Source organism: Muscardinus avellanarius (assembly GCF_963383645.1).
Source record: "Muscardinus avellanarius genome assembly, chromosome: 9".
In the NCBI taxonomy this organism is placed as follows: Eukaryota; Metazoa; Chordata; class Mammalia; order Rodentia; family Gliridae; genus Muscardinus; species Muscardinus avellanarius.
Window position 1 is genome coordinate 94,316,377 of NC_137795.1, and position 72,089 is coordinate 94,388,465.

Below are 72,089 nucleotides of genomic sequence, written 5' to 3' on the forward strand. Positions count from 1 at the left end.
AAAGACAAGAAAAGGTACAGGACCTGTCGCAGACTGCAGGGGACCTAGGACAACTCACAACCGAATGCACAGTGAGATCCTGGATAAGGTCATGGACCAGAAAAGGGTACGGGATGTGAGGGGAATCAGTGGCACAACTTGATTAAGGTCTTCATTTAGTCAGCAGTAATATGCCAGTGTTATTTTCTGGCTCTGAGGATTACAGTCTATAAGTTAATTGTAAGATGTTAATATTAAGGGAAGCTGAGTGAAGTGTATGGAACAGTATTCTGGCCAATTTTCTATTAGTTTAAATTTATTTCAAAATAAATTCTTTTTTTGCTGCATAAATTTATTTATTTATTTATTATTTATACATGTTTAATTAAAATAGGATAGGCATAAAACAAAAAGAAGAAACAAAATCAGGATAGAGTATAATGCCATTTTGTTTTCAGGGAGGAGTTACAGAATAGAATAACTTACTGGCAAAGCATTCTAAGATTATCCTGAAGCAGCTAGGTTACATAATTTTAAGATTTAAATGCCAAAATTAAGTATTATGTCACTTAATCTACAAATGAAAAAAAGGAGGCCAGAGTTATTCCTCTTAGAGTAAGAATTTTTACATAAAATATATAGCAATTTGTTTTTCAGAAAGTGATACTGGTAAATTTTAGAATAAAGAAGTTTCCATTATGCAAAGACTAAAAAAATCTCAAATATAACTAGGCAGCTACACTACAGCTCAGTAAGTACCATTAGCTGTTATGGTCTAGTGTACATTTCAGTTTAATAGAATATGTTCTGGGCTTTAGTTTTGTTTTGTTTTTGTTTTTTTAATACATGTATGTATGTAGGTATGTATGTATGTATTTTCAGAAAAAAATCTATCCTAACATGAAATATGAACTCTAAACACCCAAAACAATCTCGAAAAAGAACACAGCCAGCCGGGCGCAGTGGTGCATGCTTGAAATACCCGCACTTGGGAGGTGGAAGCAGGAGGATCACGCAGGTTTGAAGCCAACTGTGCTGGCTTAAGAGACCCTGTTTCCAAATAAAAAGTATTAAATAGGTCTGGGAGTGTAGCCCGGAGGTAGAAGGGTTTCCAGGAACCCCAGTACCACTGGAAAAAAAAAAAAGAAAGAAAGAAAAAGAACACAGCTAGAAGATGTACATTTTCTGATTTTATACCTTATAAAGCTATAAAAATCAAAACAGTGTAGTACTGCTATAAAGGCCGATATATAAACCAGTGGAGTAAAATAAAAAGCCTAGAAATAAATTCTTCCATATATGGTCAAGTTATTTTTGACAAGGTTTCCAAGAACATTTGGTAAAGGAAATAATAATCTTTTCACTAAATATTGTTGAAAAATAATAATTACATGAAAAAGAATAAAATTGAACCCTTAACTAACACCATATACAAATATTAACTCAAAGTAGATAAAAGAACTAAATGTAAACCTTAAGACTATAAACTTACAGAAGAAAACCTGGGTCATAAAACTTCACAAGATTGAAATTGGCAGTGATTTCTTGGATATGATTCCAAAGGCACAGGCAACAAAAGAATAAACAAACTTACTAAAAAAATATTGTACATCCAAAGACAATGTAAACAGAATTAAAAGTTACTGATACAATGGGATAAAATATTTCCAAATGCTATAGCTGAAGGTATATTAATATTGCAAATAGAAATCCTAAAAATTAGCAACAATAAAAGCAAACAATACAATTTAGAAATAGGTAAGAGACTAAAAAAAGATAATGAATCTCCAATGATTTTATATGACCAATAAACAAATGAATATACACTCATCATTATCATAATATAACTAATCATTAAAGAAATACAAATAAAAACTATAGTGAAATACTACTCCACATTTGTTAGGATGGCTACTTAACATGAATTACCTTGCTCCAGCCCTTTACCTAGAGTTGTTACTGTCTTTACTTGTAAAGTGTGTTGCTTGTAAGCAGCAGATTGATAGATTCTGGTTTTTAATTCATTTTGCCACTTTATATCTTTTTATTGGGGAATTGAGGCCATTTACATTCAGTGTGATTATTGAGAGATAACTTTCAATTCCTAACATTTTAAGATTTTATTTCTGTTTGAAATACTGTTTGTTCTTCTTTGCTTAGTTGTCTGCTGGATGGAAAATCTTGTTTCTCTGGTTCTGGTGTGTATTACCTATTTCTTCTTTGTAGTTATTCTTTTTGAGTATTTTCTCTAGCGCTAGTTTTGAAGACATAAATTACTTCAGTTTCTGTTTGTCATGGAAGCTTCTTATTTCCCCATCTAATTTGATAGATAGTTTTGCTGGGTAGAAAATTTTTGGCTGGAAGTTGTTTTCTTTCAGAGTTTGGAATATGTTACTCCAAGCCCTTCTGGCTTTCATGACTTGGTTTGGGAAGTCTGGAGTGATTCTAATTGGTTTGCCTCTGAATGTCACTTGGCCTTTTGTTTTTGTTGCCTTTAAGATTCTCTGCTTGGCTTCTACATTGGTCATTTTGACAATTATGTGGTATGGGGAACCTTTTCTCTGCTCCTGTCTAAAGGGAGTTCTATAAGTTTCCTGGACCTGTATATCGACCTCTTGCTCTATGTTTGGAAATTTTTCTGCTATTATTTCTTTGAAGAGATTATCGATCCCTTTGTTTTCACCTTATTTTCCCTCCTCTATTCTGATTATTCTTAGGTTAGCTCTCTTAAAATGGGCCCCTATTTCTTCAATGTCAGATTCCTGCTGTCTAATTTTTTTCTAAGTTATAAATTATGCATTTGTTTTTGGAATGATCATCTTCTAGGAGCAAGATTCCATTCTCCATGTGGTCTAATCGACTGTTTATAGTTTGAATTGATGCCTTTACTTCAATGATTGCATACTTCATTTCTTTTAGACTCTCTGTAAATTCTTTTCGAAAGTCCTGTATTATTTCTACAATTATATTCCTGATTTGATCTTCTGGAGATCTCTGGATTTCTGTGTTATCAGGTTCTGATATTATGGGGTTGTAGGCTTTCATTGCTCTATTGTTGTTCCTCTTTCCCATGATTTCAGAAGTTTGTGCCTTCTTTGGGTTCTTCCCTGGGTCACTACAACTTCACTTAGGGTGCTCTGGATCTCGAGTTTGTTGTAATCTCAGCCACCACTACTCCTTTACTGGCATGTATCATAAAGTTTCAGACCCAGGGAGTTAATCGAGGCTGCGCGAAACCATGGGGGTGCTGGGCTGGGCATTTTCCCACAGGGAGCGGCAACTAGGGTTTGGTATCTCTGCCACCGCTACTCCTTCACTGGGTGGGACTGTAAAATCTCAGACCCAGGTAGATTATCAATGCTGCGCAATTCCCTGGAGGTGCAGTGCTGGGATTTCTCCTTTAGGAGCCACAATTTCACTTACGGGTATTGTGCACACTGATCTGAAACTGTTGCGAAGATTGCGAACCCGTTGCCGCTGCTGGCATTATGGCACCATTGCCACGCCCTTGGCCGTGAGGCTGGCGTATTTCTTTTCTGGTTTTGAGCTTTGTTCTTAGTCCCTGGAAGGTGTGATGAGCTTGGCGACTAGGAGTTTTGGATGTTCTTTGTACTGAAAGAACTGCTGAATTATACCCGAATGATCTGAAGCTGCTCACTTTAGCTCCTTGTTTACCTTTTCTCTCTGGAGCCTGGTGCTGTGAGGCAAGATGGCGCCAGTGTGGCTCTGCTGCCTCAATGAGGGCTGGTTTCTTTTCTGGTCTTTGGTTGTTCTTCTAGTCTTCTTTTTCTCTGTTCCTTGTGTTTACATTTTTTATTTCTCTTCTGATAGTGTTTTTCAGCTATGAAAAGCGCTGATTTTGTGGCAATAGAGATCGAGTGTTAACAGGACTCGTAAACGCTGCTTTTCTCAGTCGCCATTTTCCTGGAAGTCCCCTCGATAAATTGTTTTTAAAAAATTCTTCATGAGCCGGGCGTGGTGGCGCACGCTTGTAATCCCCGCGCTTGGGAGGCAGAGACAGGAGGATCGCGCAGGTTCGAAGCCAGCCACGCACGCTGGCTTAGGAGACCCTGTTTCCAAATATAAAATGTAAAAAGAGGTCTGGGAGTGTAGCCCGGAGGTAGAAGGGCTTCCAGGAACCCCAGTACCACCAAAAAAAAAAAAAAAAAAAAAAAAAAAAATTCTTCATGAATCCAAAATTGTAAAGCTAATAACTAAGTCATAAGGGCTGAGGTCAGAGTATCAGCTTTATTCCTGATAAGGCTGTTGGACAATATGGCTCAGGGATGAGGCAGAAATGAGCTACAAAAACAAAGTGAAATAATGCCATCCTCAGACCTAGCTAGACTCTCTTCTCTTCACACGCAGCACAGGTCAGGAGGTCTCAACTGCACGGCCAGGAGCTTCACTGCAGACATCACTCACCACTTGCACATTTTCTCCAAAGCAAGCAGGAGCAGATGCCAAAGGAGTGACGGGGCAAGATATATTTCAAAGCTTTTTCCCAAACTCTTAATTAGATATATTGCTCCTACTCTCCTAAACATAAGGAAGGGAACATAAAGAGCCCAGTTATGGTACACTAATAAGTTTTTTTTTCCCATAAGGGAAAAAAGTAAAGCATTAGGACTAAGTTTTCCTGTAATCTTGTAACTATGTGGACCAGTAGTTTTGCTTTTCTTTCTTAGATTATTTTATTTTTAGAAGATTTTATGCTATGGATCCCATAAAATTTTTTTTTTTTTTTACAGAACTATATCTCCTAATTCCTCTTGAGTCAATTTTGGTAAATTATATAGTTTCTACCTGTTTTTATTTCATCAATCGTATAGGCATAGAAAACAGCCTCCACACTCCCCCTCTGAAAGCAAGGTGGCATTCTGGGTCTTGGGACATCTTCTCTTCTGCCTTTCATTTCACCTACTAGAATGGCTACTTCAGTACCTACACCAGTGGCAAGCTATGGCTTAGCCTCGCAGAAAAGAAGAAAGCCTACAATGATAGCAAAGACCAAAGAAGTGGGAGCTCCCAACCCATGGGACCTCTCTTCCAAGACTTGGAACTTTTTTTGTTTTCTCTTTTTTTTTGTAGTACTGAGACTTGAGCCCAAGAGCATTCTATCTCTGAGCTATGCCTCCATCCCTATTTTATTCCTTATTTTGAAACAGGGTCTCACTAAGTTACAGAGGGCCTCAGAAGTTGCTGAGGCTGGCTTTGAATCTGCGATCCTCCTATCTCAGCCTCCCAAGTACTGGGATTATAATTGTGCACTGCCATGCTCAGCCTTTGGAGCAGATTCTGAGAACAAAGGCAGGGCTAGATTCTGAGAGCTTCAGCTTCTACTTCACAAGAGGAAAAGGAACTAGGAGGAAGACAGCAAAGACCAGCAGCAGTTCTTGTCTATCAGTCAAAAACAAAAACAAAAACAAAAAATATAGAAAAACAGAGGATGGGAAAAATAAACACAAGAAAGTCCAAGTAATACTGTCTCTTAGTTTTGAACTATAAGCTGGTAATGAAGATGCGGAGAGAACTAAGAAAAAAGAAAAGAATCTCCCATGGGTCAAGGAATCCAAGAAAAAGAAATCTGAGAGTAAAAAAGATAACTATTCAAACTATAAGGATTCCCAAAACGTCTGTGGAGAATCCCTGGAAGAACAAAGCCTGAATCCCCTCGGGTACCTTAGAACAACAGCCATGTCTGTTACCTGGTAAAGGAATGGCTGTCACTAAATATGTGAATGCTGGGAAACTCATCCCACAAAGAAGTAAAACAAACATATACATCCCATCATGTAGTCAGTCAAGCTGTGCTGAGTGCTGGGGCTGCCTGGAGGCTGTGACTGTGCAGCAAGGGCAGGATACACAGGGCTGAGCAAAGAGCGCCTAGGTCCTCTAAACAAAAGACTAGAGACAGAGCAAAGCCCGGCCAAAGAGGAGGACAGAAGAGGACTCTGCCGGCCAGGAGACATTTCAACAACAGTGGCAACAGAAAAGTTGGACACACACACACACACAGTCTGAAAAGGACTTTTCTGCTACTGTGTCTCCCATTTGATGTAAAAAACAAAACAAAACACTACTTGATATAACTTCAGCAAGTTCTTTGTATCATGTTCGATGGACACAGTAACTTTCCATTTCAAAATTCAAAATAATGAATAAAAGTCTACCTGGGAATGTGTCTATTCAATGAGAAACTTCAATCTCAGGCATGGGATGGTACTATTAGCTCTACACATTGCCCCAACCTCCTCCCCACCAATGAACTCCTGGGCAATTATCACTCCTTTAGTAAATGTGGTATGAATGGAATTGGCAAAAACACACAGAAGACCACTGTTACTGAAAATGAAAATTTTGCTGAACAGTGATTCTACAATTTAAGCACTGACTTATATACTCCACTATGTAGTCCACCCCCAAATTATATTTTGAATCTAACTTCTATTACTCCATCACATCTCACCCAAAAACAAAGAAGTATCCACAGATCTGTCTTTGAATCTAATCACTATTACTCCACCACATCTCACCCAAAAAATGAAGTAATCCGCAGACCTATCTTGAATCTAACCCCTATTACTCCACCACATCTCCCCCCAAAAAACAGTGAAGCAATCTACTGATCTGTCTAAATATGAGAGAATGTTAAAATATGGTAAAACTGGGTTTTAGAGATTATTCTCTAGTAACCTAGTTTGTTTGAAATATCATGTGATTAAAAAAAAATCTAAAAACCCACAAAGAATGATTGAGGGTTACTTCAACGAGGAGGGATAAGGAACACACAGGCAGAGCAGGGTGTAGTGATGCACACCTGTAATCCCAGTAGTTGGGATGCTGAGACACAAGCATCACAGGTTCGAGGACAGCCTCAGCAACTAGTGAAACTCTCATCAACCTAAAAAGAAAAAAGAAAGAAACACACAGGCAGAAAGAATAGCAAGTACCAGTGCATGGAGAGATGCCACTGCACGTAGAGGTGGGATGCATAGTAAAGGTGACTGGCAGGGAAAGGAAGAAGGCAGATGTAATTAAAAGTAATTAGTGGGAGTTACAGAGTCAAGTGCTAGTGAAAGGAAGGCGAGGGAAGAAGCTTCCATGGCTCCCACCCCATTTAATGACATTAAACAGAGACATCTGGTGGACAGCACATATAATTAAGCACTCATTAAACATCCCTGGGTGGGAAGAGAACAACCATGGGCTAAGCACCCAATATGTAGCAAGCACTTGACATACATGACCTCATTTTAATCCTCCCAACAACTCAAGCTGGGTATCATCATCCCTATTTTACATGGGGACCCTGAAGATTACAGAGGTTAACTAATTTGCTCACACAGCTAGTATATTGCAGAGCCAATTACGGAATCTGTACGTGTCTGATTCTATAATGCCAATGATCTTTAAAAGGTTTTTCTTAGATGTAATTTATATACCATAAAATTATGCATTTTAAAATATACAAGTTTATGAGTTTTAACAAATTTAACACAACTGGGTTAAAGTTAGCACCATCCAATTGTAAACTACTTCCATCAACCTATATAGTTGCTTTTTGCACATTTGCAGTTAATCTCTGCTCCCACCTCTGGCTCCAGGTAAATGGGTGTTTTCTGTCTCTATAATTTTCCCTTTTCTGTTAGTGTCATTTATGGAATTATACAATATATGGTCTCCAAAGCTTTCATGTCATTGTCCTCTTGAGAGATGCAAGTAGTGAGAATTATGCTGTATTTCTTTTCATATAATGGAATTATACAATATATGGTCTCCAAAGTTTTGTGTGTGTGTGTGTGAGAGAGAGAGAGAGAGAGAGAGAGAGAGAGAGACAGACAGACAGACAGACAGACAGACTGACTGGGGATTGAACTGGGGATATTTTATCGCTGGGCTACAACCCCAGCCCTTTTTAATTTTAAAGTAGGGTCTTGCTATGTTGCTGAGACTGCCCTCAAACCTGTAATCTTCCTGTTTAAGTCCCCCGACTACTGGAATTGTAGGCATGCACCACTGGGCCCAGCTTCCAAACCTCTTTTATGTCAGTGTTATCAAAAGAAGAAACTAGTAATAAGTATAATGCTATATATCCTTTCAAGGGTACTCAGAAATTCAGCCCACTGTTTTAAAAATCAAAGGCGATGCTTCTTTCACATTCACAATTTTTATGGTGCATCTCTTCAGTAAAGGAAATATATTGTTTTCAAGAGTTCTATAATGGAGTTTTTATAAAGTCATGGTTTTAGCTCCATTAAACCTTTAGCAAATACAAATGTTTGACAGATAATAAACTGAAATTAAATATTTCCTTTTGGTTCAATGATAGAAAATTCTGAGTAATTGATTAGAGACTATTGGGGGTTCTTCCTAAGAACTAAGCCATAGTGACTTATTGATGGTAGGCACTCAAAATGCTAGTTCATTTTTCCTCAAAATTCTTAACATAAGTTCTTAAACATTAGGAGGCATTCATTGAATAGCTGATTGCTTACTGATGTGCTGGTGGAGATCAGATCCTGCGCATTTCTGAAGGTCTTTCTTTTTTTTAATCTTTCTTCCTTTTTCCTCCTTCTTCCTCTCCCACTTTTAGAGAAGGTAGAGATGCAACAGAGTATAAAGAAATAGATGAATTTAAAAAGAGATATATGTATTTTCCATGTATATGGAAAACATTTCCATAATATTTTGTTTGAGGTTGGTCTCTTGTTTTGACTAATACAGTTGGGTTTGGAGCTGAGAACATTGGTCCCTGCCTATTAGCACTAAAAACATTTCTCTACATTAGAAAAATTCTAGCAAGGTATAGATGCCTGGCCCTTATACACAGGTTTAGTGTTTCAACAGGAAAGACATGGGCATTGTGGCTCCTGGTTCCCACTATCAGAGTGCCCATGGACCACAACTGTCTAAATCTCAGCACATCCTCTTCCTTGGAACCATCATGCTTTAGAGCTTTTGCCATTATTCCCTTTATAAACCATGACTAGTATACAAGAAATCACGTATGAGAGTAACTTTTTGTCCTGCTAATTTACATGTTCTGGTGGCCAACAGATTTATCGATTTCTTTTATCTGATACCTCACAGAGCGACAATGTCAGAGACTAGTTAGGACACTCACCTGGCATGAAGAGACTCAAACTCAGCTGTCAGTACTGATGATACAAGATTGGTAGTAAATTACTTTCTATCATTATTCTTTACTTAAGGTAACTTAAGTAAAGCTAGCTCCTAAAGTATGTAAGGATTCTGTGAATTCTGTAAGGATTCAGATGCAAACAAAGATCTTTGTCTCCCTTATGTCTGATCCACAGACCTATGGGTAACAGTTTTTCTGAACACAAAAGGGTACCTAGAAGTAGTAGCTTCTCAAAGTCAGCAGAGAACATTCTGTTTAAGAGTGTGCTACTTGGGGCTGCAGGTAACCTCCAAACTGCTTATACACAGAGAAAAAGTATTTTACATTAAAAGTGCTCAGTTTAAGTTAGGCATGGTGGTACATGCTTGTAATCCCAGTACGTGGGAGGCTGAGATAGGAAGAACACAGGTTCGCAGCCAACCTCAGCTACTTAGTGAGGTACTCCGCAACTTAGTGAGACCCTGTTTCAAAAATAAAGCCAGGTGTGGTGAGGCTTGTAATCTCAGCATTTGGGAGGCTGAGACAGGAGGACTGTGGTTCGAGGACAGCCTCAGCTACTTAGTGAGGCCCTTTGCAACTCAGTGAGACTCCGTTTCAAAATAAAGAATAAAAAAAGGGCTGGGGGTGGGGATGTAGCTTGGAGGTAGAATGCCCCTGGGTTCCATTCCTAGTACAACAACAACAATAATAATAATAATAATAATAATAATAATAATGGAAAATATGGATGCCCCTGGGTTCAATCCCCAGTACTTAAAAAATGCTCAGTTTACGATCTTGATTAATGAGGGTCTACACCTGAACATGTGTAAAATTATGAATAAGACATGGTTAACCTGGACAACCATTGGTGGGAGGGGGGGAAGAGAAAACGGGGGCGGGGGGGGAGAGGGCACCAAATATAGTGTAAATGTATACTATTTATGTTCAATAAAAAATTGTTAAAAAAAATGCTCAGTTTAGCTGGGCATGGTGGCACACACTTGTAATCCCAGTCCTTGAGAGGCTGAGATAGGAAGATTGCAGGTTCATGGCAACTCAGGGAGATCATCAACTTAGCGAGACCGCAATTCAAAATAAAATAAAAAGGGGTGGGGGCATATCTTGGAGCTAGAATGTCCCTGGGTTTAGTATTAAAAAAAAAAAAAGAAAAAGAAGGATTGCAGGTTTGAGATCAGTCTCAGCCTTATCAACTAACCAAGACCCTGTTTCAAAAAGGGCTGGGGCTGTAGCCCAGAGGTAGAATGCTTCTGGCCTCGATTCCTAGTACCAAAAAAAAAAAAAAAAAAAAAAAAAAAAAGAAAAAGAAAAAGAAAAAAAGAAAAGAAAAAAAAACTTAGGATGATTTAATCATTCCATAGTCTCTTCTGTTCTTTGTCGTGATTTTTTAATGTTAAGCATTTTAGATTTCTTTGAAATGTTTTCCCCTCTGTATTTTTCAAACTTAGGCTTCCTGCTATCTCAACTGACTAGCACCTTGTGGCCCAGCACTTGTTTAGACTAAGTAATCACATGCCTTTACCTCACTGGGGACTAGGAAACCTTATCTGCTCAGCCCAGCCTTTCCTTGCTCTAGAACCACCTCCCATTTGCATGCTGTATCTGTCTTTCCCTTGAGGAAGACAAGAGAAAATCAACATGGCTAATTTTTATTCTATATATGAGAAATTATATTAGGTCCTTAATCTATCATTGGGATTTTTATAGCTAACATTTACTGAGTTCTTTCTATGTACTCACTTGTTTAAATAATATAACAACTTTGTAAGGCGGCTACCATTATTATGCCCATTATACAATTAAAAAAAGAAGGCAAGGGTGTTAAACAAGTCACCTAAGATCACAGAGTTAATAGATTAGTATATAGTACTACTCTGAGTAGTAGGACTGAAACCCAGGCTGACTGGCTCCAAAGCTCACATCCCTACCCACAGCACTGCTATACGTCTTTGAACCCTCAGGTCCTACTGACTCCCTGGTAGTAAAAAATCTGCATTTGAGATTCACTGAGAGAAAGTTTACTTCTGATTCTGAGTTTCAGCTTCTTTTGTAGTCAAGTGATTGGGCCAGTTTGGGCAATAACTGTTCTCAACTATAAAATAAGAGGGTTGAATGGGTGGAACTGGAGGACATCAGGTTAAGTGAAATAAGCCAGGCCCAGAAAGACAAATAGCACAAATTCTCATGTAGATGTGCAAGCTAAAAAAGTTGATTTCATAGAAGAAAAGAGTAGAATAGTGGTCACTAGAGGCTAGGAAGGAAGTGGGGTGGGTGGAGAGGGATTGGTTATCAGGTACCAAAATATAATTAGATAGATGGAATAAATTCTAATGTTCTATAGCGCAGTGGGGTGTCTACAGTTTACAACTTATTATAAATTTTATAAAGAACTAAAATAGAGGAGTCTAAAAGTTCCCAGTACAAAAATGATAAATGTTTATGGAGGTTAAAATGCCAATAACCTTAATTTTTTCATTACAACTGGATTAAATCATCACATTGTACTCCATATATATATATATATATATATATATATATATATATATAATCATTGTTAATTTTAAAAAATTGAAAAACCAATTGAATTATATGAATTCTGCTTCTTTCAGAGCTAACATTCTGAGTTTACAAATAACATTTAACATAATTTCTTATAAGTTTATATATACATCTTATTCCACCTGAACAAACTTTTAGGGTCTGAGTAAATAAAAAGTTTTTTAAAAAAACATGCGCATGCCAGGCATTGTGGCCCATGCCTGTGCATCAATCTAATGAGACATTGCTTTAAATAAGAAACAAAATCAGCTGGGCTTGTAGCAGAAAAGTAGAATGCCTCTGGGTTCAATCCCCACATCAAAAAAAAAAAAATACGTGCTTATTTGTGTAAGTGTGTGTGTGTGTGTGTGTGTGTGTGTGTGTGCGCACATCTTTCCTTGATGCATTCATTAACATGTATTAATTCAGTACTTGATATCTGACAGTATGGGATAAATCAAAGCAACAGGGCCCATGTATTTAGAGAACTTACAGATCAGCAAAGAGACAGATTGTGTACAATGTTAGTACCTATGTGTAAAATTCATGAAAGAAGAGGAGCTTGGTATTTGAGGACATGTAATTAACCTAAGAGATAAGAGCTAGGCAGGATCAAGTCTTCCTGGAAAAATAATCACTCATTTCCACTCGACTAACACCAAAGTTGAGTGGCTTTCTTGACCAAGGGGAACAATGAGAAAGGGGAAATACATGCCAAAGGGCCTAATGACCTAATGACCTTGGGGAGGAGAAAGGTCAATTTGAGGAGCAATGGAAAGCCACTGTTCTAATATAGGGGAGGGTGGGGGAGGGGCTACTTGTGACACCATCACAAAGGTGAATTCCACCAACATCACCCTGGCAGCCTAAGAGAGAAAAAGTGGATTCAGGGAGATCTGTTAGGAGACTGCTGAGAAGTCGCAGGCAAGAGGTGAAGACGGCTTAAGCTAGAGTGTTGGGAATGTGTAGGAGTGTGTGTGTGCCCACATGCTCTGTGAGTGCATTTCTTGGTTTTAGTTTCAGCAAAGGGGAACTTGACTTAGTAGGTCAATGATAGGGATCATACAGAAATGGGTGTATTACAGCAGATTTTGGGTAGTATAATTGGTTCTGAAAAAGATAGGGTATAGATACCAGTAGCAAACTATCAGCTTATGATGGGTCCTGAAGCATCCTTAAGACAAGAAGGCAGTCCAGCATCTGGGATAGAGGACTAACTATGGCTGCAGTCTGCTGGAGCCAGAGAGACAATGGTTCTGCCAGTCTCTGGCAGAAAAATGCCGGGAAAAGGAAGGATAGCCTAGGTCACTGGACAATGTTTTCAGGCTTTATGGACCAGTTCAGCTCTACTTGGAAAACACCAGGGGCTCTGTGTACATAGCTGTGAAACAATTTTAACCAGGTGTATATTCCATCATAAAATGGTATTTTATTCAGGTCACCAGTAAAATAATCATTAAAGTACCAGATAGGTTAATATTAAATTTTTAATATATACACATAACAGAAAGAGGCAACACTACTTAATAATTTAGCACTTTTTAATTTCTTGTGTGGATGAAAGTGGAACATCAAAAGTTGTCTAAAGTAGTGAACAGAGACAGTTATTTTTGTAATATCTCTACTATATCAGAATTGAATTTGTCATAATAGTCCTAATGGAGGCTAATTTAAAATAAAAAATCTTGATTTAAAAAAAATACAGTGCTTTGGGGGGCAGCAGGGAGCGGATGCATTTTCACAGAATCATACATTAGCACCCTTAGATTCTTGTCCCAATTCGGTCCCCAGACCAAGTAATTCTGAGGAAATCACTTAAGTTTCAGTGTCTTTACCTGTACAAGGGGCTAGTGTTTACTTTCTAAAGCTTTGTCAAAACTTTTTATTAGTCTAAGGTCCTTTGGAGTTCGTCTTTGCATTAAATGGGTTTATGATAATCTTTCTGAGCCACAATTGCACTATTTAAAAATTCCCATGGGAGACACTTCATGGAATAGACATGGGGTCCAGGATATGGTATTGTCACCTATCATAGTCTGATAATTATGGAAACATTTTGCTATAGGACAATAGTGACCCCTGAAATTTTTAGCCTCTGTGCGTATCAGTGCTACAGAGACTACACTTGCTACTGACTAAAAGTTGCTTGCTTACTACTTGACAGAATCACCGATAAAACTACTCCCACCTTTATCAATATCACTTATTTATAGCCGGGTGTGGTGGCACACGTTTGTAATCCAGCATTTGGGAGGCTGAGATAGGAGGATCGCTGTTCGTGGACAGCCTCAACTACTACTTAGTGAGGCCATTTGCAACTCAGTGAAACCCTGTTTCAAAATAAAGACTAAGAAGTAAGGCTGGGTGGTGTAGCTGGGAGGTAGAATGCCCTTGGGTTCTACCCCCAGTACTGCAAAAAAAAAATCACTTATTTATAAACCAAATATTCTTGTGTATGATTCTAAAAGGTAGATGATACTTAATATTGGTACTTTATGTGACAAACTAGTATTCCATGAGGACTGATGACAACAATAAAAGTAAATCCAAAGAATAGATGCCTTTAAGCCAGGCATGGTAGTACATGCCTGTAATCCCAGTACTTGGGAGGCTGAGACAGGAATGTAGGTTAAAAGTCAGCCTCAGAAACCTCAAACTAAAAATAACAGGGCTAGGGTTGTAGTTCAGAGGTAGAACACCCTGGGTTAAATCCCTAGTAACACACACACACACACACACACACACACACACACACACACACACACACGCAGAGTCCAGAGTGAGTATCCCTAAATGTCAAATGCCATAAGACCCTGCCACTTATGAATGATTGTCTTTATCCTCCACAGTATGGATGGTGAGCACTCCAAGTAGGGAGTTTTTATATTACACTGCAGTAGAAAAGTATTTTCCTTAATTTGTCCTCATCTGATATGGAGAAATGGAAGAAATCAAATGGGCAAGTGTCTAAGATTTGGAAGCTACAATCCTGAGAGTCCAAATTGGAAGCTGCCTCCTCTAGATTTTTGACCTGAACTCTAATTCATCTTGCACAAGTTAAAACTCAACTATCACTACAGAGGGCTATATCACATGCTGGGAGCTGTCAGGCCTTGGATTCATATTTTTGCAGAAGTAATTGTGTGTTCTTTGTGAACAGAAAAGCAAATGAGATATAGAACTAGCTACAATTAGGTTATTATTATTATTATTATTATTATTATTATTATTATTATTAACCACAAGGGCATTCTACTTCTGAGCTACACCCCTAGATTTATTTTATTTTGAAACAGGGTCTAAATTGCTGAGTCTAAGTTGTTGAGGCTCACCTGAACCTGCAATCTCCTCTCAGCCTCCTAAGTACTGGGATTACAGGTGTGTGCCACCACATCTGGCTACAATTAGGTCTTAATAAGATCAATTCCCAGTGTGCCACAATGTAAAAAAAAAAAAAAGTGGCAAGATCATCTTTTCAAATATATGCATAATTATCATGAGGACCTGCTGACTGATCACAAACCTACTGGACTTTTAATGGTGGATACAAAACAATAGTTAGGGAGGCTTCTAGAAATCAAGGGAACTTCCCTTGTGATCAGACAAACATACCATTCCTTATCTCATCCAGCCAGAAGTTCTGACACATATACTTTGAAACTTTGTGTGGTAGTTCAAGCCTGCTTAGAAGCTTCCAGGGCCTGGTGCCAGGCATCGGGTGGCAAGCTAGTATTTTCATAGGTTTCTTTTGTTCAGTAATTGTGGCCTCCAAATTTACAATTCTCTCCCATTTTACCCCATCCTCCCTTTCTCTGTGCTAGAAGCTTCTGGGGCATTCGGTGCATCGTATTTCTTCCCCACCTACATAACTGTCAGAGAATTGCGTAAGGGAAATCCCTATAAAAGCAACAAGAGAAAGTAAGAATGGGCTACTGCCTTTAAATCGGGCACTTTACAGGCTTTCGTTTTAATCAAGACTTAAAAGTTTAAAAGCATGAGTACTTGTGCCAAAGTCCTCTGCGATGACTGCTGACTTCATCCCCAGGATTTAATCCTGAATTCCCCATGAGTTAAAATAAACTTCACCTCATCTACTCCAGGATTCCTCTGACGCCCCTCTTCCTCGACAGGTGTTTCCTTCTGACGCGAAACACTTTCTAGAATCTCGGTCAGCAGAGCTCCTCCCAGGAATGGGGCTTTTCTATTGCCCCGGCGACGTTCTCAGGTTTGTTTCTCTTTCCCTAGCGCTAACCCGCCCACCGGCTCTAAAGTCACCCTCTTACTGGTCTACGTGTGTGCTCGTCTTTCCAGCAAGCCAATCAGAACCTCCATTCTTACCTCAGGGGTTGGAGAACGGAAAAGCCCTCGGTCAGTCCCGGGATTTGGGCGGGACCATAGATGAGCGACAGCTCTTTTATCCAATAGGCGGAGTCATGAGACCTGCCCTTTCTGGCTCCTGGGCTAGAAAAGAGCGTCGATGCCGGCGGCAGCAATGAATCCTAGGAGGTGCTGGTTTCTCTGCTGCTCAGAGGAGCGGCGGTCGCTGCCGGTGGTCTCGTGGCAGGTGAGTGGTTTTGTTTTAGAATGCGACGGTTGCGAACCTGTTCATTTTTAAATGGTACGGTGTCTTATTTTGATGTGCGGAGGCTAGTCCCTATACTCCCCCCAATGTAGTCTTTGATGGGAATCTGGTGACCACTCCGCCCTGAAGCCTCGACCCTCCGGCGTCCCCGAGGTCCGCCTCGGCTCTCTCTTTCCCAGAATGCTCCTCTCGGGCGGGCACAGTCCTGTCACCCCCTCCCTGGTAGTGGTGGCTTGGTGGCAGGGATACATCGAGTTGAAGGGAACTCCTCCTCTGGGTGTCTGTGGCCCGGAGTGGCAGAGCCTTGCTTCAAATTCCTTAGGAGGAAGCAGGGCTCTCCCTGCCACTGGATTTAGGGCAATGACAGACCTGGCAGTGTAAGTGTTAATAGACAGAAAAAGAAAAAGAAAAATCTTGAATGCCATGAAAAGAAAGGAGGTGAATATAAGTAATGGTTTCAGGAGCCAAATCACAGGTTCACAGAAGCACTTTAAAAAAAAAAGGATAATTTTCCTTCTCTTATGAGGGATGGGGATCGGTATTGCAATAAAGTAAAAAGAAAAGCAAACTGCAGTTAACAGTTACATTTTGAAGGATAATTGTTTGTTAGTTTGTTTTTAGCAATACTGGGGATGGAACATTCTACCTCCGGGCTACACCCTCAGCCCTATCTTTTATTGTTTATTTTGAAATAGGGTCTCACTGAGTTGCAAAGGGACTCACTAAGTAGCTAAGTCTGTCTGCAAACCGCCATCCTCCTGTCTCAGCCTCCCAGATGCTGGAATTACAAGCGTGCACTACCACGCCTGGCAAGCAAGGATCATTGGGTTTTTAGCTAACTTCTATTCCCCTACTGCTTCTCTTCTAATGATGTAGGATTCATAGCTTGTGAATGGCGCTGGAATGTTAACTAACTGAATGTGGACTCCTTCAGAAAAAAAAAAAAAAAAAAGATTAAACGTGTGCTTCACCAGTAAGTGTAAGGTTTTCTAGAATGAAAGCAGAACTCGTGTCAATTTGTCTTTTATTTAAAAACTGTCTTCCATGAGTCCAGAGACTAAGTTTTCTTTGTCTTTATATTCTTATAGCACCTCACACATCATAGATGCTCCCCAGATGGTAGTGAATTTTATTCAAATAAACAGCATAGAAAAAGGAGCTCTGGGTTAGAAGTCAAGACACCTTAGTTTTAGTCAGGAAGCTGTTAACTATTTTTGTGATCTTAAAAGTAATTGCAAATCTGACTCCTAATTTTCATATCTTTAAAAAGGAGAAGTTGCATTAGGTTATTTCTGGAGCCCGTGGCTGTTTTAAAGTCTATTTTAAAATAAAGATGATTAGCTGGGCGCTGCAGTGCACACCTGTAATCCCAGTACTTCAGAGACCGAAATAGGAGGATTACAGGTTCGAGGCCAGCCTCAGCAATTTAGCAATCAGTGCTAGTGTTTGGGTCTTTTAGTCTCTCTCCCTCCTTTGCATTCTACAGTTCGTTGTGATTAAGAAGCATATTCTATTTTAAATACTAATGGGTACATCCAAATTCATCCATGCATTCATCTTTGTGTGTCTGGTGCCTGGAGAACAGAGGCTACAAAAATATTTGAGCTGAAAGGTTTCCTGAATATCTTTGGAATGAAATCGAAACAAAGGGATGTTTATATGGGAAAACAGGGCAAAAAGTATTAATAACAAAACTCTGCTTGAAACTTGGCTACAGAGATGGGGAAAATGTTCTTTATAGAATATATATTTAAATATTGACCATTCTACTAAAGCTTGTGATTGCAGAGTATTATTTAGTGTTTGTTGTGCTGCTTGGACTGTTTCCATCAACCTCTTCCGCCCACATCATTTGATTGCATTCTTCTTTCCACCATCTAATTTAAAATTCCCCTCTCTAACCCCTCTCCTCATTTTACTTTATTCCAGAGTTTTGCCTTGATTCATACTATCAGCCAGGTAGGATTGCTCTGATGGGTTGAAGCCGTGTGCCAGGCTTAACGAGTTAGTCAACATCTGTTTTCTTCTACCTCTCGCTTTGGTAGAGAGCTTCACCATAATTCATTTAATATTTCTAACGGTTCCATGAGAACAGTAGCTTCATTATCCTCATCTTTATGGATATAGAACCCGAGGGCCAAAGAATTTAACATATTCAAGAGCATACTGCCAGTAAGCAACAGAGCTGGGCTCATGTGTAGGTTTTGAGCTTTTGGGATCTGTATTTACTCAGCTGATACTGTAGGGAAGTGATCAAAGACTGGAGGAGTCATGGGTGGGTGTTTTGCACAGTGGTGATGCCAGGCAGGCTGGAGCAAGCACCATGGACCAGTTAAATTCGCATCCCTTTGCACATGTGTTTCTCTTCCCTATGAGTAGGGGTCTACCTGTTATTCTTAGTGATTCATAGGGAATGTTAGAAGGTGTAAAGTTGGAGAAGCAGTCACCTGTGAGTGATGGTGTTTGCTCCTGGTAAAGGGATGTTCTTATAATTGCAAATAGAATGGAAAAGTTAATGTAAAACTTTATAGCTGGGCATGTGGCACATTCTTATAATCCCAGTACTTGCGGGACTGAGACAGGAGGACCACAGGTTCAAGGACAGCCTCGGCAAGTAATGAGACTCTCACCAACCTAGTGAAAAAGGGTTGGGGGTGTAGCTTGAAGGTAGAATGTCCCTGGGTTAAATCTCCAGTACCAGAAAAACAACAAAACTTTAGGGAAAATAATATACCATAGGATAATAAGTACCTTTAGTTATAGTCATGTTTGAGCTTTTATATTGAACTTGATTTGGGGGAAGGCATATTTTGTTAAAGATACCTGCAGTTCTAAAGGACTAAGCACCAGATTTAATTTCCCTTGAGAACTGTTCTTTTTTGAATTAATCAGAAACATGGTTAACTTCTCTTTCTCAGTCCTCAAATATAGCCCGCCCATGTTTTATAAAGTTAAGATTCCTAGTGGAATATAAAAGTTGCATAGAGTTGTGCAGTGATGATTGGACAAAGGGAAACAGCTGAGTGTTATGGGGAAGCAATCAGGTTTTATTTGGGGGGTGGGGGTACTGGGGATTGGGTACCTCTGAGCTACGTCCCCAGCCCAATTTTATTTTTTATTTTAAAACAGTTCCTTGCTAAGAGCCTCCCTAAGTTGCTGAGGCTGGCTGCAAACTCACAATCCTGTCTCAGCCTCAATATTTAAGTGTAAGCTTTAGATCAAAGTGATTCTGGCCCTACGTCCCTTGCTTTTTATTGCTTAACATTATATTATTGATCAATTTTTTTTCACCCAGGTTTTGGAAATGGAAGAAAAATCAAGTTTTTAGGCTGGAGTTTACCCTGTAATTTTTTTTTCTCACCTTTGTGATACATTTCATGAGTTGTGATGAGCCCTACACATTTATTTTTCATACATGGAAGGAAGGGAAGAAGCAGAGTTCTAGGAATATTTCAAAGTCGAGAGACAAGATGGGCCTCAGTTATGGGGGTGCAGGGTATGTGAAGTTGTGTGGTTTATTAAGAGCAGGAGTAGGGAGCAGCAGCAGAATGGTCATGCCATGGTTGTTGAAACTCCTTTGAGCATCTGAAAATATTATACAAGTCACCTCGGTAAATGCAGCGGCTTACATGCACCTGCTTACGCTATTGACCCTCCCCATCCCTGCCTTGCCAAGGAATGCTAATCTCAAAGCATAACTTCACCATTATGGTGGCATTTATGGAAAGAATATATTTTTTTTTGCTATAGCTCATGGAGACGGAATTTCTATACATATGTAGCAAAAGGTTTTTGAAAGTCTTAAGTCAACTGCAAAATGTGTCTTCTGCATCACCTGGGTGTTTCTTTATTACCATGGCAATCGCATAGCACCCGCTTCTGAGCAAGCAGACGTTCGCCTGAAATGGACGCTCCGTGGTGTAATTTATGAAGATGTCTCATAGGGGTGAAGCATGTCTAAAGAACAGATTATATTTTGACGGTAGTTTACAAAATGAATCACTTTTCCCCTATGGTTTGACCTTGAACTTATTTCTGAATAATCCAATTAAGTGAGTCAAGTACTCTGATTTAGTTCAGTATTGTTTTCTGTGTGGGATAAAACCAATTATGAATGGAATTCCATTATTCAAGGTACTTGCAGTTCTGGCCCCAAATAATATCTGATGATTTAATAGTGCTGGGTATATCTCTTGACAGGATGCTTCGCTAAGGTTAAACCGCCGAAGTGATTAGTAGATCTGAGTGTGGGACCCAGCTAAGAGGGATCTGCATACCTTCGGAACCTCCACTACCTGTTTTTGTACAACCCATAAGCTATGATTTTTTTTTTTTACATTTTAGTAGATTGAAATGAATCCAATAATAACAGTAACACATGTTGATGAAAATTATATGAAACTCTTAATTTGGGCATCTATACATTAAAATTTTATTGGAATACATCAACATATATCCATTCTTGTACTGTCTACAGCTGCTTTCAGCTGTAATTGTAGAGTTATACAATTGTGCATAATTATGACAGAAATCATATACCCCACAAAGCCTAAAACATTTACTCTCTCATCTTTTATAGAAGAAGCTATTAATCTCTGAGCTGTGTCTTTCACATTTATCTCCTTCATTCTATTTTAACAGCCATTATTTCAGTCTAGATCTTCATTATATGTTACCAGAAATATTACAAAAACTTTATAACTAGTATTCACACCTCTGGTTTGTTCTCTCTCTCCTCTGTGCTGCCTGGTCCTCCTTAAACGAATGCTATCTAACCTTTAATATCTCAATATTTATGGAAGGGTCTGTATTTTTTGGCACAAAGTTCTCCCTAGGCCTCTATTCAGTCTTATCTTTCTAGACTGGTCTCCTCCTACTTCCTGATTATACCCTATACTTAGGGTGACCATATAATTTTCCAAATGGGACACTTAAGTGTGAAAGGGGCCCTAGCACTAATTATGTTGGGAAAGGAAATAGGCCTGTTTTAGCAAATCGGGATGTGTTCTTTATAACTCGAGCCAGTCTGAATGGCTTACTGTTCTGTATGTGCACCTGTTCCTTTGCCTCTACTTGTCTTTCTCTTAAGCTAGAATTCCTTTCCTTTTATTTTTCTACAAACCTAAATCTTAAATATTTTTCCAAATCCAGCTTAAATGTTACCGTGTCCATGAAGGCTTACTCAGAAATAATCGCTCCCTTTCCTTTATGAGTGGAAGTACTTCTCATACTTGAATTACTTTCAGCTGTAGATACACACACACACACACACACACACACACACACACACACACACACACCTTCCTCTCACTGGTTTCTTGACATAGAATGTGTTGGATTCCATATTCCTCATAGGCTCTACCTTTTTACTGTGCCTAGATGGGGTTTGTAGCAGATGTTTAAAGAATGAATGAATTAATTAATTAGGTTGGAGAGACTGATGAATATTTGAGGCTTTCAATATATGAAGTATTCATTTTAATGTGATTAAAGTTGGGTTTTCAAGAATCAAGGGCTCACCCTTGGGTTCCAGTTTACCCATGCTTCGGGGACCAGTCTGCCTGATACTGAATTCCAGCTCTGCAAGTTACAGCCTGTGTTATCTTGGGCAAGTTGGGCTCTTCTCCTGTTTCTCCGTCTGTAAACTGGGGGTTCCCATAGAAGATACTCCGTGGTATGTTGGTTCGGGGTTCAAACAGTCCCTAGCACTTGGCAAGCATTCTATGAATGTTAGCTACTGTGGTCAGTATCATCATCATAGAACTGTCACAGTGGGTAACAAAGTTCAGAGACCCAAGACCTGTAGCAGCAGAAGAGCCGGAGGAAAGCAGCACTGAGAGAGCTTGGCAGACCCCACCCCGTGAAGTAGTCAGCTCCAGAGGAGTCAAAGCACCGTGCATCCTGAGAGAAGACCATCTCCATTAAGATGATACAAATCTGCAGTCTTGTTTTGTTTTATTGCGGGTCTGGGGATGGAACCCAGGGGCATTTGACCTCCGAGCTACACCCACTGCCCTGTTTTTTATTCTTTATTTTGAAACAGGGTCTCATTACGTTGCAGAGGCTAAGTAGCTGAGGCTGTCCGCTAACTGCGATCCTCCGGTCTCAGCCTCCCAAATGCTGGGATTACAAGCGTGTGCCACCATGCCTAGCTAAATCTGCAGTTTTCTGGGAGATCATTTTTTGAGAGGTCTAGGCACACATTAGGTGTTGGGGACTAAAAAAGTAATGGCTGGGAGGAAGGGAGAACAATGGGGAGAGAAGAAAGGAAGGATGAGGTAGAGTCATGTAAAAGATGTTTGTTTAGTAAACTTTTCCCAACTTTAAAAAGGAAGAAACTCTGTGGAATGATAATCTACTAACCTGCATGACCCTTTTTCAGCATGAAGAAAATTACTGATTAATACCTGGCGTGGTGGCACACATGCTTGTAATCCCAGCATTCGGGAGGTGGAGACCGAAGGATCTTGGTTTGGGGACAGCCTCAGCTACTTAGTGAGGCCCTTCGCAACTCAGTGAGACCCAGTTTCAAAAATAAAAAGACCAAAAAATAGGGCTGGGGGTGTAACTTGGAGGTACAATGGCCCTGGGTTCCATCCCCACTAGGAAAAAAAATTACTGATTAAAATTAGTGCTTAAGTGTCAGCCTCTTTTGCTGAGGGATAGAGAAGGAACCTTAAGAACCATCTGCAGGGCGGTGAACTTGACTACAAATGAATCAAAACAAAACATGAAGCTTGAGGTTTTAAAAAGGGCACTTTCAGTTTGGGGATAGTGCTTTATGTTCTTAGTCGGGGGTGTGACTGCTGCTTAGCTGGACATTGTGCCTGGAGGTCTGTAGTGAGCAGTAATGGGCTGAGACCTCCTTTCTGCTCACTTTGTTTAGAAGCATTTTATGAAATGGAGGTCCAGGCTTGGAAAGATAAATTGTGACTGAAGATGCTTCTTTTAATTGAAGCCAAGCTAGCCTCCGTTCTCAAACCAACGCCCTGAAATCCTCGTTGTCGAGAAAGAAAGAGCACAGGGATTGGAGGCAGAAGACCAGATCACAGTCCCAGTTAGCCGTTCAGCACTCAGAAGTTTTTAAGCAGTCTATCAGAATCTCCATTTTCTCTGTAGAGTTTATGGCCATCTACAAACATACTAAACTTACAGTGCAGAAGTACAGGGCACAAGGCTATCCTGGATAATTCTTGGCTTCTGCTTTGCCATTATATACAACGGGGTTCTTGAATACAAGCCTGTAACATCTTACCCCTGCCAAATGGAGGATTTTACTTTGGTGGTTACTTCCAAGACTGTCAAGCTTTAGTCTCAGTAGTACAAGATAATACTTTCTGTCTGTGTTTGATTCAATCAGTACACCTACTAAATGACTTGTGTGTGATATGCTAGGCTCTAGAGATATCGCAGTGACTAAGACCTGCCTCGGTCTAGCATCTTGGTCTAGCAGCGTGTATATAGACACTCAGCAGCCCCTTGCACATAATCATCAGTTACTTAAATAAGAAGTCGGCTTGTAGTACCAAGAGGAGAGAAGAAAGTTTCATTTACCTAAGATGGAAACACTAGTTTGGCACTATGCCTTATATTTACCACCTGTACATCCGAATGAGAGAAGGGGTATATTTGCATAGTTTTTGTGGCTGCTTGAGTATATATATATATATATATATATATATATATATATATATAATAAAATAGAATTGTCTTTATCTGTTAAGCAAAGCAAGCAAATATAGCAGGTTTAAGATCCTGCAAAGCTTGGTGGTAGGTGCCTGAGTGTTCATGTTACTACTTTTTTTGTTCTTTTGATAAAGTTCATAATCAAAAGACAATAAAGTGCTTCTCTGTATGGAATGTGTCCACCATACTCTTTTATTTGAAGGGAGAATAGCTTCATTAGGTGTTTAGCCTGGAGGCTTCTTACTTAACATGACCAACTAAGGGTCGGGGTGGAGGGCGATAGGGTCTTTATTTCCTCCAAGCACCTCCTCCACTACCACCAGAAAATGAAAGAGTAATTGGCTACAAAGATGAATCCTTTGTAACCTTTGAAGCCTGAAGCTTCTCCTACTTGGTGGGTTGGGATTTTTAAAGAAAGAATATAAAAATATCTTTTTTGCAAATTAAACACACACATGCTCTCTCTCCTCTCTCTCTCTCTCTCTCTCTCTCTCTCTCTCTCTCTCTCTCTCTCTCTCTCTCTCTTGCTTGTTCTCTCCCAGAGGCCTTGAAGCTGGAGCTTCATTTACCATGTGATTATTCTGCCCTCTAACCCTCCTCTAGGTTGAGGGTAGAAACACTGTGCTCTCGCCCTGGGAATTTCAAGCCCTGCGAGGCACCTCTGGCTCCTGGGGCTTCCCTGCTCCTCTTGCACCAAAGCTTCAGACACCGAAGGGAAATCATAACCCTAAGTGTTGTAGCCTCACAGCGACTTGCAGACCCTCTCCATATGATTTCCTACCTTACTCCTACAGCCTTCTTTTAAAAACATCTTCCTCTTCTCAATCTCTAGGAAAGGTAGAAACTAGGTCTGGATTCCAGTGAACTCTGTCACTGATTGTTATATAACTGTGTGTGTGAATCACAGCTTAAGTGGGACAGAAAATCTCCAGTTAATGGAAGTTGCCAAGAATCGCAGAAAACCAGGCCCTGATGCTCGTATAATCTGTACTCTCCAGTGTGGAAAAACACTGGGTGGAGGTGGAGGGCGCTGGGCAGGTCAGCCAAGCAGCTGAGCATAGGTATGCCCAGTGAGGAGAGGGAAGGCAGGCTGACACAGCCCAGTCTGCAGATTTTCCAGGTACCTCGGAGGCCCGCTGGTCTTTGGGCCAGCAGCTTTCGTGTAGGGAGGTGAGAGTTGCTGTGGCATTGCCTGTCTCGTTTTACTAGATTCTGCTCCTGCCAAGATGTGGCTGGTGTGTGTGAGTACTTGCAGGGTTGGGGAGGAGGAGGCAGGGCGTCCTTATCAGTGCGGTTCCTCTCACTCCCGCAGACCTGTTTCTGCTGATCTGTCCCTACAGGCAGCACCTCTTGGCTGCTTGCCCTTGATAGAGTATTTTGCATCGGGATTTATTCCTGCCAACAGGTGGAGGATTATTTAGGTAAGTACCATAGTTGGGGTTAACGCCACTTAAAATTACTTGTAATGAAGTCTGAATATCGAACCAGTGAATCTTGTATGCCTTAGATTTACTTGTATATGGTGTAGTGTGTAGTATTGAAGAGCTAGTTGCCACTAGTCAGTGCTATATACTAGATATATGTGGTGATTTATTGAGTTAACATATTTAATCACTTTTATAATAATATGACACTGAAGCCAGGCGTGGTGGCGCACGCTTGTAATCCCAGCATTCGGGAGGCTGAGACAGGAGAATCGCAGTTCGTGGACAGCCTCAGCTACTTAGTGAGGCCCTCTGCAACTCAGTGAGACCCAGTTTCAAAATAAAGAATAAAAAATAGGGCAGGGGGTATAGCTCGGAGTTCAGAAGCCCCTGGGTTCCATCCCCAGACCTAAAAAAAAATTTAAAAAAAAATGACACTGGTAAACACTTTTTTTTTCTACCAGAGGAAAAATAAAGAATCATGACTTCAGTGCGGCATCAGCTACAGGAGCCGGGAATTCCCAGCTACTAGTTGTGTTTTTAGACATCTATAACCCATCCAACTAAATCTTCTCTACGTTAGCATAAACTCCCTTTTTATCTGGCAGAAACAGTGTGTCATTAGAATGAAGTGTTCTGTTATTTCACATAATACAATTAACATACTATCCAGTCACCAGAAAATTGAAGTCAGTGCGGTTGTCTGTAATTAATTATCTGGAGAATAGGTCTGTATGCCTGTATGCACCACCGTGTATGAATACCGGACATCTGACGTCAAACAGTTCAGAGGAATTTCAGTTTATTTTAGAAGCTGGCTGTTGTAAAATTGGGCTTCCATTCCTAGGTAGTCATTTGAATGAAGAATATAATCTGTATTTTTTGTTTTTCTCTTCCTAGATGTATTGCTGCCCTTGAACAGTATCCCATTTGAAAACGTCAGGAAAGCTCAGCCATCAGTATGTCCAAGTACAAACTGATTATGTTAAGACATGGCGAGGGCGCCTGGAATAAGGAGAACCGATTTTGTAGTTGGGTGGATCAGAAACTTAACACTGAAGGGCTGGAAGAAGCTCGGAACTGTGGGAAGCAGCTCAAGGCACTAAACTTTGAGTTCGATCTTGTGTTCACATCCATCCTTAACCGGTCCATCCACACAGCCTGGCTGATCCTGGAAGAGCTGGGGCAGGAGTGGGTGCCCTTGGAAAGTTCCTGGCGTCTCAATGAACGTCACTACGGAGCCTTGATTGGGCTCAACAGGGAGAAAATGGCGTTGAATCACGGCGAAGAACAGGTGAGGCTCTGGAGAAGAAGCTACAACGTGACCCCGCCTCCCATCGAGGAGTCTCATCCCTACTACCATGAGATCTACAACGACCGGAGGTACAAGGTGTGTGACGTTCCCTTGGACCAGCTGCCAAGATCTGAAAGCTTAAAGGATGTCCTGGAGAGACTCCTTCCCTACTGGAATGAAAGGATCGCTCCTGAAGTACTCAAGGGCAAAACCATTCTGATATCTGCTCATGGGAATAGCAGTAGAGCCCTCCTGAAACATCTGGAAGGTACCAGCTTTACATACTATCTATTAGAGGCAGCTAAGTGTCATAGGTAGGCCTTAATCTAGAAATTAAGTAATGCACTGTGTACATAACAGACATTTCTTTTCTATGCCCCTCTTTGGATTTAAGAAGCAACTCATCTGCAAATTAAAATTCCTATGCCTTCAACATTCACAGTATGTGAAGCAGAGGTTTTCAGACACTAGAGCGTGGGAGTCACCTGGGTAGCGCCTGACACAGGTAGCAGGTCCTTCCCTGGAAAGATCAGGCAGACTGAGGCACGGCCTGAGAACTTGCATCTCTTAAAAGGTTCCAGGTGGTGCTGATCCTGCTGCTGGGGTTCTGCGCTTTGAGAAGAGCTGATCCAGGGGATTACATGGCTTTTGTTGCCGTAAGATGGAAAGAGGCTAAGAAGGGAGGAGATTGTAAAAACGGCGGCGAGAGCAAGTGTGAGTTTTTAAGTTAGGTAAATTATCTGGACTTCAGATTTTCCTGCTTTCTTCCAACTTCCAGTTACTTTTCTCTTTTTTCTTTTTGTGGTGCCGAGCATAGAACCCAGGGCCTGGTAAATGTTAGGTGGCACTGAGCTATACCCCAGCCCTTTCTTCCAACTTTCAACAATTGTGGCTGTGTTTTCCGACCTGGATTCCTAAGCAGTTCTCTTATTCCAGTTCTTCTTTTCCCAGTCTTTGGCTGAGAGAAAGTTCTGGAGGAAGAAAATAAGGCCATAGTTGTTTTTTTAATTGATCTCGCCTCCATAAGTTTGGAGCTACTTGAGGTTGCATTCTGGAATGTACTGTTTTATTACCTTCTGTTTCAATAACACGGACTCTTTCAAGGACTGCGGTTTCTCACCCTGGGCACCTGTTCTTACTCCCCTCTCTCTCTTCACTAATCCAAGATGGTGGTGCCATGTGAGGGGCCTCCTGGCTGGGTTTTCCTGTCTCCCTCACATGGCCGAGTGGATTAGCAGGCATGTCTCCATCATGCCTTTTCATTATTCTTCACTTTCTATAAGAGGCTCTGAAAAAAATTAAAAAGGTTGGTATTATTAGCGGTTTAAGTGGGAATAGGTTATCGGGAGCAAAATGAAGTGATCTTTATGAGATTTCAATGTAAACTTTTTAGCATGTGCTTATTTTGCCCTAAGTTTTATAACATGAACAAGAACCAAATCACTTTTGAATACCTGACATTTGTTAATTTTGAAGAGTAGATCTAAAATCTATAGACTTTACTACCTTTTAAGAACTTTATTGGTTAGGCATGGCAGAGTGTGTGTGTGTGTGTGTGTGTGTGTGTGTGTGTGTGTGTGTGTGTTCATGCATGTGTTCTCAACTCTATAAAGGATTTTCTTTTAGAAAACTCAGATACTTGTTTAAATGACAGATGACTTAATCATTAATAGACTGTAATAGTTTATTGTTTGAAGAGGCGTTAAGGTTTCTCTTAGGACCAAAACAAACTGGAATTCAGAATTATGAAGTTTCTGCCAGGAAATAGATTCTATCCAAGCACGCCGACCCCTTTTTCAGAAGTGGGACTATGATTTCATTTAAGGCCAGGCTCCTTTCCCCAAAGGAAATACCCCTGTCTCCATTCTTCTTCGTAATCTTCGTTTTTTCCCCCCACCCTTAGCTGAGAAATCCTTCCTTTAAAAAAAATTAGAAATAAAAGCCCCCTGCTGTTTAAAGCCATTTACTCTTCACCCACCTTCAAGTTTAGATTCCTTAAAGATTAGTCTGCAGCCCTGGCCACAGCTCATTCTCCAGACACCCTGTACTGGTGTGTTTATAATTTCACTATTTTAAGGGAAACAGGAAGAAAGTTTAATGAGTGGTCCTGGGAGACTGTCATCACTCTTTCACTGGTGGGGATGGAGGAAACTGCCTTTAAAGGATAAAGTTTGACACAAAAGAATTTCACTTTTTTTATTTAAGGGAATTTTTTTTAAAGCGTCTGTAATTTATTGGAAAAATAATCAAATGGTATACCTGCTTTAGAAACCTTCAAAAGGGTTCAACGTGCTTACCATCTGGCATTCTGGCAGGCCCACTCCTAGTATATACCTGTATTTGTTTTCTCGTGGTGCCACAAGAACAAAACACTGGGTGGCTAAAAACAACAGAAATTTATTTTGAGAACTCGAAGCCCCAAATGAAGGGGTTGGCAGAGCAGTACTGTGCAGCTCCAGGAGAGACTTCGCTGGCCTTGTCTGGCCTCTGGGGCTTGCCGGCAGTCTTTGGTATCCCATGGTCTGTAGGAGCACCACTCCAGCCCCCCACTTCTCTTGACATTCTTTCTAAAGCTCGAGTGTGTCCTTAGCCCCGATTTCTTTCTCTTTTTCATAAGAAAACCAATAAAAATGAATTAGAGCCACCCCAGTGACCTCATTTTAACTTGATTATTTCTTTGATCCCGTTTTCAAATACAGTTACATTCTGAAGTCCTGGAGGTTTGGAACATCAGCATATTTGCGGGGCGCAGTTGAACGCATAACACTATTCAAGAGAGATTAAAGTTTCCACGCAAAATGTTGTACATAAATTTTCATAGCAGTATGTTCATAATAGCCCAAAGAGAAACCCAAATGTTCATTAAATACTGAATGGGCAAATTAAATGTAGCATATCCAACGGGATACTGTCCAGCAATAAGTAGTGAGGTGTTCATAAAGGCTGGAACACAGACGTGCCTTGAAATCATTACGTTTTGTGGAAGAAGCCAGTCAGAAAGGATCCCAGAGACAGGAGGATCATGCAGGTTCGAAGCCAGCCGCGCGCTGGCTTAGGAGACCCTGTTTCCAAGTAAAAATGTAAAAATAGGTCTGGGAGTGTAGCCTGGAGGTAGAAGGGCTTCCAGGAACCCCAGTGCCACAAAAAAAAAAAAAAAAAAAAGGATCCCATATTAGGTCATAGATTTCCATTTGTACAAAATGTCCAGAATAGGACAGAGTGTAGAACAGCAGTTGTTGCCTAAGTCTAGAGGTGGTGGAAGAGAGGAAGGAGATTGAGAATAGCCTGAGATCACAGGTTCAAGGCCATCAATCCCTCTGACTTAGACTCTGTTCTAGAATAAAGCATAAAATCGGGCTAGGGGTATAGCTCAGAGGTTGAAGGCTCTTGGGTTCAATCCCCAGCATACATCTGGGCGCATAATCTTGAGTGCACACACACACACACACACACACACACACACACACACGAGCAGCAGTGCTAGTCCTGTTGTCTTGTATGCCTAACCTTCCAGAGCTCAAGTTACAGGCTTTTGTATGGTATTTGATAAATTTCCAACATAAAATATTTTGTTGAGTTTAGACACTGACTCTCAAGTTACAAAATTAAGTGAATTTTCTTTATTGTGATAGTTCTTTTTTTTTTTTTTTTTTTTTGGCAGTACCGGGGATACATTCTACCTCCGAGCTATACTCCCAGCCCTATTTTTTTTTTTTTATTCTTTATTTTTGAAACAGGGTCTCACTAAGCAGCTGAGGCTGTCCGTAAACCATGATCCTCCAGTCTCAGGCTCCTGAATGCTGGGATTGCAAATGTGCGCCACCACGCCCGGCTGTGATAGTTCTTAATGCTTTCAGAGACCATATTTTTCAAAGGCCAAAGAGGACATCAAATATATAGAAAGAAAATTCCTTCTTAAGGGACTTTGCTAATTTTTAGAAAAACGGATTATTACCTAGACTACACTGGCATGTCCAGGATAAAGCAGGGCCACCTCTTAGTGGTTCAGACACACTTCTCACAAAGCACTAGGAAAACCTGCACGGTGGGCTTATTAGTTAGTGCCTGGAAGCATCCTGTTCTGCTGGGTTCCTAACCAGCCTCTGCTTCTCTCTCTGTGGCTGGCATAGCCACTTCCTGTTTATCTCCTGCTGGTCAGCATTGAAGGAAAAGCAAGGTACCACACTGAGCATGAATGCAGCTGCACCTTGCCAGGGCGAGTAGATTGTTTAGTCTGGGGTCAAGCACAGGATTAGGCAGTGTCAGGTGTAAAATAAGAATGCAGGCAAGACAGTAGACAGACTTCAGAATTGTGTGCAACTGCGCACACAGCAAGGAGAGGAAGTGTGGAGAGGAAATTAGAGATCTGGGGAGGAAAGGTCAGCTGGGACCAGCTGTGGGGACGGGGCCAAGGAGTTAGTCACCTTTGGCATTTAGTTAGTGCGATATTTTCAGAAGCAGCAAGTTCAAGCCTCCCTTCCGTGAGGCATATAGTTGCCTAGTGCTGTGGTTAAGCCTTCTTGCATCTAAGTACATTAGGATTATACAAACCTTTATTTTTAAATATTAGGGGTCAATTTAACGATAAAATTAAGTGTACGTACAGTGGGTTCTTCTCTCTGCCTTATTCGAAATTTAGAAGCTATTATTCTATCATGTTACAATATCCAAAGAACTTATTTCCAGTTGTTTCCCTGGCTTAGCTTTATTGTACACGTGTATAGCATTCAAATTTTTGCATTCAAGTTTTAAAGAATTAAAATTAGTCTAGGCATCGTGGCACTTGCCTATAATCCCGGTACTTGGGAGGCTTGACAGGAGGACCCCAGGTTTGAGGCCAGGCTCAGCAACTTAGCGAGGCCCTGTTTTAAAATAAAAAGGAGTAGGGGTATAGCTCAGAGGTAGAACCCCTGGTTCAGTTTTTCCACTACTGCAAAAAAAAAAAAAAAAAAAAAAAAAAAGGAGGAAGAATTAAAAATAGGTAGACCATCTCTGGAATATATAACCTTATCACAAACTGTCAGTAAAATGGGGAAGTGGATGGGACCCCACAGTTAAGGAGTTGACTAAAGTGGTTTCTCTTTCTTTTTCTAATCCCCAAATTTATATATTAGAGTTGTGGTTTCCTCCTGTCCTATGGCAAATCTTTTTATCTCCCTGACTGTCTTTTTTTCCCATTTCCCGAAGCTCAGATTTTTGAGCAAACAGTTTGGAGGAAAATGAAACAATCTGTAGAAGGCATTTCATCTGCATTGTTCACGTGATTAGTATAGATGTAAATGACTTTTTGCTCAAGGCTGAGAGCCTTTTGACCCTCTTTTTTTTTTTTCTTTTCTTAAGTTTATACTGAACACAGTCTTAAAGTTTCAATAGCAAAAGACTAGATTTAGCTGGAGGGTCCAGAAAGCTAGGATTCACTCAGTGAGCCGTGTGCTCTGGGTCCACTGAATCAAGGACCACCGTGCTAGCATGTGAGTTCGACACACAAGCCTTGCCTATTATGGAGCTTACTGTTTTTTTTTTTTTTTTTTTTAATCTTTTCCTGAAATATAGCCGGCTCTGTGCCTCAGTCTTTGGAGTGCTTTTATAGATAGCTGTTATGCTTTGGAATTTTAAATTAAACCTTTTATTCCTTCTAGCCTTTCAACTATTAAATGAAGTTGTGCAGAGTGTGGTGGTACACACTTGTCACCCCAAGTACAGTGGAGGCTGAGGCAGGAGGATCATAAACTGAAAGCCAGCCTGGGCAATTTAGCAAGACCCTCTCTCAAAAATAAAGGGCCGCCCGGGACGTGGTGGCGCACGCTTGTAATCCCTGCACTTGGGAGGCGGAGACAGGAGGATCGCGCAGGTTCGAAGCCAGCTGTGCTGGCTTAAGAGACCCTGTTTCCAAAAATAAGAAAGCATAAAATAGGTCTGGGAGTGTAGCCCGGAGGTAGAAGGGCTTCCAGGAGCCCCAGTACCACAATAAACAAATAAATAAATAAATGGCCAGGATGTAGCTCAGTGATAGAGCCCTTGCCAAGCATGTACGAGGCTCTGGGCTCAATCCCTGCTACTACAGAACAAATACAGTTGTACTTATTTAGTGGATCATATAACTCTCTCTGTATCCTAGCAGCCAACCCATAATATTACTACTAAGGGTTGAACAAACAAACATTTATTAAATTCTTGCAGGGGTAAGACACTATCTTAAGAGCCTGGATCATATAGGATTGGATAAAACCGTTCCTGTTCTCAGGGAACTCCTAATCCTGGTGGCAGATGCCAGCACATGGACAAGCACCTCTCACGGAAGGCAAAATGTTTAGCCCTGCAGTTGATGTAAATGTGCAGTTGATGTTAATGTGTGGTCCCTGTCTCCACCATAGTAACTCGGGGAGGACACCTGCAGATACAGATTTGACTTTCTTTAGTTGGTCCTTTGTGCATACGATAAAGTCATTTCAATTTCTCACCATTTGGGAATTGAGTTATACCCCTTTGACTTTTCCCCAAAATTTTGCTTACTTTTTACTTAAAATACAGTCATTTACATTGATTGCCGTTAATTCCAAGATGCTTCTACATGAAGAGTCAACGATTACAGGTGACAAGGATATGATGGCTCCAGAGGGACCATGATGGAGAGGAGTAGATGTAGGCTGAGAACTTGGCGCCATTTCTCCGTAGAACATTCTTAGACTCTGTATAAAATATCTGAGCCAGTTATCAGACAGGGAATGGGATATCTAGCCACTCATTTTAATTTTCATGTGGTGTTTCAGGGAAGGTGTTTGTAATAAAATATAGCATTGATTCCGTTTAGTTTAACTCAGTGCAGGTGCATTATCCTAGACTTAGGAGTTCTGTTTGCTTAACTTTCTTAGGATGAAAAATGTTGCTCGTGCCAGAGTTTGAGTAATGAGTTCACTATGGTTTTTCTTAATTTGTTATTTTTAAATTTCAGTCACGTAAGTCTCACTGACTGATTATTAACCAGTCTAAGTGTTCTAAATACTTGTAAGTAATTCATCTACTGTGTGAATGGCCTGAGCAGTCATTAAAGTGGAATGTTAACTTTATTTATTGGAAACACTTGTGTTTTTGTTGAGCTTTCCTTCTACTTGGAATATGGAACTTCTGGCAGCCTTTGTTTGGTGGGCTTGCACTAAAGCGGGTTGTTAGCCATAGGTATGAGTTTGAGAATGGTGCCGTTGAAGAGAGGAATGAGAATGAACGGTGTCGTTGGATCTGGTTAGATCTGAGACGGTGGTCAAAAAAGTGAGCCCCATGTGTGCCCCTTGCCTCATACCTAGCACTTGTCTCTAAAGTCACAGACATGTCCCCTGAGCCTGGCCCAGCACCATCCCAGTACGTTAGTTCTTTCAAAGGGCTTAGGCAAACCTGTTTATTTTGTTTCTGGTCCTAGGAACACCAGGTGGAATTGCTAGGTCATGTGGTAACTTTAACTGTTTGAAGAATTGTGAGACTTTTCCAAGGAGACCTCAGTCTTTTGTACTGCTAGTTTCACAGTGTATTGTGGCTCCAGTTATTCTACATCCTTGCTAGGAGAGACCGTCCTGTCATTTCATTGGAGGTAAAATCCTGGCCCCGGTCCCAGTCCTTCTTAGTGTGCTATGCAGACAGAAGGTCCTGTGCTACCGGTTAAGTTGGGCGGGAGCCTCTAGAGCTTCCCTGGACTTGGTAGGGAGGGAGTTGGATTCTGCAGTCTCGGTGGTCACCTGGCTCTGAGCCGCATGCTCCTGAACGCCCCTGCTGCTCTCTCCAAGGGATGCACCTGGCAGCTGCTGCACGGTCTGCCGACTTTTCTGTCCTGATGGGCCAGGGGGCTCTTGGAATTTAGAGCAGTCATCTCCTGGGTAAACAGCTGGGTGTCCGGACTGGACATATCTGCTCTTGCCAGCTTTAGTTTGTGGTGGTAATCCTGTGTAAGGTTTCAGTGTGAGAGTGAAAGCTGGGCGGGGCAAGACAGTGACTTAGCAGTCCTCCCTTAAAGTCTCTGCTTAGAAGGAAATTACTAGAAAGGGGAGAAGGAACGCTGTGCTCTTTCTCATGTATGTTCTCCTTTAAGCCTCTCTCTCTCCCACGACCTTTTGTAATGCTGGGAGAGGAAAGGCTTCCCCTTCCTCTTGACAGAGGGATTCGAGGCCTCAGCTTGTACACTGTCTGTTGACGGGGAAGGTGGAGATGCAGGCTCTTTTCATTGTTTCGGAGCCTCTGGGTTCTGTATTCTGTATTTGCACAAAAGAGCTGTCAGTAGGCCTTTGTGGCATCGGCCTGCAGTTGGAGTGAAGAACCAGCCCAGCAGTAAGGGCCAGGGCAGCACTTCCTCGACTGTTGGCTGGTGCTTCGGGTCATGACCAGTAACTAATTAAAATGGCAAAGTACACGCTTAACTAACCAGTAATCACTTCTGCTGCCACCATCAGGCAGAGAGGAAGGAACCCTTGGACTCTTCTCAGAACTCCCCTTGCCCTGGATCCTTTCTATTTTATTTGAAAGAGCGTATGTTTAGAATTTACAGGTCCATAGAATTAAAGCAGATAAAGTTTTAAAAGTAATAATTAGAATATTTTAAATTGGATCAGCTCTTATCTCTTTTCCTGTTTTGAACCCCATGGAACTTGAAAGCCGTTATATTATGTGGTGGGTACAGATGCCCAGGTTTGGATGCAGGCTCTGCTGTTCACTCTGTGATCTGCAGTTGTTTACTTAAACTCTCTGTGCCAGAACTTGTTACATGGAGAAAATATTAGCCTCATAGGAGGGTGCGGATGATTAAATGAGTTAATAGCATAGAAAGTGCTTAGAAAAGTACCTGTCAGCCGGGCGTGGTGGTACACGCTTGTAATCCCCACGCTTGGGAGGCAGAGACAGGAGGATCGCTCAGGTTCGAAGCCAGCCTTGCTGGCTTAAGAGACCCTATTTCCAAATAAAAATATAAAATAGGTCTGGGAGTGTAGCACAGAGGTAGAAGGGCTTCCAGGAACCCCAGTACCACCAAAAAAAAAAAAAAAAAGTACCTGTCATGTAGTATATCCTCAGAATGTTTATTGTTAAAGGTAGTTATGGTAATAAAAAAGTAACAGTACTATCACTAAAATGTCTGGACTCTTCTGGCCCAGGTTGAACTGCCTGTGACTCGCTTGTGTTTAAAAGGATTGAAGGTGCCCTGTGTGCCAAGTGTATCTTATAGCCCTCTGCTAGCAGCTGGGTGTGAAGGGAGAGCAGGAGACCCAGGCCTGCTGACTTAAAGTGCTGTGAAGGTCTTTCCTGATTCCTCAGGGCTCTGCCTCCTCACCCTGAGGGGAGAGCTCCTGTTTGACTTGGTCTAGCCCGGGTCTTCCCGGTTCACTTACAGCTGGAAAACCAACCACATTCTAATCAAATGGACTGGATTTAGAGATTAACACGAAGTCCTGATTTTAAGACCAGCACTGAAAAGTTTCATTGCGTTCACATTTATATAGGAAACAGGTAGAAGCAGGTGGTTCCAGAAGGTCTTTAAGCTTTTTTTTTTTCTTTTCTTTTAATTTTCTGGAAAGTTCCTAGCACCTGAAATTGTAGCTGGAACCCCCTCATAGCGCCTGGCATGCTTTCAGCCATACAGTTAATACGGGACAAAGTCAATGAGCAGTTAAACAATTACACAGAACTTCCTCTCACTTGAACACATGTCTTTAACACACGTCTCTTCTTCTCTTGCCAACAGGTATTTCAGATGACGACATTATCAACATCACTCTCCCTACTGGGGTCCCCATTCTCTTGGAACTGGATGAAAACCTGCGTGCCGTCGGGCCTCACCAGTTCCTGGGGGACCAGGAGGCGATCCGGGAAGCCATTAAGAAAGTGGATGATCAAGGGAAAGTGAAGCAACACAAAAAATAAAGTCCCCGGTGTGACCAGGAATCGATGCAAACGTAGTGGCATGCAGTGCGTTAACGGGTGCTGATCTCTCTTTTTTCCCAACTTTCTAGATTTTTCCAGGGCTAGGCTGCACGGTAGAGTTTGTAGAGGTAACTAGGTCAATTTTCCTGGCCCTGGTAGGGCGTTAGAGTGGGATAAGCCTTGGGAGTTGGCTTCCCTGCCGATCCTGTTTGAATTAGCCACAGCCTAGCAACCAGTGGGGTTTTTAATTAAGGTTGTTTTGTTAGTTTCTGAGATGGAGAATAATTAAGTGGAGATAAAGTTTAAGGTATTGATCCTTCAGTAAGTCATTATTGAGACACCACTGATGGACACTATTCCAGTAAGTGCACTTTTTATTTAAGACTTTGAGATGATAGTAAGGATTCTAGGTAACACACTGTATAGAAGTATTTATTACTAGACTCTTCCTCTAGGAAAAGGGATGTTTTGGTATAGTTAAGGCCAGAAACCCTTTACATGGGCGAGTCGCAGATGGGTTCCCTCACCTGGCTAGTGCAGTGACAGCGGCGACAGCAAGGCCCTGTGACTTTCTCTAACCAGAGTCCTCCTTGGCTTACCATCCAGCAGAATTCCTCTTCTGCTCTCTCTCTCTCTGTTTTTGCATTTTGAACTTCTGTCTTTGAGTACTTACAGTTGGTTTAAAAATAAAACTGGAAATGGCATCCTCAGAGTGTCTCCGCGTGTTTGGTAAATCTGAGGCAGGCCCCTGGACTAGTCTGATTCGTGTCTTCCCATAGCGTTCCCAGAGGCACACTTCGTTCGGCGCCCTGCCGCTCCCGATTTCCTGTACATTGAAGTTGGGGAAGGTAGAAGACAGCAGTGTGTGTAATTTTGTTCACCTGAGCAGGGTGGGTGATGTAGTTGGGGCTTGTCATATACATTTGTTGTTCATCGGCAAAGGGCAAGAGATTATGGTGTTTGGAGTATTCAGGGTAGTCCATGGACAGAATCAATTGCTTTTCAGTCTTATAATACATTTCCACAGTATATATTTAAATACTACATGTAAGTTGGGCGTGGTGGCGCACGCTTGTAATCCCCGCGCTTGGGAGGCGGAGGCAGGAGGATCGCACAGGTTCGAAGCCAGCCGCGCGCTGGCTTAGGAGACCCTGTTTCCAACTAAAAATATAAAATAGGTCTGGGAGTGTAGCCTGGAGGTAGAAAGGTTTCTAGGAACCCCAGCATCACCAAAAAACAAACAAACAAACAAACAAAAAACTACATGTAAGTTATTTCTTTAAGCTATTGCCTCTATTTTAAAGCAAGTCACATTTCAATGATAGTCATATAAGAAATTTGCAGTTATAACAGCTGTTATAGCTACTTACCAGTTTTCATTGGTATGTTTACTTGTCTATTTTATTTCAAAACATATGTAAGCCCAGTACTTGGGAGACTGAGATAGGAGAATTATTGGATTGAGGCCAGCCTTGGCCATTTGGCTAGACCGTTTCAAAATAAAAAAGAAAAAAGGCTGGAGGCTTCGATCCCTAATACAAAACAAACAAACAAACAAACAAAAAAAAAACAAAAAAAACTTCGCTGCCACAGATGGGCCTAAGATAACTGAAAAGCTGAATGTGGTCTGCTCACAGCTGGCCACATCTGAGATGCTTAAAGACATAGAATGTGGATGTTTTCCACTTATTATTCTGTACCACGGTTTTACTTTAGTGTTATTGATTAATCAAATAATACCCTAGAATTCAGGTTGAGAATACAACTACCCTATCATACTAGAGTTTCAAACCTATGGCTAGGATGCAATGGTGACCATGCCTTAATGCAGGGCAAGATGCTGGAGTTGGAGTCTTCCCTCGATTGTCCCAGATGTCCACTTCTAGGGGACCCTCCGGCAGCAGGATGTGCTTTTGCACATAAAGCAGTACATCCAGGCACTTCGCAGTCTTGCAGACTTCCTAAGATAAGGTTGGATTTTGCAGATGCTGATACAATTTGGTCTTACTGTTTTTGAGATCATGGCTGAAATCAATGTGAACAGAGGCCAGGTATGCACACCTGTAAGCCCAGTACATGGGAGGCTGAGATGGGAAGATCACAGGTTTGGGACCAGCCTTAATAACTTAGCAAGATCCTGTTTAAAAAAAAAAAAAAAGTTAAAAGGCCTGGGGGTGTAGCTCAGAGGTAGAATGCCCTGGGTTCAATCTTCAGTACCCAAAATTTTTTTTTTATGTGAACAGAGGAGACATTTACGAAAGCTTCATGTGAAATCACTTTAATTGCTCCACACTTCAGTCCTTGAACCATCTGGTGAACTGTTTTCTTTGCGTTGTTAATAGGTGGTCCAGGATTTCCAGTGCAGGAATCTGGATGGCTGCCTAACCTGCATCCTAATATTGGCATCCTTCTGAAGCTGGGACAGAAGTTAGAATTTTTTTTTTTCCTTCTAAAAAAGGAACTAGCCTATCTAGAAATTTGGTCCTGGAAGAGGGCACCCTGCCCACCACCAGTGTAGGCCTGCCCGGGGACCTGCGAGACATGTCTCCTTCGCTCGTGCTGGAATAATTATCCCGGTTTGGGTCCAGGATCGTGAATGAGGGCACTAGCTCGAACATCATCACTGCTCCTGGAGGTTTCAGTACCTCAGACTAACAACATATCCCAGGACACTGTGAACCTGTTATTCCAAAAGAGTAGTTCTGCCTGAGAAAAGGGAGGTCCTTGGATTGCCTGGTAATAATCTGAGCCCTGTAATAACAGAGCATCCTTGGTTAAAATACATCTAATGTCTTTTTCCTTGGTAAAAGTATACAAGAAAGATTCACCTGATTTCATTTTCAAGCACACCCAGGTTCTTTCCCCCAAGTTTGCAAGATGTTTTTCATCTTGGACCATGACTACTGTTATTGAAATGTACCTGCCAATGTTGCACATTAATAGCAGTGGTTATTTTTGTTCTAGACTGAGAAGCCTTCAAATGCCCTAAAGGTTGTGGAGGAGGATGGTGTGTGTGTGTGTGTGTGTGTGTGTGTGTGTGTGTGTGTGTGTGTGTGTGAGAGAGAGAGAGAGAGAGAGAGAGAGAGAGAGAAAGAGAGAGAGAGAGACGCGCACACGCACATGTGAACCTATTAGAATAAATCCCTATTGGACTGCCATTGGCCAGCTTGATGACTGAAAGGAGAAATCCTCCTGGTAATGTTGCTACTTGCAGGAAAATAGGTCAGAGATCAAGTAACCCCCTTTTCCTCCCTACTGTGTAGTTGTAGTTTATTTTTATTTGTTTGTTTTGGGGGGGTTGCTTGTTTTTGTTTTTTGGTACTGGGGATTGAACCCAGGAATATTTATATCTCTGAGCTATACCCCTACCTCTGAGCTATATCCCTAGCCCTTAATTTTTAAAATCGATTTGTTTATTCATTTATTTATTTTATGATATTGGGGACTGAAACCAGGAGCATTCTACCCATGAGCTACACCCTTATCCCTATTTTGTTTCTTATTTTGAAACAAGGTCTTACTAAGTTGCTGAGACTGACAGCAAATCTGTCATCCTCTTGTTTCAGCCACTCAAGTACTAGGATTACAAGTGTGCACCGCCATACCCAGCTCCCTTTTTATTTTTTATTCTTAAACAGGGTCTTGCAAAGTTACCACACTGGTCTCCCCGAGATCTTTTAGTCTCAACCTCCCCAGTCCCAGGTATGGTTCTTTACTACCGTCCTTCTGTTTTTGACCTAATGAAGTGGGGAAGATGTCCTAGACAGGAAGTCATCATCTCCAACGTCATTTTTATTCATTTATATGCATTGACAAATGATACGTCGGCATCTCTTGAAAGTCCAGCTTCTCTCTCACTTGGAAAATCTTCCCACATCCTTTTCTCAGCAACACACCAGCATCACCTGGATGTGGCAGGTCCTGGTCTTGTTTCCTGCCTTTGTCTTGAATAATTGGGTCTTGTAAGTTCTGCTCTTTTATATAATGCCATTTGCTGTTTGTTGTATCAAACCGTACCTCACCTCCCAGCAGGTCTGGCTGTGGCAGTTGCCACGTCATGCCGTAGCCCAAGGGTTTTAACATTGGACTGTGAGAAGAATTCAGACCACTGATCCCAACGGGAATATGGAACATCCAGCATACAAGAACACTTTAATCATCTGGTCTCCTTTTAACGACAAAGTTATTTGGCAAAATTAAAGGCAGAATTGAAGTCATTGTTTTTCCACAATTGGTAAAGTTTTGTTTATTGGAGGTTGCTATGGTTTGAATGTGTTGGAAACAATCCTCCAGTTTCCTTTGTTGATGGTATTTGGAGGCGGGGCCTGGCTCAGGTAATTAGTATTCGATGGGGTAATGAGGGTGGGCCCCATTGTGACACTAGTGGCTTGGTCAGCAGAACAGGTGAGACCTGGGCCTGCGTACTTGCTCTTTCTCACCGTGTGATACCCTCCACCACAGTATGGCAGCTGGAAAGTCCTCACCAGATGCCCAGCAGATAACTGGTGCTGTGCTTTGGATTCCCAGCAACCATCAGCTAAACAAACCTCTGCTCACTATAAACTACCCAGTATGCGTCATTCAGTTATGGCAACAGAAAGCAGCTTAAGACAGGGTAAGTAGGTATATATTCTAGCCTTTAAGATCCTGAAAACTGAAGTTGCCCTAAAATTATTTTGTAAGTACCTTTGATAAGTTTTAAAGGTAAACTGGAGTGCCTCCACCGCTTTCTCTGTATACATAATAAACCCACATCTTTTTTTTGTGTGTGTGTGTATGTGTGTGGGGGGGGTGTCTGGGGATGGAACCCAGGGGCATTCAACCTCCGAGCTACACCCCCTGCTCTCTTTTTTTTATTATTCTTTATTTTGAAACCTGGTCTCACTAAGTTGTAAAGGGCCTCACTAAGTAGCTGAGGCTGTCCGCGAACCACGATCCTCCGGTCTCAGCCTCCCAAATGCTGGGATTATAGCGGGCCACCACGCCCAGCTATAAAACTATATCTTAATCACTTGCCTCTTATTGGGCTGGGGGCTGGCCACTAAAGCTTGTTACATTTACCGTGATTTGACAAAGATAATATGTTTAAATTTTTTATGGTACTGGGGATTGAAACCAGGGTCATTCTATCTCTAAGCTGTACCCCCTCCCTTTTTATTTTTTATTTTTATTTTGAAACAGTCTAAGTTGGTGAGACTAACCTCAAACCTGTGATCCTCCTGTGTCAGCCTCCCATTACTGGTATTACAGGCATGTGCCACATGCCCAGCTTAAAAACCTCCTTATAAAAATTTTTCAGCCAGGCGTGGTGGCGCCCGCTTGTAATCCCAGTACTTGGGAGACTGAGACAGGAGGATCGCACAGGTTCAAAGCCAGCCTCAGCTACTTAGGCTCTCAGCAACTTAGACCCTGTTTCCAAATAAAATATAAAATAGGTCTGGGAGTGTAGCCCAAAGGTTGAAGGCCTCTGGAGTTCATCCCCAGCACCACAAAAAAATAAAATAAAAAATTCAACTTCCACAAGAGTATAAATAGAATAAAGAATACTAATGTCCATCACCCAACTAACTACCAAAATGGAATTTATCAATAAGTGGTTCTGAACTCAGTCCCTTTTCATTCTCTAAGGAGACCCAGTGGCAGCCACGGCTAAGTAGTTCAGAGTTTTGACTCAGTGTAGTTTGCATTATTGCTACTCTTTAGAAACCTGTGAGCTTGCTGTTTGTGAGCACAGGACAATGTGGGTACCTCTGATGTTAAATGTAAGTGTTTAAAGATGCTGTTGCTCAGACAATTTTGAAATAATTTTAGAGCATTAAAAATGAATAAATTTTCCGGGTATGGTAACTCATAACCTGTAATCCCAGTACTTGGGAGGCTGAGACAGGAGGTTTGAGGGCAGCCTCAGCAAGGAGTGAGACGCTCATTAACCTAGTGAGAGCCTGTTTCAATAAGGCTGGGGGCATAGCTGGTAGGTGGAATGCCCCTGGGTTCAAACTATAGTACTTATAAATCAGGCTTATTATGGGGGAAGGGAGATACAGAATGGAAGAAGATAAAAAGGGCCTTAGATTACTGGTTTTGAACTGGAGGTGTTTGTGTGAACAAGCATACGTGTGTGTTTTCCTTTTTCCTTCTCCCAGCCCTCCTTATTGACTATGGTTCTGTCCTCTGAAAGGGCTGGAAGCCATAATCCACTCATGGTTGGCATACCTAATTCCCTCAGTCTTGGTTGCCAAATGCCAGCCCTTACAGCAGGGGTGCTCGGGAAAAATGGGTCCAGGTTGAGGCAGACAAGGCACAAGGTGATCCTGAAACATCTTGATAAGCCAGAAAAGAAAGAAAATGTCCAGGAATGGATGAGTCACAAAATTTGGCTTGAAAAACAAAATTTGGAACAGTTTGAAATTTAAAAGAGAAAATAAAACAACTATGGTAATGCATGACAGAACATTGAACATTGAATTTTAAAATAATCTATAAGATCACAGTTTTTTTTTTTTAATGGTGGGAGGGACCAAAAAAATCTTTATTGAAGAATGTCAGTTTCTTTCTTTTTTTTTTTTTTTGTGGTACTGGGGTTCCTGGAAGCCCTTCTACCTCCGGGCTACGCTCCCAGACCTATTTTTTACATTTTCATTTTGGAAACAGGGTCTCCTAAACCAGCGCGCGCGGCTGGCTTCGAACCTGCGCGATCCTCCTGTCTCTGCCTCCCAAGAGCGGGGATTACAAGCGTGCGCCACCACGCCCGGCCAAGAATGTCAGTTTCTAATGTAATAACTTATTGAAGTAGGGATCATCAAATCATTGGACCTTCAGAGAATTGATCATTCACATTGTCTTATAATAATCATAATTACAAAAACTATCTTCACAATGGAAAGATTACACTTAGACACCCCTGCAGCCTAGTGAATAGCTATATATGTCAAACAGTATGTATGTGTCAAATGCGTATCGCATAACCTCATGTGCCTCCTTGAATAAATCAACAGGAAGTACTTATCTTCTTGCAGAAACTTTTATCTAAATCTACTAGTAAAAGAGCAGTAAGCAAATGTATAATATAGGACATTCAAAAAGACAACTGGCTCAGGGTTTTCAAAATATATTAAGGTCATGAAACAAACACAAAAATATGAGGGTACAGTTCTAGATTGAATGACACTCTTAAAGAAGGACAACAAAATTCAAGTTTTAAACCTTAACTGAATCTTTGGAATTTAAAAAAGAAAGTTGCCAAAGTCACAGCTTTTGGCATTTGGGTAAATTTCCATATGGCCTATTAGGTAACAATAAATATTAAATGTATTGGCTATAGATGTGGTATTGTGTTTTATGTAAAGGGATGACTTTGTTCTCGGGAGATTCCTACCTCCTGACAAATCTAAGGGTAAGCTTTCCCAGTGTCTGCAAGTCACTTGCAAATGGCTCAGCCAACACAATATTCCTACATATCTATATGGAGACAGAAGGCAAATGTAGTGAATGTCACTGGGGAGTTGAGGAAATGGTTTGTAACGTACTATTATACTGTTCTTTCAACTTTCTCGTAAGTTTGAAATTTTTCAAAATCTTGGAAGAATAAGTGGTAGGAGAAAAAAACTGACCAAGAAACATGTATAACAAATCTATATTAAATATAGTCTTGAAAACTTGCATTGTTAGGTGGAGCAGCTGGATAAAGGTTTCCATACTTTGTGTTCTTGAAACCTCAGTCCATTTTTAAGTCTTTATGGTCAAAGAACAGACTGCACACTCATGATACTTTTGTTTTTGAGGCTGCAACTATGCATTAGACCAGCAATTAGCTTGTCTGCTGATGCAAAAAATCAGAAATATTATGATTACCAACACCTTGCAGTTGAGTGATTAATAATGGAATTTCTCTCTGGATGAAAAACCTATTTTATTCTCAGTGCCTCTGAGTTGCATCCCTTCTGGTGTAACCATTTCACTCCTAAACTACCTAATTACTAGACCTCCATTTCTTGGAATTTTAGCTTCCTGCACCGGCCACTGCCAAATGCCTTGTATCAGTTCAGCCCAGTGTCAATCCATGTGGACCCAAAACATCCATTGTTCTTACTGCTCTGCATATTCTTCTGCTATGCCTGCTGAAGGTCAAGGAACTGAAATAAATTGTCCATAAGAGAAGTCAAGTAGATTGACTTCTATTTATGTTGGAGCTGGCCATTTACATCTAAGTGTAGTCTCGCTTTTAAACACGAGGCTCATGACGCACACAGTGGTCTATCCCTGCAGTTCCAGCTACTTGGGAGGCTGAGGTGGGGGAGGGTGTCACTGGAGCCCAGGAAGTCAACATAGCAAGACGCCATCTTGAAATAAAACAAGAGGCGGATTCTTTCTGCTGAGCCAAGGAGGTCATTTTCTACTTTGAAGGACATTGGCTGAGGAATTTGTGGTTTGGGCAAGATTGAAATCATGCCAGGCTCAGAAATTGTTGCCCAATTCTAGTTCACTGGCATTAAAAAGTATTTCAGCTCTTACAGGAAGAATGAATTGTGTTCTGGCCACATACGGAGGCATTGCTCGGTGACCTTATAACTCAAGCTAAAGTCTAAAAATTCTCCAGTTGTGAAAGCAACATAAATGGACTGACTAAAGTGTCTAACCACATCTGTTAAGATTGCATGCCTGGAGAAGCTAATGTCAACGCATCATGTAATACTTAGTTTGTACAGCAGATCATGAACACAAACTAACAAAAAAACTAAAGTTCATGGAAAAGATTTTGTTTTCATGAAAAAGGCTCTACTCATTCAAGTTAGCCTCAATGCTTGGCCTATACATTTAATTTTCTAGTTTTTAATAAGCCTCCATATAGCCCAGCATGTGATATAGCCTATTTCTAAAGAGTCAGTGCCCTGTGTCTAGTCTTAATAGATGCCACCCAATAGCAACTGTAGCAACTACTGGCCAAGATGCCAGAGAATCACTGTCTCCTCATGATGAAGCCACTCAACCAAACGTGTTATGTGGCTGCAGACTTTACTCGAGAATTTCTTGTGAAGTCACTGTAATCACACAGCTATCTTATTTTATTTTATTTTTATTTATTTATTTTTGTGTGTGTGGATCTGGGGATGGAACCCAAGGACATTTGACCTCCAAGCTACACCCCCTCCCTTAATTTTTATTCTTTATTTTGAAACAGGGCCTCACTAAGTAGCTGAGGCCATCCGCGAACTGTAATCCTCCGGTCTCAGCCTCCCGAATCCTGGGATTACAAGTGTGCGCCACCACACCCAGCTCCACATGGCTATTTTAAAGGGAATGCCTACCCTACCATGCTACCTGGCATCCACAGGAGAGGCAACTTCGCAGGATGGGCACTCAGACAGAGCTAGAGTTTTTTTATTAGTCAAATGAATCGCATACAGTCTACCCTTTTAGTGAAAAGACTCTTTGAAGTAGTTGACCTTGGCATATGTAACCTCTGGACCAGAGAAGACGCTGGCTAGCACACAGCTGTGTCCTCCTGATCCAGGCCATTTCATCCATCCTGATGCTGGTTCTGCAAAACACTCATTAGAATTCCTCCACCGGCCGTGTGTTGGCCAGTCGATATTTTTTGTTTTTTCCTGAAGCACCCCAGGATCCTGAGTTGGATCGTAAGGAGTGTTATTTGCAGGTGGAATTCCAGGAATCTTGCTATTTTATAGTCTTTTATAAAATTCTTATTTCTGCAACTAGACACTGGGGGTCAGTATTTGCCCACAATTGCTTCTAGATCTGCCTCCTTACCTAGCTCTGCCTATTGGCTGCGAAAAGGCAAAGATCTTGTTTAGAGAGGCCTGGAATTCCTCTCTGGGGAGATTTCTTTCTCTGATTATGTAACTCTGTAGCTCAGCCTATGTGGTCATAAATGTAAATATTAACATTTACATTTATGGGTCCCAGTGGGATTTTAGCCTGAGAAAAAAGCAGTTGGTCTTCAATTTAAAATAAGAACCTATACCGAGCCCTTGTTGGCTGCTGGAGATTCCGGTGGCCATCTTTACCCTACTTGTGCCCCAGGTGCTCGCCGGCGTCCTGGCTGTTTATCCACTTTGGCTTTCCTTCCGATTCATCATGGAGTCCTGCTGGTTCTGTGTCCTGTTGTCCTTCAATTTTGTCCTCTCTTCATCCCCGCCATACCCCTCTTGAGTCAGCCTTCATCTTTTCTCTCCTTAAAACATTTGAGCAGCCTTCTACCTGGTGCCCCAGCCTCCATTTTTCCCCTCTCCAGTCCCCTCTAGGAACTTATCAGGGTGACTTCTCCTAAGCCTGCCTCTGAGAGCCTCCTGCAGATACTTGGGGGATCCGGCACCCTTCCAGGCTCTGCACCTCTCGCTCCTTGCCCTGATTTAGCTTCCTTCACACCCTCCTTGGCCCTCCTTTCCTTGCCTGTTTAAAGTCTGCTCATCCTTCAGGACTCACGGGCACCTGCGGAGCCCTGTGACTTCCCCTCACCAGGACTTAGGTGTTCATTGTCCCTTCAATTTACTGGCAGGAGAATTGGATGAATACATGCCTGGTGCCAGATGAGGTCCTACAACCCAGAATCCCCCAGATTTATCCCCCTTGAGTACCAGCTGTTTATTGTATAGATTTGTTCTTCAAGCTGTTTCTTGCTTGTAGGTAGCAAGTGATCTTAACCTGTCTGGACTCTGTGGCCATCATCCCTCTATAGCCATCCATGGACACAAAGATAGAAACCCTGCAGTGGATGTACAGGAAGGCAGAGGAGGTGCAGTAGGCTGTCAGCTCAGAGCATTTAGCCACAGGCAGCTACTACAATGGCACAGAAACAGGTTACCTAAGGACCCATCCCTTGTCTCCAATCACATTATAGAGCTAAATGTAACAGCATATATATTTTGAAAACAAGGAGGAAAGATCCCCTAGGGTCTTCCCATTATAGGAATTATTTTATTTGTTCCTATTTGTATGCTTCACATAGATATACTTTTTACATTCCATATAATATTCTTTTATTTATTATAAGTGTTTCTCTATACTTCCTAGGCTCCAGACAATCTAACTCTATGTTTGAATACAGTTCCATCATTTGAGTAGAAATTAAGGGTCCCAAAAGGAAAAAATAGGTTACATTAAATTTTCCTCTAATAACTGAAGTCTATTTAAGAATATAAATCGATAACAAACTGCTAAATAAAATATGTCATAATTATATGACTGAAAAATATTCCTTCATACCAAGACTATTTTAAAACCATGTAAAGCCATTTTATGTCACTGATTATCACCCAGTGTTTTAAAGGATGGGTATGCCAGTCTACTTGGAAAAAGGCTCATATATACTAAAACTTGAATAACAGAATGTGTACCTCTGTGGGTGTGCTCCAGGCTGAAGAAATTCCAGAGGCAATAGGGTGTTTAGGAACTGATAACAATGGGCAGAGCCCAGCATTTGATCCCCAGCATCACACACACCCCAGAAAACAGATAAGATTAGGATAGCTTGAACATAATAGTTGAAGCAACATGCAGCTGAATAGGAGGGCTGGGAAGAAGCCAGACTGGACCACGGTAGGCTCCAAGGAAGACAGAGAAAGTCTTCCCAGCAGAGGAGCAGCCCAGAAGGCCAAGCCCTCATTGCCATAAGGAACTTCAGCCATTTGAGAGTAGACTCTCCAGGGCAAAATTTACATCCCACTCTTGTGAAATGTAATAACCTTGAAATCGGAAAGTCCTGTCTTAACTTTTATTTATTTTAGTACTGGTGATTGAACCCAAAGGCACTCTACCTCTGAACTATATTTTATTTTTTATCTTGAAACAGGGTCTCGCTAAATTTCTGAGGATCTTGCTAATTTGCTGAGGCTGGCCTCAAGCCCACCATCTTTCTGTCTTAGCTTCCCAAGTACTGGAATGACAAGTGTGTGCTACTGCATCTGGATTCCTATCATTAAGAAGAAGCCAGACATGGTGGCACAAGCCTGTAATCACAGGACTTGGGAAACTGATACACGAAGATCACAGGTTGGAGGCCAGCCTTGACAACGTAAGGAAACTCTCAGCAACTTAGCAAAACCCTGTTTCAAAATAAAAAAAATAAGAGGACTGGTGTTGTAACTTGAAGGTAGGATGCCCTACTGGATTCAATCCCCAATTCCAGAGAGAGAGAGAGAGAGAGAGAGAGAGAGAGAGAGAGAGGGAGAGAGATTAGAGAGATTGAGATTAAAAAAGAGCCTTTTAAATGCATCAGAGTAGTTCTGAAATTATATCATGCCTAGCATCATAATGCCAGGAAAATGACAATAACTATATTTATGACTATTGAAGTCATGCAAAAGTATCATATTTAAAAATTTGATTTTAAATTTCATCATCCAGGGCTAATGAATTAACTTCTATGGGTCATTCTGTAATGGCAAATGCATTCAGGTCTTGGTTCTTGTTTAGTCTTCCCAGTAGTATTCTGAGGTGACACTTTTATCAGCCTCCTCTTCCAGAGCAGGTACAGAAGAGCTGAGTAACAGACCCAAAGTCACAAAGCTAGAATATATCTAGCTGCATGGGACTCAGATCCAGGTCAGTCTAACCTCAGATCTCATGCTCTTGGCCACTACCCCAGACTGTTTTTAGTTTGAAAAAAAATATTAATCGAAATATCCAAAACTGGTCAGTGAGTAAAGCTGTCCAATATAGCAAGCTTCATTGTCATTCTTTTAAATTAATATGCTGCCATCTGGATTCAACAGGTGGAGCTAGAGAGCTGGGGCTTTTCACATAAAATTGAAGCCTGTGCTTTCCAAGTGTAAGAAGTGAGTTTGCTTTCATTCCTTTCTCAAACCATCTGCTTGGATATTTAAGGAGTTCGGAGCTTGTGCGTTAAGTAAAGCCTGATTGGATTATGTATAAATGTGTGCATAGGCGAAGATGACAGGACATTTGATTTACCAAAAAATAAAACAAAAAAAAACAACAACTGTGCTTTCTTCTGCACGGGAGTATTTAAAATAAAGCCACAGAGCTTCCAGCCTCTGGAAGTTGTCAGTGTGGGGCCTTTAGTTAGAAGCAGGAGAAACCTCTCTAGAGAGCCTAAACAGAAAAGGAGTTTGTGCAAAAATACTAGGTGGCTCAGACCAAAAAGGCTGGAGAATTTCACCTGGAAGGCCATGCAGCTGAGACCAAGACCCAGATCACACTGTGGGTTGTACTGGCAACGATTCAACAGCCAGCTTCTGGGCAAACACTGCTCTTGTTGGGCACTGAATGCTACATCATCATCTGCTGCTGCTACTGCCCTCAGGGATGTCTGGGGGACTTCAAAAAATGGCCACAGATTCTTCTGGTCCCTTTACCATGCATCTGTATCCATCTAACTGCTTCTGAGCTTGGCCAAAGGGCCACTTTCTCTCTTTTTTTTTCATGTTAATTTAAGGCTACCCTAGCTACCAAATGGCCCACACTGTCATTGCAGCCAGGCTGTGAGGAAGGGCAGGAAGCTTCTCTTTGGTGAGAAAGACCCACTGCTCCCCAGCACAGCATACATTGGTTCTTTGTGCAGTCAGACAGCTCCGGAGCCCCCAGGCCTCCAGCTGCAGTTCCTTTTTTCCAACCATTCCTGTCGGTAGAGAGTTAAATGATGAATTCCACAGCGAAGGATGCTGGGTGAGCTTGGTTCCAAAGCCCCGAGATGAAGAGACCTGTGGGCAGTATTAGATCATGTAGGCACTGCCCTGGTGGCAAAGCATGCTGGTCGTGACCACTTCCTCCTCTGTATTTTTGTATTGGATTTAAACGCTGGCCTTGCCCGGGGATCATGCTGAGACCTGGACCTCAATAACTCCAAAACACACACCCAGTTTAGACATTTGTAATTTCATCATTTCTTGACCAAACGACTCCAACCGCAGAAAGGCCCAAATTTTCCACTGGGATTTGTCTTGCCGCTCCCTTCCAGTTGGATATACTTTGTCTTGCTTGCTCGCTTTTGAAAGCCCATTCATTATATGAAGTATAGGTTTTTCAAAACTGATTTTAAAGGAAACTTATTATTAAAATACACATCTTGCCTTTCTGTCTTTCTAACTCTAATTTATAGAACTGGGACACCGAACAATCCATGGCTCAGAAAAGCAAAAATCAATTTTTTTATTTGGCCCATGGGCCAGAATCTAGGCTTTGAAGTCTATAAAGATCTAGGCCTCCCCTCTCTCCTCCACCCTCAGGGCAGCAGACCCTGGAGCATTAAGCCAGGAACCTCACTGTCCAAACACCCACAGTCCAAGACTCCCTGTTTCTGGTTGCAATGGAAAGCTGGTTAAGTTTTGAGAACGGGATGGAACTGTTCATTTACAGGCAACTAATTTGTAATAATTAAAAACTATGATGTTAATAAAAGCCAATTAACCCAATGGCAAGCTTTGCCATAAATCCTATTCCCCAGATTGAACACACCATGCAGGTATGAATCCTGATTTTAAATAAAGAAGTGAATGTGAAGTTGTTTATTTTATTATTATTATTATTATTAATTATTATCATCATCATCATCATCATCATCATCATCATCATCACAGTACTGGGGATGGAACCCATTCTACCCTTGAGCTACACCCCCAGCCCTATTTTTTATTTAATTTAATTTATTTTATTTTATTTTATTTTATTTTATTTTATTTTTGGTGGTACTGGGGTTCCTGGAAGCCCTTCTATCTCCGGGCTACACTCCCAGACCTATTTTTACATTTTTATTTGGAAACAGGGTCTCCTAAGCCAGCACGCGCGGCTAGCTTCGAACCTGCGCGATCCTCCTGTCTCTGCCTCCCAAGCGTGGGGATTACAAGCGTGCGCCACCATGCCCGGCTATTTTTTATTTTGAAACAGGGTCTCTACTGAGTTGCAAAGGGCCTCACTAAGTAGCTGAGGTTGTCCGAGAACCGTGACCCTTGTGTCTCAGCCTCCCAAATGCTGGGATTAGAAGCATGCGCCACCATGCCTGGCTTGAAGCTACTATTAAATACAGAGTAAACCAACCTAAAAAATGCCAGGAGCTAGAGGGAATGCAAGTCAGAGCCCTGGGGCAGAGGGAGGAAAGAGCTAAGTCAAAGCGGGGATGAGGGGGAGCACCAGGGGAGCCGGAAGGGAGGACAATCCTGAGGCGAACTCCAGGCTGGCCCTGGCCAATGCTGAGGGGAAAAGGCAGAGCCAGATGCTCCCCTGGGAGTCCTGACGTTGAACCCCTGGTTAATCTCCTCCAGCATTCCCAGCCCACTGTCCATCCCCACCAGGAGAAGTCACAAGATGTTCCCCAGATGAAGCAAGATAGGAAGATGACTCCTCTCTTTCTTGGAACACCAGAGACCACAGGGGAGTTGGCAGAGGCCGGGGAAGTTAAGACTTGGGGTTGAGTGGAAAAGTGAAAGAGGGTGCCACGGCCGGCCACGTGTCTCGCCCTGTCCGGTGGCATTCTCACAGAATGCACGGAGGGGCTTCTGAGGCGGGTCTGTGGTTGAAAAAGCATCAACCAAGGATGCTTCTACTTGTGGGTCTAAGTTATGAGGGAGGGATTTCTGCCTTTCCAAGAGAATGCCTTTGGGATTTGCTCTTAAACTACCTTCAGAGTGCCTTGAATCAGCACCTAATATGATCACAAGATTTTCCCCCCGGACACTAAGAAAAAGCATCAGTTCCCCTTTTCCATCACAGATGCCTGAAATTCCTTTAACCAGAAGAAGAGATTGTTCTTAAATCATCCGAGATTAAAAAAAAAAAAAAAGCAGCAAAGATGACTAAGGAACAGAGCATTCTGAGGACTCACTCATGATGAAAAGATAGTCAACTGAGCCCCGGGGAGAATTATTGGTGGCAGCTTCCTCCCTGACTTGACAGGGGAAAGGGATGCTAAAGAGGGGGAGGGAATGCTGTTGCAGAAACACCTGGAAAATGAAGCTATGGACAGATTATCACAAGGGTTGGACCTTGTTTGTCTTGGGTGGAGGAGAGAGAACAGTGTGCTTCCAAGCTGCGTGTGAAGATATCTTTGTCTCATTGGGCTGTTGGCTATAGATAATCTTGCCATCTGCTTTTGTGAATATTTTGTTACTTTCTTTTTCAATGCTTTTATTATTTTTTGTGGTACTGGGGGTAGAACCCAAGGACTTTTTCTACCTCTGGGCTGTACTCCCAGACCTTTTTTATACTTTATTTGGAAACAGGGTCTCACTAAGTTGCTGAGAGCCTCACTAAGTACCTGAGGCCGGCTTCAAACCTGTGTGATCCTCCTGTCTCAGCCTCCCAAGTGCTGGGATTACAAGTGTGCGCCACCACACCCTTCTCTTTTTCAATGCTTTTAAAAAGCATTAGTGAGAATCCTATAGCATGATTATTTGAGATATTTATGTACAGGAGACACAGTTGGCAGCAAGTTTGGTGAGATGCAAGGGGCAGGGTAAGAAGAACCCAAGATCTGGGTTGTATCACAAGCTCTTCCACCAAGTAACTGGATAGCCCACAATCTTTTTTGTTTTTTTCTTTTCATCTATGAGAATTAATGCCTCAATGTAGTGTCTCAAGAAGCATTGGGATTTTCTTCTTTCCAAATTGGGGTGTTTTCATTGGAAATGGAGGTGGGGCCCCAGAACACTGCACACCTAGATCTCCATCTGCCCTGGGACAACTGGGTACTTCACTGGCTAGGGTAATGTAGAACATCCCATCCAGTTCTTCCAGCAGGAGCTTGGGTCAGCATCACTGATGGGCTTTGGGGGGATGCAGGAGTCCTGCTCTAGGGTGGTTTCTGGGTCCCAAGCATGGGAACCAGAGGCTAATGTTAGGTGGCCTTGGGTACCACAGAGATGGAGAATTTCTTTCTTTGCTACATGAGCTGCCAGAAGATATAGAAACTCTGAGGATCATTATTAAAGATTCATTGATAAGAACTAGGTTCTATTCATTATATCTCTGCTAAAAATCCTATAATTTCCTGACTTCTCTTTCATCTCCTCCTGCTAGCTGAGGGTCTCTGGTCCTTTCTCTACCATCCCACAGGAGCTGGACAATGAGTGTTGCCTCTGCTTCTACTGTGTGTCGCAGCTGACTCGAAGGATCAGGATAACCACACCTCCTATATCATCTGGGTGAAGGTGTCTCCCTTCCACACACACAAGGGAGGAGAATGTCTTCCAGTCCCCAACCTGCCTTTGACCTCACCTCAAATAACCTTAAAAGTACTGTCTATGTGTTGAACAAACTTGCAGTGTCCCCTGCCTCCTACCTCCGAGCAGCAAAAAGCACTTATCAAGCACCTACCCTTTGGGAAAGCAAATTATTTAAGTAATAAAGGGAATAAGAAATGACATCAAAATAATATGCAGCTGAGTGTGGTGGCACATGCCTGTAATTCTAGTACTTTGGAGGCTGAGATAGGAAGATTGTAGGTTTGAGGCCAGCTTCAGCTACTTAGGAAAACACTTGGCAATTTAGCAAAACCTACTTCAAAATTTAAAAAATAAATAGATAAATAAAAGACCTAGAGGTATAGCTTGAAGGCAAAATACAGCTGAGGTCAGTCTGAAGAAAAAAAAAATAACAGTACCAAACCAAATAAAACCAGTACCAAACCAAACCACAACAAACAAGAAAAACACACCCAAACCAAGAAAACAATGAGATGCAGTGAAACTGGTCCTTTACTTCTTTTTTATTTTTGTGGTACTAGGGATGGAACCCAGGGGCATTCTACTTTTGAGCTACACCCCCTAGCCCTATTTTTTTTATTCTTTATTTTGAAACAGGGTCTCACTGAGTTGCAAAGGACCTCGCTAAGTAGCTGAGGCTGTCCTCGAACCTCGTTCCTTCTGTCTCAGCCTCCCAAATGCTGGATTATAAGCGTGCGCCACCATGCTCAGCTCTTTACTTCTTATTTATTCTGAGAATCATTCATGTCCAAAGCCACACCACATATACTAGGGAAGCCCTGAAGACCCTTACACATTACTGTGTAATGAGAGGAATCCCCCCCCCCCCCAGAATATCCCTGCAAAGAGCTGTAAAGGAGATCAGAACAGACAACTCAGAACAAAGCCAGCTACCCCACTGTCCTATTATCCAGACTCAAGGCAGGATGAGGAAGGACTGGGACCAGCCTATACCGCCTTCTCAGCTCAGAGGCGGCACCAAACACTGCCCTGGAGTCTGGGTACACACAGCCTCTGGCCTGTACTCTGCGGACCAGCCTGGGGACCCACCAGCTCTGCTCCTGACTTGTAAACAACAGGCTAAGCTGGGGTGGAGCCTCATGGTCAAGGAGTCCCCAAGTCCAAACAGTTCAGCATTATCTTCTTCATCAGCGTTTCTAAGAAGAACAACTAAACGGCCCGGAAAGATCACAAAGCCACTGACTTCTTTCTCTACATTCTCCGCTAACATTTTAGCTTGTCCCTGGATCCTTCTGGAATGTTCAGTGTTGTATATGTACACATGTAAAAGTGTGTAAAGTAGGTCCTATTATCATTCCTGCTTTTACAACGAGCACACTGAGGCACAGAACAGTGAAGGAAATTACTCAGGGTCACACAGTTACAAGCCTGGGCTTCAAACCTAGGCGGTGTGGCTCTGGATCCCATGTGTTAAACTACCGTGCTTCAGCAGCTCGCCATTATGAAACAAAGAACAACGGCAGAGGGGCAGGAACATACACGGGAACTTCTCGGCCATTCTGAACAAGAAGTGTTTGACGCCCTTAGGAAAGAACCAAGACGGAGGTGGGTAGGGTGGTGTCGGGGCACCTTAGAGCGCACTACGGGGCCTTGGAGGAGATCACAGCTACTGCATACATGTACTTCTGCCACCGAGTCTATTCCTCACTAAAAATTAACAGCTACAAAAAGACAGGATTATTTGCAACTTAAAAAAAAAAAAAAAAGAAGAAGGCAACTAGCTATAGGAATCTGGAAATAATATCCCCTAACTCATGGGACTAATGTATTGGTTTAAAAGGGGTTGACTTTAAAGCTGGTATGTGAGTTTACTGGGGCCATTGGCAGGGATGCTAAGAATTTATGGAATGCATTTTTGGAAAGGATTAGGGGGAAAACATGTTGTGTCTTACAAACCCTGAGTTAAGGGACAAGCATTAAACATCACACGTTCCCCGTGCAGTGTTTTTAAAGGAATCGGTTCGCCTTCTTTCTTCTCCTTCTTTTCTTTTTTAGATCTTACCCTAAGGATCAAATTCAGTCCATACCGGATGTGCCCAAATCATTTCCATCTGCCGCCCGGGATGACCCAAGAGGCCTGGCCTCGAGGAGCAGCTCCCAGCGAGAGCTGTTTGTAAAAGCACCAATCTGGAACCACGCTGTTCGTTCCTGCTCAGCCTGCTCCCAGGCCCCTTTAGATGGTCTCACTGACTTCCCTCCCTCAATGGAGCTGTAGAAATGAGCTGCTTTGCATTCTAGTCATGGATGAAAAGAAGGAAAAAGCAGCTTTTCGTTCCTCTTCTATTTCCCTCCTATCCTCTCCTTCCCCTAAATAATATGCTTCCCACAGAGCAGAAGCCTGTGACAGGTGGGTAAACTGAGGCACAGACTTTGACTGATGTTTCCTGGCTCTGCTGATTTGTGATGTCCAAAACAAAAGCTCAGGGAGCTAATGAGGTGCTAAACCAAGAAGCCTGGGCTTTTTATTGTTATTATGAGTATTATTATTATTATTATTATTTTTTTAGGAACTGGGCATTTTACTTCCAGGCTACACCTCCAGCCCTATGTTTATTCTTTATTTTGGAACAGGATCTCACTAAGTTGCAGAGGGCCTCACAAAGTAGCTGAGGCTGGCCGAGAACCCGAGATCCTCCTGTCTCAGCCTCCCAAGTACAGGATTACGAGTGTGTGCCACCACACCCAGTTTCATAATTATTTCATTAATCCTTTCGTGACTACTACAGGGAAAGGTGCTTGGAGCCCTCCTGTCTAAGCCCAGGTTTCCACTGCTTCCCAGGACCCAGAGAGCTGTTGGGTTCTGTCTCCCTTCCACACTGATCAGAACATGATCAGACAGAACACACCTGGCAGAAAGGATTCCAAGTTTTCCCAGTTGCTCTTGAAGGCAGCAAAAGATCATTTCCGGGGTGGCTGCTGGATGCACTCGTGTGGCCAGCCTTCCCTCTCCATGGGTTCTGCATCTGTGAATCCAACCAGCCTCAGCTCAGAAATATTCAGAAAGAAAAAACTTGTGTCCGTACTAACATTGCGGTTTCTTCTCTTGACAGCGTTCCCTCAACAATGGCGCCAGTTCACGGAGCATTCACATGGTATTAGGGACTCTTAAGTAATGTAGAGGTGAGGTAAAGCATCCAGGAAGATACGCACAGATTCTATGCAAATGCTACTCCACTTGATATAAATTTCAGCATCCATGGAGTATGGCATCTACAGGGGTCCCTGGAGGAAATCCACATTTACCAGGATGTGTCTAAACTGAAATGAGACCTGGAGATGGGGCCGGCGTGGGCTTGGCTGGCATGCACAGCACCCCAGCCTCTGCTGGGGGAAATCTCATGAAATTCACTTGTCCCACCACCAACAGCGATCCTGCCCTAGGAAGGGCCTGAGAGACCTCTGCGTCTAACCTCCTATGCAGTTTTTTAAACATAACATTTCAATACCATGAAAGATGATATTTTAAAGAATAAAAGGTTTTCCCATCATCTCAAATTCTTTGTTTTTGCAACTTAAATCGAAAGGCTGTAGTGAGACTTTGGTTTTTTCACGTGCACAGAATAATCTGTTTTGTGTCTCACTTCAGTGCCTAGAAATCAGACAGATCACATCAAGAAGCATTTATTAAGCACCACCTGTGTGCCGGACACCAAGACAATGGCCGAGTGGCAAGTCCCTTTAGTGGTCTTTAAACTTTCTACTTTGAAATAATTTTAGACGTTTCGGAGGAGTCGCAAACTTGATGCAGGGGGACTGCAGTGTGCCCTTCGGTCTGCTTTTCCTAATGAAAACCTCCTAAAAAAAAAAAAAAGAAAGAAAGAAACTATGGTACATTGTCAAAATTGAGAAAAATGGCTCTAGTTTTATAGATGAAAAAAAGAAAATTCAGGAAGGCGGCTGACATGCTCAAAGTCACCCTCGTGGGTGAAATAATTTGGTGCCCTGAGGCAGCCACATCCCTCGGCCCGCTGGGGCAGGTGAGAGGCGGCTGGTCATAGCAAGACTTTGTTGATGATGTAGGTGATGAGAGGCAAGCTCCTTGAACGGTCTGATTATGGGTCTTGTCATCTGAAAAATGGCATTAATAACAGTAGCTTCCTGGAGGGATGTCTCTGGGGGATAAGGAGGTGTGTGCAAGCTCCTGGGTGCACTGCCTGACCTACCTCTGCTCCTGCTGCTGTTCTGGGGGCTTTAAATGTTACACTATTTGATCTTTCCAACAATCCTGGATAGAACACACCATTCCCCCTTATTTTGCCAAAGAGGAAACTGAGGCACCAAGCTGTCAGAGGCCTGGTGAAGGACAGAGGTGAGACTCACAGGCAGTCTGGGCTGGGCTTGGGGCTCCTGGCCCCCCAGGGTCAAGTGTAATGAATCCTTTGCTACAGCTGCCCTTCCTGCATCTGCGCTGACCAGGGCGCTCTAGCTCGCTGGGGTGGCTTCCTGGAGCCTGTCCTGTATGTGAACTGCGGTCCAGGCACTGGGCGATCCCAGGGCCTTACCCTCCGGCCACTGTATGCCTTGCAGCTGATCCAACACTGCAGGGTCCACGACCTTCCGGTGTGAGGATCCCTACTTCTCCATCACCAGAAATTGCTAAGGCTACTTCATCCCTCCTCACCACCTCCTGGGCCCCCTCTGCTCCCCCTAACAACCGGTATTTACTAATTACTCAACCCGTGTTTCCATATCAAAAACTATTCAAAGATATGCACCTCAGCTGCCATTCAGAGAGGGTGAACCACACCGTGGATAGAGTTAGGTTAACAGAATTCCAGCCCAAAGAAAACAGAATTTGACGTTTTAATGAGCCCAGGCAGGCTTAGTAGGCAGGGCTGGGACTTCACTGTGACTTTTTAAAAATCTTGAAAATAGCTTGAGGACTCCTAAGGGTTTAAGAAATCCTAGGGACTTAATCCAGTCCCCAAAGGTCGAAAGATTCCAGAAAATCCCCCATAAAATACAAATTGCCCTTTATTATATATGCTTTATGTACCCTAAATCCCCTTTTCGATATCTTAATCTTGTTCTACCTTAAAGTTTGATATTTTCATGGAGTCTCTAAAATTTAAGGAAATCCAATTGCATTAAAATATTTCTATGCACATATGGCGCCCAGGTGCATAATAAACAGAGAAATTGTTATTTTTAAGATAGTGGTGTAGTTTCTCTCCTGCTTATTCAAATCTTGCTCCACCTGCCTTCATAGTTGCAGCTAGCTTCCCCTCCTGGCAGACTCCAGTACTCTATTGTCTTCTGCTCCTTGCCAGGAGGATATATAGGACAGAGAGAGAGAGAGAGAGAGAGAGAGAGAGAGAGAGAGAGAGAGAGAGAGAGAGAGAGAGAGAGAAATTGTGGGGATCTGGTAAGTCTAAAATTTGCAGGGTAGGGCACACTGGCAGGCTGGAAGTTCCAGCAAATTAACATTATAGTAGATTTGAGTCTGAAGACAGTCTGGATACAGATTTCCTTTCTTTCTGGGAAATCTTCAACTGATTGGACAAGGCCCCATCACATTATGAAGGGCAATCTACTTTTTCTCAAAGTCTATGTATAAAAATATCTAATGAATCTAAAAAGAAATACCTTCACAGCAATATCTAGATTGATGTTTGACCAAATGACTGGACACCATGGCTTAGCCAAGTTGACTCAAAATCAACTGTCCCATGGCAAGTATTATCTTAAGCACTGGGGTGAAAAGACAAATAGGACCTTTTCCCTGACTTTGAAGAGCTCAAGTGGTGGAGTAAAGGTAGGAAGAAATGATTTGGGTAAATACCAACTTTTTCTCTTTCTTTCTCCTTCCTTCCTTCCTTCCTTCCTTCCTTTGTACTAGGGACTGAATCCAGGGGAATTCTACCTCCGCAGGCCTTTTTTATTTTTGGGACAGGGTCTTGCTAGGTTGCTGAACTGCTCAAGTCGGGATCCTCCTGTCTCAGCCTCCCAAGAACTGGGATTGCAGGCGTGCACCACTGTACCTGGCTTGAATGTCACGTTTAGAAGTGAATACAAAGCTTGAGGTGAATCTGAGTTGGATCTTGCAAGCTAAGAAGAGGTTCTATCAGAGGAAAGGTGGAAAAGTGCACAGAGTGGACAGCTGTGAAAGGCCGGACACGCTGGGCGGTGGGGGTCTGGGTGAGGGTGGAGCAGCTGGAGATGAACTCAGAGGGGCTGCGGCTCAGACAGTGAGGCAGAGAGCCCGGGCCACCGTGGCTGTTTCCATCAGGGAATGGTGTCCAGGCTGGCAGAGCAGGCAGCGGAGCCATCATAGGATTCTCTAGAAGGCAAGGGCCTCAGAGGTGACCCAGTGGGGTGATTTTCACATGCAGTCCTCGCCCACGGAGGTGACTCAGGCGCCGCCGCAAACTGGCGCTCACATTATCTGCACTCTCACCTAGAACTTTTCTGACTTCGAGGCCAGCCACACGTTTCGCGATGCGTCTTCTCCTGCGCCCTCCCTGAGCTGTGACCCAAGGCCCGGTGTGGGATGAGTGGCCTGGAATTTCAGACCCCAACACCTGTTATGCCTCCAAGATTCCTCCTTTAGCCTGTCACTCCTCGAAGTGAGACAAGATAAAAAGTGCACTGGAGAGGTTTAAACCTTAATGTAACCAGATAACGCTTTAACGAGGTTGGCCATTTATTATCTGGCTAATGAGCCGAGTCCTCTGTCGAGGGCCCCAGGTAGAAAAGCAGGAACCGGGGCCCGTGCAGGCCAGGGGAAGGGTCTAAAAGAGGGAATGAAGTGCCAGCGACGGTTTCTCTTCACGTTGTAACTTACTGTGTATGCCTCAGTGTAGGAAGAGGGGGAGCCGGTGTGTGCACGGGCCCTGCCTGCATCTGTTTTGTTTTGTTTGGGCACTGGCGATTGAACCCAGGGGCGTTCTACTTCCCAACCCCTGAATTAATTTTGTTTTAAATTTCGAAACAGGATCTTGCAAAGCTGCTGAGGGTCTGAGTTGAGGCTCCCTCCCATCCTACCGTCCTTTGCTTCCTGAGGAAAAACCCTAAAATAGTAGGCAGACAAATACAGGATCTTCCTCTCTACATTCTTCTCCCCAAAGTTTAGTTAAGAGTCACTGTCATTGTGAGCTACAGTTGTCCCCTCTCCCTTATTGTCAGGTGGAACACACCGCACTGAATGAATGGTTGACTACATAATAATGAAGGCTTTTCAGCCCTGGATTAAATTAGGTAATGGTAAAATGTATTTGGTAAAATGGGAAGGTCAACCATGTTCCAAAATATAGTTTTTACTCTCTTAAAGTATTGGAAAATCAGGCCAAGTGTGGTGGCACACACCTGTAATTCCAGTATTTGGGAGACTGCTGGAAGATTGCTGGTTCAAGGATAGCCTCAGCAATTTAGTGAAACACTGTTTCAAAAAAAAAAAAAAAGTTAAAATCGGGTGGCAGGCATAGTTCAGAGGTAGAATGCCTCTGGGCTCAATCCCCAATACCACTAACAAATAAACAAACAAACAACAAATAAAAGGGGCTGCGGGTATGGCCCAGTGGTATGGCACCCATGGATTCAATTTCTGGTATAGAAGAAGGAAAGAGAGGAAGAGGGAGAGAGAGGGAGAGGGAGAGGAGAGAGAGAGAGAGAGAGAGAGAGAGAGAGAGAGAGAGAGAATGAATGAGAATGGAGTAGAGGAAGAGGAAGAAGAGGAGGAGGAGAAGACAAAGGAGGAGGAGGAGGAGGAGGAAAGGAAGGAAGGAAGGAAAGAAGGAAGGAAGGAAGGAAGGAAGGAAGTAAGGAAGGACCAACCTATCTTCCTAGCCCAGAGGATGGGGACATGGAAACGGAGGAAGAGATGGAAATGACCACTAGTGATGAGGTGTGGTCAAGGGTGGGGAATGGAAATACTTTAAGAGACTGAGCACTTTTTGTTTTATCAAGAAAACCCTGAGGGACCCTGGACAACCCAAGCAAGAAGGCAAGTGACTGATAGTTCGCTTCAGCCAGGTATCTGTAAAGGGAGAGGGGCAGCCTTTCAGGGTCCAGGGAGATAAGCTGTGCTCTTGTCTAGTCACCATGAGACGGCACGGTCACAGGGTCACTCAGCTCAGTTTGTTGGATTCTGAGCGTCCTAAATCCAACATGGCTTCTTGCACAGGAGGAGAGGGGGAGGGCTCTGTGGGAGGGGCATCTTATCAAGACTCTAGGGTTCCCCATGTGGCTCTGGCCCCAGACCCAGCAAGCAGCAACATTATTACACACCTATCCATGCAGAATACTGCTGTGGAATGAGGTGACGAGGTTACAAAAGTCTCCCAGGAATGGGGGCCGTCTCCCCAGGAGTAGAGATCCATGTCCACACATGACGGACAGGTATAAATACAATGGGAATGTTCATCAGCTGCACAGAGAACTTTGCAAACACCCCAACCACACACGTGCAACAGCGGAGCTGGAGATCAGGTACAGTGGCCTTCTTAAACAGTCCTCTCCCCAATTTACAGACAAGAAACAGATGTCCAGGGAGAAGGAGCGATGTACCCACAGAGGCCTGGCCACTCCTGAAAGCATCTCCTTGAGGTCAAGGATCCAGGGCAAACTGCAAATAAAAGCATCAGTCTCTGGGCAGCTGACTCACCAGAGTTCCCCCAGGAACAGCCAAAGCTCTGTATGAGGCGGGGCAGTTGGATTTAGGGCATGTATAAATTAGGAAATGTAGGTGTATTTGCAGGGCTAGTAGACAAATTTGGCATTCTGTGTGCTCAGACCTTTCAGTATTTGCAACCAAGAATCGATAGGAGCAATCTTTCTGCAGAGACCTTTCTAGTAGGACAGGGTGAACTTCGAAATGCTCTTTGCCCAGCCTTTCTGTAATTCCATTCCACACTTTCCCTATAAATAAAATAAAATGTGCCTGGGTTACCTTCAGTATACACGATACAGCAATGCTTTGAATATTGTGTGGCCACGAGCACTTTTTGAAATTGCAAACCAACTTTCTGATATTCTTTTCTACAGACTCCAACAGCTATACAAGTGAAGGAGGAGGCAAAAAAACCAAACAAACAAACAAAAGAAACCAAACAAGTTTTCCATATTTTGATTAGGATGAATGACCACATCTATCTAGGATTTTTTATTCTAAAAAATGTTTTCCCCAAGGGGATCTAGATGTGTTATCAGGAAAATGGCTCCCACTGGAATTTAACACCAAATGTTGAAATTTCAGTAAATATGTATCACAGGAAACGTTCCTAAGAAGCATAACTGTGCTTCAGAAGAAACATCAGCAGCCTGAGCAGTTGTGCCTACTACGCAGCCTCCTCAGCCATGCTCCTCTCCTCTGCTAGCCTGGGCCTCTAGGATGCTCTTCCTGTTGCCACAGAGATGCACACAGTGTCCAGGTGCCTTCCTGGAAATAGTTTTATGAAGTGACTCAGCAGATCCAGAAAAAAAGCATCCTGACTTTTGAGTGTTCTCTACACCAACAGTTTCCAGACTTTTGAAATTCACAAGCCAGATTAACTTGTTTCTTTTAATTCAGAAATGTGGAAGCCAAAGAAAGATTAATAGCATCTTATTTTGCTAAAAAAGAACATTTTAAAAATCCTATCCTCTAGTATCATCAGTTTCTCACAAAAGAAAAGATTCTTTTTCTGTGTAAAAAAAAAAAAAGTGTGAGAACGTAGAATAAGAATAAAACATCCTCCTCTCCAGGAAAGGGTGCAGAGTGGGTTTAATATTGTGGCCTGTTCCAGCTGGGTTGTGGTCTACACCTGTATATTATCCTTCCACTAAGTGCTGTTGGAAGACATTTTCTCATCTCCCATGTGTTAAGAGGACCACGTGACCATTTCTCACCAAAGGAGCGCAGCAGGATGCAGGTCACCTCTGGCCTCGGTGGCTAAGAGAAGGATGTTTCTATTCTCTTTTCTCATGCCCTGTAAGATGGCAGAGCCCCTGAATGGAAGAAGCTCAAGTCCCAGAATGACCAGGGAAACAGCTCTCACCTTCACAGTCTGTTTCTAATAGCACGGTGAAATAAACTTCTATTTTGTTGAGCTACTGAGATTCAGGGGTTGTTGGTTAGAGACACGTTATTATTTAGCTTAACCACTACACACTAATTCATAAACAAATGTGTCTGTCCATTTGCTTCTGACGAAATTATATGTGTTAATTTTTTTCACTGCACTGTGACTGGTGAAAACTTCATAAAAGGCAAGAACCACTGTTCTACTTCTGGGATTTAGAAGTTCAGAAGCCAGAAGAGTGGAAGTTGGTCATTTCAACCACCACGAAGCATGGCGGTTTGTGTTTCTGCTCTTGACTTTTGAAGACAAGCCCAAAGTCTACTTCTTCTACAGAATTGAAAGGACAATTTCTAGGGCCTATCAAGGAATCCCGTTTGTTAACTGGGGCAGAAGAGTCTTTTCTACTTGCTCTATACCGAACTATCAAATTCAGCCTTTGCCTATCAGAATCCTGCTGTTTTATTAAAGGCCTAGTGAATTTTCTGGTTACAGGTGTTAATATTAGAGAAAAATTGTCAAGTGGTTCTTAAAAAAAAGTCATACACGCTGGGCGTGGTGGCGCACGCTTGTAATCCTTGCGCTTGGGAGGCGGAGACAGGAGGATCGCGCTGGTTTGAAGTCAGCCTCGCTGGCTTAAGAGACCCTGTTTCCAAATAAATATATAAAAATAGGTCTGGGAGTGTAGCCCGGAGGTAGAAGGGTTTCCAAGAACCCCAGTACCACCAAAAAAAAAAAAAAAAAAAGTTATACATACAAAAAAGTGATCCTGAATGTAGCATTACAAAGATCTAATCAATAAGGGAACAGATATAAATTACAGTGCTTTGGAAAAGAGCTCTGAAGTAGTGTGTGTATATATTTATATTTATGTTTATCATCCACATACATACATATAGACACCAAGTAGAAAAAGAAAACTCTCAAAGAACTTCAAGCCAAAGGTAATATATATTCAATGGAGATAAAGGGCAAGTGGAAGATGGGAATTAACATGGCTGAATGCCAATTTCAAGTTTTAAGGTATTAATGATAGATAATAGCAAGATTTCCTTGGTCATGTGCCCTAATGGGTTCATGGATCAACCACATACAGTAGCAGCATTTTCAGTTTTTCAATTTATGTTTCAGGAAAGGGACCATAGACACACTATGAAATCAGTCAGAAGCTAGTCTTATGTGTGTGTGTGTTTGTGTGTGTGTGTGTGTGTGTGTGTGTGTGTGTTTGTGTGGTCATACATCATCCAACATCTAAAAAGTCCCCAGTACCTTCAGGGAGATACATGCTAATGGGGGGCCTCAGAGCAAGTGCACAGTGTACATACACAATACGTCTTATCACATTCGAGTGACATCTCATTCTTTTTATCAAAGACTGCCAGTGCTCCACTTGGTGACAGTGGGGACCATTCATTATTCACCTGGTAACCTTCCCAAGCAGTCCTGCCACGGAGATATTGTGCATAGTCCCTACTTCTTTGCCGACTCAGCCAGTGATAGAGTGTGACTGAGTGACCCTCTCGATGTATTAGACTTTGCTGTGAATGATTACAGCTGTCTCCACAGGCTCAGATCATCTTCAGGCATGAAGTAGGGGTTGCAGGGTAGGTAGAACAACCTACTCGGAGCCAGACATTCTGGCTTCCTTCTTTTCACACCTGCTGTGTGTTCTTGGGTGAATAACTCAAAGGCCCAGGGTCTTGGCTTCTTTGTGCCATGGAAGTCTGGGTTGGGGGGAGGGATTGAGGATAAATTGGACAACAGTATCATTAATAGCATCACAAATAGTATAATATGTAGTAGGATTCTTTGTTATTATTATCTCAAGGGATATCTGCAGAGACTGTGAAAGTATCTTCCAGCAAAGATTTTCAAACATGTTTGTATTTATGAAAGTTAACCCAAAGAAGTTTTTGTCTCCACCAAGTAGACGGCTCTAATTTGTTACATTAGCCCTGGAATGCTAGTTAAACTCTCCATCACAGAATTACATCTGGAGGAATTCATGAGAGGGGTGACAATTTGACAAAGACATTTACAATCTAGTTTTTTCTTTACTGTTCACAGAGCACAGGAATGCTGCCGAGACAAAAATGAGCGGGAGGCGGGGACTTAAAATAGAAAGTACCATGACAGGCATCTGAAGTTTCCTTTGGATTAGGCTCTGATTAAAGAATGGAAAATATTTTGGCAATGAAAATTCTTGTCACGAAGCCAAACACCTTTGTTGGCTCAGCATCCTCTTGGGAAAGCCAGAGATCCCTCTGGGTGAGGCACTCCATCTTTTTGGAGACTGACACCCATCTGTAACCAGGAATCTCAGAAAGCATTTTTTTCCCAGCCCTGGATTTTTAGGAATTTCTCTTTTTCCCTCCCTTTTGTATATTTCCGCCAAATATTTGTGCTTAATTAAAATATACTTATATGCTCAATTACAAAAATATATATTGTATATAGTTCTATAAAATACAATATGCTTATATGTTTAATTAAAAATCTTTGCATGTTTAATTACAAAATTATGACATTTTGTATATTTAGAAATGTTTTTATAGAAAATTAAGAAAATTAAGAAAAGCATAGAACATAAATGAAAACCGCTCATAGTCATATTCATTCTTAAGTCTGCCTTTGAGGACTTTTTTCTTTGTATGGATATATTCACATATCTCTGTGTGTGTTTGTGTGTGTGTAATTGTGTGTGTACTAGATATAATATACACTTTTAATAAGCACATTCTTACACACTACAAGGGTCTGGGTTTTTAATGCAGCAGGTCATAAACATTTCCCCATGTCATGAACTTCTTCTCCAGTGTGACTACAAGTAGCTGCGAAACACTCCTTTAGAGTGAGTGAGATTTGCTGTACTCTGCCCGCAGAATCTAGAAAACCCTTCCCTGGGACGTACTGCGTTCACACATCCCTGTCTGCTCTGTGCCCTTGAGGACATGTGTTCTAGGAATGCATCCCAGAAGGGCTGGCATGCTCTGTGTGCCCGCTGGCCTGCCTGTGCTGGCCCATGAGTTCCACTGGATCCAGGAGCAGCTCCAGCCTCTCTTGCCTGGGGACTTTCATAGCCTCCAACTCTCCCTGAAAAGGAGAGAAGAGCAGGTTGCCTCGAGTTGGGGCCATCCTGTGTAGAAGAATGGAGCTGTCCGGTCCAGAAGTTTAACCTCACAGGCTCTTTGGTACCAGGCTGACTGGATTTGAGCTCCTGTCCCACTGCCCCCTAAAATCATAGGGTCTGCAGTAAAGTCCCTAACCTCTCTAGCTAAGGCAAGAAGATAATAAGAGTGCCTACTTCATAGAGTTACTGTGAGAGTTCAAAAAGAAATCCCTGCAAGCCAGGTGGGGCGGCACACACCTATAATCCCAGTATTGGGAGGCTGAGACAGAAGGATTGCAAGTCTGAGACCAGCTTGAATAGCCTAGCAAAATCCTGTTTCAAAATAAAAAATAAAAAGGGTTGGGAGCCAGGTGTGGTGGCATACGCTTGTAATCTCAGTACTTGGGAGGCTGAGACAGGAGGATCACACAGGTTCGAAGCCAGCTGCAGCTACTTAGTGAGGCTCTCAGCAACTTAGTAAGGCCCTGTTTCCAAATAAACATATAGGGCGCCATCTTGCCAGCAGCGGCCAAGCTCACCACACCCGCCAGAGATCCAGCAAGCACACACCAAAATTGTAAGTAAAACTGCGGTCCCCGCAGGAGAACTCCCAAAAAAGCATATAAAAAATAGGTCTGGGAGTATAGTCTGGAGGTAGAAAGCCCCTGGGTTCCATCCCTAGAAACACACACACACACACACACACACACACACACACACACACGGTTGAGGATGTAGCATGAAAGTAGAATATTCCTGGGTTTAATTCCGAGTAGCTCCCCCCCTCAAAAAAAGAGAGAAATCTATGCAAAACATTTGCACAACATTTGAAAAATCAAAAGCGCTCAGTAAATGTGAGCTGTGACCACTGTGACCTTGGTTCCTGAAAGACTAAGAAAAGTATGATGGCAGAACAAAGTGGGGGAAGGTCCAGAGAAGAAATACAAGAAGAAACTGAGTCCAGGGAGGGTCCTGGAGTTGCTGATGGGAGGGGGAGGGGCTGGGTGATGATCAGCTTTGTGTGTTAACTAGGGCAGGCAGTGGTACCAAGACAGTTAGTTGGTCCAACAACAGTATAAATGTCACTATGCAATTCTTAGATGCCAAGCATTTAAACCTACAGTAGACTTTGGGCAATATACCTTACACTCTGTGATGTGGGTGGGCTTCATTTAATTGGATGAAAGTTAACAAAGAGAAAAAGGAATAAAGTCCCCTAAACGTGAGTAAATTCTGTCAGAAGACCAACTTTAGACTTGAGCTGCAACGTCAGTTCTTTTCTGAGTCTCCAGCTTGACTGCTCGCTCTGTAGATTAGAACCTATCAACTCCTGCAATCCCTTGAGCCAATTCCTTAAAATAAATCTCAATCTCAGATAAACAAACGGATAAACAGATAGATAATAGAAAGACAGATACAGATTGATCGATCGACAGGTAGATAATAGGTAGATAGAATCTTCTATTTGCTCTGTTTCTCTGGAGACTCCTAACTAATACAAGCTGTCATATAAAGTATAGAAAAATATAGAGAGCTAAATAGAGAAGATGTATGCTCTGATACAGTGGGCCAGGGAAGAAAAAGAAGGAAGATAAAGGGTTCATTGAAAATATTCAGAATAAAAGCTATGTCTTGAGTATCTTTGTAGCCTTAACAGAATTCCTGTTGTATAAATTACAAATGAAAGAAAAAGGAAAGAGAGAAAGGAGGGAGGAAAGGAGAGAGGAAAAACTGGAATTCCCAAGAAGTGCTTGAAGCAAGACTCTGCTCTCTGGTTGTCTTTTTTTCTTTTTAATCTCTGAAATAACTCCTCCAGTATTCCTTTTCAACATACTTTAAAATCAGGCCACAGACACAGATCTCCTACCATTTCTCGCAAATCTTTTGCTTGTCAGACAACTCATCTCTATTGTCTCTCTCAGTTGGAGGTCTAGCCAACAGTATCTTTTTTTAAAAAAATTATTTAGTCTAAAATCTGTCCTGGTGTAGCCATAATGCCCTGCTTTGATTTGGATTTGTCAGAGAGACAGAGCCTGGGAGATGAGTACCCAGATTACTGGGTAATTACATCCTGACCTCCAGGATGGCCCCCTGTGGTTTTAATTGAATATACACATTGCTTTCTGTGTCTGGTATTCACAAGAGTGACCCAGAGGTGGTCACACTCTGCCCAGGGCACTGGGGCTGTGTCCTTGGGAAAACATCTCACCTGGGACAATCCCTGAAAGGTATTCTGGAATGAAAGTAGAAATTAAAGGTGATGGGTTAGCTTTGTTCATTCTCAGGACTCTAGAGTGGGTTTTCTCTGATGGCAAAATTGGAAGGATCTGGGGAGAGATGGATGATCAAAGAGATCCTCTTCTCCCTAGAGTCTCAAGGAAGTAGTCTTTTGGCTAAGATTTTACTTGCATTCAAATAACTATCTGCCCTTGGGGGAAGAAGAAAAGAACCGCTTTAAGATGGAATCAGTCTTATCTTCGTGTGAGGTTTTCACAACAAAGGTAATGAAGAGAGAAAAAAAAAAGCATTAAAACCAAAGGAAAGCAAAAATAGGTTTCAGATATTTTATGATTTGGCCTAAGACCAGTGTCACATATCATTCTGCAATTCAATCAAGTATTTATTGACTCTGTAATACATAAGTTACCCAAGTATGTATCACCAGGAGAAAAGGGTCATGGTATAAAAATGTAAAAGGAGATTTAAGCCTACCTTTCACGCAGAAAAATGAAGTTCTGGGGATTTCCCCAAATTATTTCTGAACAAGTCATCGTGGGGAAATAAATGGCACTTGTGTTCATTCTTCCCTATCTGTTCCTTCCTCATTCCTGAGATACATGGAGGCCTACCTCTTTGGTAATTCTATTTAATGGCTGCCCAGAATCTACTGGTAATTGTTAATCCCGGTTTACCTGACCCAGGTCCTGTTCTCTCTCACCTGGATGTCACTGTGAAAATTAACCATCCTAAATTTCCTTTTAAGAGGCTTAATTGGCAATGTGGTTGACTCCCCAACACCCATTCCCTCCGACTGTGGAGAAGATTGTCAATGTTGTGCAGGGAGAGAGGAAGGCAGAGGGCTCCGGGAGAGCCTCAACCCAGACAGGAGGTTTCACACTATTTTATATAGAACAAGAGTTTCAAGAGATGTTAATCAATATTCTACAAAGAAAAAATTAAAGTCAAATGAATATGCTAAATATGACTCACTATATCCTCTCCTGGGAACCTTCTCTCTCCCAAAATAATATAGCGAAGGTGTAATATCTGATAGTGAAGAAACTCACTGAATTTAGTTAGCTTCATAATAATCCCAGGTGAAATTTTTTTCTTATAGAATGATGGTTCTCAGACCATAGCTTGGAAAATACATACCCAAACTAACAAAGTTAAGAAAAGGAATGGAAATGGTGGGATTTCAGATGCCCCCAAGCAGCAGAGAGAAGAAACGTGTTTAGCTGGCAGGTTTGGTTCAGAGGAGAGGAAGAAATCAAGGGCCAATTATATGGCATTCCAGGCCACGTAGATAGAGGTCAAACACCCGCCTTCATCTCCAGCCCACACACCCCTGTCCTGGCGAGCACCCCCCCCCCCCCCCGGTCCTTCCAGGGCTTCCCCTTCTAGCCTCTGTCTACTTCTCATGCATAGAGGATTCCACCAAGAAGGCCTCCCTCAGCTCTCTTTGCTCTCTTCTCAGGCCACTTTTCTCCACATCTCTACATGCTGGCACCAGCTGGGGGTTCACTTTTGCCTGATGGGGATGAGGGGGTTCATTTCCTGGCTTCTCGGCCTCTTCCTTCCTCTCCCTCAGCGTGTTACCATATGGTATCCATGGAACAAGTGTGCAGTTTGTTGCAAAGATTCCACAACCACAGAATTCTAGCTTCATGTTAAGGTGTGTGTGTGTGTGTGTGTGTGTGTGTGTGTGTGTAGTATACTGTTTTTCAACCATTTTTTTAAAAAAAGCTATGACAACAAACACATAATTTGACATGCACGAGAGTTTCACCTACTAGAGACCACTACTATGGTGACTTTATTGCTGAGTAATCTTGGTTCTTGGTATAGTTCAGACTTGGAAATACCATTTCTCCAGAATATGAAATAAATATTTCATTCATAGGTTTTAATTGTAGGATGGAATAAATATGTTTGTAACAAAAAAGGGACTAAAATAAAAATAAGTCCAGAGAGTCAGCCATATGTAGAAACTTCTCTCATAAAGTCACACAAAATCAAGAACATTAGCAATTATTTGTCATTGGGGTTCACCTTTTATGGTTCTAAAAGTTACTGGGTATACTTCACGCAGTAAAAATTTACTAAATTGTTCTGAGGTGCCTGCCAAGTTACAATGGTATTTTGAAGCAGAATATAGTGAGCATAAAAATAATATTATTGGCATTTCACAGTGTGTTTCAAGCTTACTGTTCCTTTAAAAATGGAATAGAAACTAAAATTAAAGCTGACCATGAAAATTCAAATGCAGCATCATTCAAAGATGCACACTGAGTGAGAGGAGGGAGGGTACCACCAGGGGAAGCTTGGTTACATGTTCCACTGTTGATAGTGCCACTGGCTACTATAAAAAGTCATCTACTGCCGTTGCCTGGCAAGGGTCCAGGGCAGAATAAAAGAATTATAACCAAGGTGCATAAGGAGTTAATTTAAAGGCTGAGAGCTGGCTGTGGTGGCGCACGCTTGTAATCCCAGTACTTGGGAGGCTGAGACAGGAGGATTGTGCAGGTTCGAAGCCAACATCAGCTACTTAGTGAGGCTCTCAGCAACTTAGTGAAACCCTGTTTTCAAATAAAGTATAAAATAGGTCTGGGAGTATAGCCCGGAGGTAGAAAAGTCCCTGGGTTCCACTCCCAATACTACACACACACACACACACACACACACACACACACACACACACACAATTAAAGGCTGAGATTTTGTGAAATTTTTGTAGCTCCAGTGATTACTTTTGTGTTATAATTCACACAGGCAAATCTGAGAACGATTTATTACTTTGTAGAATGCCTGACATGTACACAACAGAAGAAGACCGTTTTAGGTGTTTAGGTCGGTTTTGAACACACCACCCAACAGATTAGCAAAAATATAAGCGGGTGTGAAAACAATGATGGAATAAAAACACCCTCAGATTGAGCAGCTTTATATCCCAGCCTTGACTGAAGTGAGTTCAAATGGTGGTTGCAGTTGAGCAGGTGATGGTGTGACAGCGTCTCTTAATCCT

General features: G+C 42.2%; 1 protein-coding gene across 2 annotated transcripts; it reads left to right on the plus strand.

The window, feature by feature from the left end:
* Nucleotides 1–26,315: 26,315 nt before the first annotated feature.
* On the plus strand, nucleotides 26,316–36,545 carry BPGM (bisphosphoglycerate mutase; the record flags this gene model as incomplete). Of its 2 annotated transcripts, none has more annotated exons than XM_080701736.1 (2): nucleotides 26,316–26,916; nucleotides 36,367–36,545. In XM_080701736.1, the coding sequence occupies 2 exons, from the start codon at nucleotides 26,316–26,318 to the stop codon at nucleotides 36,543–36,545; spliced, it is 780 nt and encodes a 259-aa protein (XP_080557862.1). The 2 variants fall into 2 exon arrangements, with proteins under 2 accessions (XP_080557862.1, XP_080557863.1); XM_080701737.1 differs by having other exon boundaries at nucleotides 26,316–26,648; nucleotides 36,367–36,528.
* Between the last annotated feature and the right edge of the window lie 35,544 nt (nucleotides 36,546–72,089).